Here is a 71,618-nt window from a genome sequence, read left to right as displayed (position 1 = left end):
ATCTGTAAAACCACATTCTTCCATCTTAAAAATATATCTAAACTATGACATATGCTCTCAATGAAAAATGCAGAACAGTTAGGTCATGCGTTCATGACCTCAAGGCTAGATTACTGTAATGCTCTACTGGGTGGTTGTTCCGCTCGCTTGATAAATAAACTACAGCTCGTACAAAATGCAGCAGCTAGAGTTCTTACTAGAACTAGGAAGACACTGCATTGACAGACACACTCTGTCAGTTTAAATCTAGACTAAAAACGCATCTCTTTAACCTGGCAATGGCATACACACAAACCATTATCAATTTATATTTTCAAAACCGTTAAAGGATTGTTAGGCTGCATAAATTAGGTCAGCCGAAACCGGGAACACTTCCTATAACACCAGATGTACTCGTTACATCAGAAGAATGGAGGTTTAGTAGATTTAGTCGACTAAAACTAGACTAAAACTAAAAGAATTTCTGATGACAAAAATATGACTAAAACTAAATGGCATTTTAGTCAAAAGATCAAATCAAAATTTGCTGTCAAAATTAACACTGCAGTCAACGTCCAAATGCTTTGCTTAAAGGTCCCATTTTTCGTGTTTTTTTTGAAGCTTTGATTGTGTTTATAGTGTGCAATATAACATGTGTTCATGTTTCGCGTGCAAAAAAACACAGTATTTTTCACATAATTTACTTATCTGTATACCGCTGTTTCCACTGTCATAAAAACGGGCTGATGACTTCCTTGTTCTATGAAGTCCCTCCTTCAGAAATACGTAACGAGTTCTGATTGTGCCAGCAGTTCCTGTGTTGTGATTCGACAGCTCTGAGCGCACCGTGCCCGGAAAAGTCACGCCTCTTACCATAACGTGGAGATGCATGCGCTCAGTGTTATTGTAAACATGTCTTTAATTTTACCCTATCAATTTGAGCCGGAATCAGACCCGGTGATTGGACTGCGGGATGAAAATAACAGCGTTTCGACGACATGGCGACAAACACACTCTACAAACGCAACTCTTGTGTATTCCTGTGGGCGGAGGTTAGTCAAAAAACTGTTTTAGTGACGTCATTAAAGAAGGAAGTAGAGGGATGTAGTCCAAACTGGCCGTTCGATGTAGGCGACTTCTGTTAAATAAAATATCTCGCTTGGCATTGAACTTTGAGCTTTACAATTTGACAGATTTTATTTATACTCTAACAACAACATTACACACTAACTAAAGTTTGATACATGGGATCACGAAGAACAGGACCTTTAAGAGCGTCGAGCGGAAAGAATTGCTTATAGATTTCCAAATACCTGCAGTACTCCGTCTCTCGCAGTTAAGTACCCTGATGTGACGCTAAACACTTTTCCACGTCAAGGACAATTTTTTATAAATATGAACATTGCCGTGGATTTTAGCTTACGCACACTCTAAGATCAAATCTGTCCGTATGCACATTTTAGAAACGAGGCACGTAAAGTGGATCATAATTTTACATTAAATTTTCTTTTCACCAGGCACTGTAAAATCATTGTATGATTTTCAATTTAAAGTCAAACATTTATTAGTTTGAACTAATTTGTTTTCTTTAAGGTTATAATTTTATAAAAAGACCACACCTGAATGTACGTTTTCATTCAGCAATCGCCTGTCTATCCAACACCAAAATCTCTTCAGACCTGTTCATTTATACATTGGGGGAAAAAAGCATTAAAGAAGCCTAAAGACACAATGGGTTTGATGGGCCTATCAGGTTACACTCTGATCCTCAATAAAAATTATTGCACCAATGCTCGCAGTTCTGTGTTTATTTCAGTTCAAGTGTAGTATACAAAGACAGCAGAAAGAAAAAAAAAATAAATAAAAATAGCAGCCACTCACAAAGACTCACATATTTTGAGTTTACATTTTCAAAAGATGAAAATAAAGGCAAAGTCCCAGTGTACATTATTAACATAATTAAAGTGAAGATGCTTCTTTTACTGCTTACTAAGTTTACTTTCAGCATTATCTTAACTAGTGATATTGATTTAGAGACTATAATCATGAAAACCTGAATATGCAGTTACCATTAACTAACCTTTGCTACTACAACAATGAATACATATAAATCTATTGATGAAAGAACACACTGAGCATTACAAAATGCAATCTCTGAAAAGTATTAGTTATAATAAGCGTGTCTCAGTTTGGGTGCAATGCATCTCGTAGTGTATCTAGAATCACCTGAAGCTTCTCTGTAGTCTCCTTTATTTTTGTCACAAATTTCATGGTCTCAGACTTCAGCTCTTGCTCTGCGGGTAGCAGATTGGTTGTGTCTTTGTGCTCTGATGTCTGGTCAGTTGAAAAAGTGGTTTGTTTGCTGGTGGATTTTGTTTCTCGTTGACTCTCTTTTAAAGCGCAATCACGACGGATGTTGTGGATTTCTCTTGAGTCGAGAAAAACAAAGAAGACATCAACCGCAACAAAAAGTGCAGATAAAATCCTTGTAGCTGCTTCAGCCACTCGAACGGCTTTCTCAGCCTGAGATGCAACTTTCCTAACCTTTGCAACTTCATGTAAACGGAATATCTCTGGAATTACTCTCAGGCTTTGTCCAAGTTCAGTTTTAGCCCTAGCATGTGGATTGGAACATGGCCTTCTCTTCATGGGAAACACACTTTCTAGAGTTTCCATTGCAATTTGGATGTTTTGGATGCAGCAAATTGTGGACATAATTTTTTCTTGGAACTCTGTTATCATCATTTTGATTTTTTGGCGGTTTAAGCACTGCTTAACCATCTTTATTATGTTGCTCACACCAGCTGTTACTTCACCAGCTACTGCTACACCGATTCCCACTCCTGTTACTATCAGAGGCGCTCCAAGAGTGAACGGAGCGAGAACAACTCCAACCACAGATGTGATTCCTCCAGCCAATCCTACTACACCTCCTGTGAGGCTGCTGACGGTTGTGTTGAAGTGGACCGTCTCCAAACCGTCGGCCAGCTTTCTCAGTGCATCTAGAGTCTTATAAAGCTCTTCAGTCGTTTGTAAGCTCTGGAAAAAAATATAAAATTTCAGTTCATTTGTTTAAAATCAGCGCCAATGTCTGAAACATTGTTACTTTCTCATTTCATAAAACCTGTTTTTGTACAGTAAAATGTAAACGTTAATAAGATAACTCACCATTTTATGGAGGTGTTTAATAATGAAAGGCCTGGTCAAGATCTCACTAACAGACGGCCGGTTCTTTGGATCCATCTGAAGTGTGTCTGTTACCAGCTGACGAAGGTCCTCAGAGAAGGTCTCGGGCAGAGCTTCATAGGAGCTGTTGAGTATCTTTATAACTGTCTCAACTGTGCTTCTTGCTGAAAACTAAATGGAATTAACATTCCAGTTGCAATCTTAAAAACAATGCGTCAGTAAGTTCAAACAAAAACATACAACGTTTACACCCATTGAGACAAAACAACCTACCGTCAAACCAACAAACACAATTTCAAATCAATAATTGCTGCTAAACCAAAATTTAACCCGTACCCTAATGCTACCCAAGCTCATGTTTGAAATATGCTCTACGGCACTGAAACTGCAATATGAACACAACATGTGTAGAATGAAGTTCTACTGGAGTGGAAAAAAACTTTTTCCAAATACAGTATAGTATGTATAAAGGAACTGAACACAAAATTTGGATTTGTGTGCTACTTGTATTTGTTTCTATATATCATGTGAAGCCATTCAATAGCTTCCAAATTCATATCTGACACATATTAAATGCACACCAGGGGCCTCATGTATAAAACTTTCTGTAGATTTCATCCTAAAAGTGTGCGTACGCACAAAAGTTTTCAAATTTATAAAACCATGCATACTAGGGATGAAACGATTACCGGTTTGATGATAAATCATGATAAAATTCCCCACGGTTAGTATTACTGTTTCATATTTTAATCATCATTAAACCCATATTTAATTACAGCGTTTCGAACAACTCATGATAAATAAATACTGCCCAGCATTAAGCAAAGTTTTAAGGCACGCATCTGACTGTTTCTATAGGAACCGGAGCTTCTAACGGCCGCTGCAGTGACACAATGACTTTACCAATCGGCGATTGGCTCTTGTTTAGAAGGTGGGACGTATTCCGCCATATTGCGTCTTGCATTTTCTCCCATTCAAAACAATACGAGTGACGCGTCTTGTTTTATTCTATAGTCTTTGGTAGTGTTTATAATCGCAATGCTTCTTTGATACGGAGGTTACTATTTCTGCGGTTCCATAAGCGCCACCCAGTGTCAGAGAGTGGATTTACAGAGAGTTACATTTACATTCAGAACCACACGAACCACTATAAATTTTCACTGGCTGGTTGATGAAAAATAAGCTTATGTGGATTCTAAAATGTTAAACAATTTAGATAAGGCATCTACAATTATTTACAGAGCAGATAAAATACATATAATCATTTATTATAATTTTGACTTGACCTTTTCTTTATTTAAAGGGTGAAATGTGAGGTTTACCATTTTATGAAACGTTTTTCAAAGCTTTATTTGAACATTTCGTATTGTATCTAATTGTTATTAGATAAATAGTTGTCAGTCATGTTGTCATTTGAAATCAGGACATCATTAATAATGTTATGTTTTTAGTGTTTTATACAAAAAAGACGTACTTTCATTTGTTGTTTGTTGGTTTTAAATGTAAATCTTAGTGAAATGATTTATGTGTCGGTACTTTTTGAACATTTCCAGCACATTTTAACAATACCGTGATAATTTTGGTCACTATAATCGTGATAAGAAATGTTCATACCTTTTCATCTCTAATGCGTACGCGTACGCCAGAACCTGCGCAAATTCCCTTTATAAAAAACAATTAGTGGAAGATATACCATACTTGGAGCTTACAATGCCTAATTTTACTATGCATTACGTCATCTGCATCATTTCCATGCATATCCCATTCATGTGACACCGTGTTTAACGGTACAAAACATTAGGAAAATATGACAATAAATGGCATCATATTACATTGCTAAAAATCATTCACTATCCTTGCCTTGTTTTAGAAAAATAAATAAATCAATCAAAACTGTATAAAATACTGTTCAGAAGAAGTTTAATGAAGAGTTATTCTCATTCTTTTCCACTAGCCAAATAGTATTTTTATTTGTTTTAAACAAATGAAGTTTATGCAATTTTGCCTATAAGGTAAACATATTTTAGGATGTTTATATATTTTTAATGATAACGGATAGGTCTTATTTTTGCATTGTAAATAATTGTCTGACTTAGCGCATCACTGACAAAAATTGTTAAAAATTAATCATGCATATCTTACTGTTTCCTTCAAAATCTATCCTTCAAAAACAATGGTATTTTTTATAATATTGGTTAGTTATCAGGTGTTATCATTAGGCTCTCTGTCTGTCTGTGCACGACACCAGCAGCACACCTGCGTTCAGCAGAGGTTGTACAGTACTGTGTACAGTAGCTACACATCGGATGATCACCGAGTGATTCCTTCAGTGTCTGTCATTATGCCATTATGTTGCTAAGCTATCTGCTTAGACGAAATGTGCATCACTGATCATTATTCACGCAAAAATATTTTCTGTGTCTGCTATTGAGTTCTACATGAGTTCTGCTATTTAGAACACAATTATTGTGCAACAAGCAACCCTTGCTGTAGTTAAAACATTTAAACACAGCATGCCATTAAGGAGAGTGGCACATTTTTAATCTAAATGTGGAAATTGAAATGTTCAAATGGAAAACAGAGTTTAAAATCATTCTGTTTACTTCATTACTTCGCTCATTCCAGTAAAAGAGTGCATACATACAGTATGGTCTAGAGCTCCCGTACAGTACGCACATATTTACGCTGTTTAATTTTTATAAATCCCAATATGTGCATGGAAAATTGAGTATGCCTTTGTTGTGCTTACGCAACATTTATACATCAGGCCCCAGAACCTTTTTTTGGTACCATGCAAGAAGAGGCCAGTACTGTATATGCAAACTTTGGTTCTCGTGAGTATGATCATTGTGCCAAACATGAATGTACACAATTTGAAAAATCATTAATTACAACTAATGATTCATTTCATTTGTTTATGAACAAGAGATATTCTGCAAAATAACTACTATAAATCATACTGCTGTTGTTCTGCAAAATAATAAAGGCATCATAAATTGGAAACAGAATTATTATATAGATTATTATTATATTGTGTAGATTATTGAAAAAAAAAAAAACACACTTATGGTAAGTGTTTTATATATGTACAGTACAGTCCAAAAGTTTGGAACCACTAAGATTTTTAATGTTTTTAAAAGAAGTTTCGTCTGCTCACCAAGGCTGCATTTATTTAATTAAAAATACAGTAAAAAAACAGTAATATTGTGAAATATTATTACAATTTAAAATAACTGTTTTCTATTTGAATATATTTCACAAAGTAATTTATTCCTGTGATGCAAAGCTGAATTTTCAGCATCGTTACTCCAGTCTTCAGTGTCACATGATCCTTCAGAAATCATTCTAATATGCTGATCTGCTGCTCAAGAAACATTTAATGTGTACAATTGTACAAAATATTGTAGTAACGATGCTGAAAATTCAGCTTTGCATCACAGGAATAAATTACTTTGTCAAATATATTTAAATAGTACACAGTTATTTTAAATTGTAATAATATTTCACAATATTACTGTTTTTTACTGTATTTTTAATTAAATAAATGTAGCCTTGGTGAGCAGACGAAACTTCTTTTAAAAACATTAAAAATCTTAGTGGTTCCAAACTTTTGGACTGTACTGTGTGTGTGTATATATATATATATATATATATATATATATATATATATATATATATATATATATATATATATATAAACAATATTTTGGTTATTAAACCAGCTAAAACAATTGCATGTATTGTATTGGTTTGAAAATGTAATGAAAGGTTGATCGATTTGTCTCATTTATATTAAGCATGATAAGATATCCCAGGTTAAAAAATTACATTGTAATATACTTAAAGTGCTTTATTTTTGTGCACTAATTTTGTACTTAATATACTAAAAATTCTTCTTTAGTACTTCTTAAGATCATCTAAGTGTACTCAACTGTGCTATTTTGAGACACCATGAAATATGAACTCAAATGTGCTTTTAATATACTATAAAAAAAGTTTCTGTCGACCTCTGATGATTTCTTTGTGATGGACGATGTATGGATGACTGAGTTGTAGGAAAAAGTTTAATACATTTTCCTAAAAAACAGACAGATGCATGTGAATCATGTGAATTTAACTACATTTTTAATTAAACTTTAAGTGTCCATCTTACCTGACCAACACTGAACTTTTTAATGACAAACTGATCGCCACCTTCATTTTTCACCAGGCTCGTCTTCTTGTCTTTACTCACTAATGTGTAGCCAGGATATTTTGTAGCTGACAGATTGTTGCCCATCGCTGAATATTTTGGTGTATGGTTCAAAAACACTATAGTATTTACTATAAATTACTATAGTACTTTTTCACCTGGGTGAATATCTGAACATTATACATCAAAATAAAGAACAGAGCCACTTTTAAACAAAAAAAAATTTTTTTTTTCATTCTAGCTTCAAGCTTTCTTGAATATAGGTAAGTTTCATAAATAGCGACATTTTGAGCAAAAAGCTGAGAACATCACGTTTCTATCAAACACAACATCTGGATCATATTCAGTACGATTATCAAAGATGCAGTAGATCACTTGAACCAACGCCCTCAAAGCTTCGCAGTCATATACCACTTCCTGGATCAACAGTTCACTCAGTAAACATTTGGCAGTTTTCATTTATATGCAGTTATTGTTGATGATGATCGCATAATTTTTTCATATGCATCTGCTTAAAGAAGATATCTGTCGTTTCTGCGCCTTCCTCATCTGTGCTTTCGTTCTGGAGATTCTGTACTCATTCAGAAGATGCGTAATAGTACGGAGCCCCTAAAGGGACACGGTGGTAGAAAAAAAAAAATGGGAAGGAAGGAAATTTTACGTGGTGGTGGAAAAAAATTTGGGATGGGAGGAATTTTTTTTTTTTTTTTTTTTCAAATCTTTTGCGTTCCCTCGCAAAGTTATAATCGTTCCCTTGCTGTGAGCTCGGACAAACACTTCCTCTTTAATGTCCCGCTGGCTGGCAGTAGTGTTTCAGTTAGTAACATACGTTAATAATGCACACAAATAATGCGCAGCTCATAGAGTTTGAACTTGTTGGACTCAAAAATGAAGAAATGCAGTCAGTGCTTATGTCAAGCAGTTCAATATATTCACAGATTCAAGCTTCCCGGATTAGTAACTCGTGAGCTAAACGTTGTTAAAACACAAATGCAGAGACTTCCAATCATAGTAACCTAGACAACAAGCTACAACAACCCAATTTTCCTCAAATGTGCTTTATAATAAATTGGTCTCTATGAGCAGGCGGCGGAGATACACGCTTGAAGGGACCGTCTGAAAAGTGCAATATAAGAGTTGTTCTCTTATTAAAATTATACATAACTAAACAAATGAATCATTAATTAGGTGAAACTGTGCGCTTGAATTTGTCATTGCATCATAGGCTACATCTTATGCAGCACGGTGAATTATTATTGCTCAATATTTTCTATTTATGGTATTTTTGTAATTTAAATAACATGGGTGATAGATTTTATGTTGGTCTCAGCATTGAAAGTATGTGGACTGAGGCTCCTTTTTTTTTCCTCTGTCAAAGTTGTATACTATGTTTTAAACATATGGTTTTCTATGTACCAGAACCATTTCCATATAAGGCTCTACTAGGAGTAAATGTGAAACAGGGAATGGTCCCTGCTTAGGAGAAGGTCCTTGGGATGCTAAGGGACCTCATGGGTACCTGACCAATAGATGACTATATTTAGACTTGTTTTTCTATATGTATCACATTCCTATAACATGATCTATATGATGTATTCTCTTTCTCATTGGCTGAAACTATACTACACCCCTTGTACTCTTTCTATATATTCTCTCTTTTCTTATCAATAAAAGGAGACTATATTCTCCCTCAGCGCTGAGTGATTGCTCATTCAATTGCCAAATAAGAGGTCTGGGATGAGGCACGAATTAGGAGCAAAAACCTAACAATTTGGGGGCTCGTCCGGGATTTCTCCAGACAGGTAAGAAATAAAATGCTTAAGTGCATCTTACTGTCTGTTGAGAAATTGATCCTTGTATTTTTGTGCCGCACTTTTTCATATTTGTTAAAAGTGGATATCCTCGTATTTAGATAAATGCGGGAAGAGTGAAAGAGGATTGATCACCCTTTCATTTTTTGGTGTTATCCTCACGGATTATATACGTGGGAAGGGAATAGATGAGTTTGAGTTGAAAATTTTTTTTCTCTCTCTTAGTCCATTTCATGATGATATCCTCAGGTTCTTGTTGGCAGTTGAATGAATAATACTGAATTTAAAATTTTTCTTTTTGCCAAAAATACTAAAAAGTTAATATAAAGCTGCAGACTTTAATTTGTATTTTGTTTGGCCATTTTCTGAAATTGTAAGGCTTTTCTTTAAGCAAAGGAGAGATCTTTGTTGGCTGTTTTAAATGGGTGAAACGATTAGTCGACCGTTGATGGGGGAAACCCCGAGGGATTTCATGAATCGCAATAATAAAGCGTTTTTTACAGAACCCTATCTCTCTAATCTCGCGGGATGGTCAGAAGGGAAAATACAATTAGATCCGTTTCCCCGCGATGGTTCTTTTAAAGATGAAGATATGCGTGCTGCAAAAGATATGATCTTTGGTTCTTGGGGTGACCCAGGATGGCCAATTGATTATATGAAAGATGCGTATAAAGTTTGGATGAAGATGAAAACTTATTGGGATAAGGGTCCAGAGTTGAAAAAACAAGACAGCTCTCTCTCTCAGTCTCAGCTGAAACCTGATGCGTCTCTTCCTCCATATGAATGCGTTGTTTCTGCTGAAATTCCAAAGCCCTTGACCAATCGATTGTATCCGCAGTTGCCGTCCACAAATGAAGTTTTTCCATTTGTACAGCTTCCAGATGGTTACAAAATTACTCCTCTGAGTGTTACGGAGGCAGTGGCTATTTGCAAAGATCTGCCTGATCCGGCTAAGTCACCACATCAATTTGTGGCAGTGCTGCAACGGTTAACTGCCTACAGTCAATTGACGGGACGAGATTATCGTTTTATTTTGACTAAAACACTGCCTGCGGAAATCACAGAGGAGGAAATGATTGAAGAAGTTTATTATTTAAACCCCATCTACGATACACCGCCTGTTCATCGTGTTGTATCTCAGAAAGCGGGAGATTCGAAGCCCCTTGATTTGTCTAAACCTTCACGAGTGCTTCTAATTACTGATTCGGAGGAAGATGAGGACGAAACAGGTGATTGGATTTGGGCCAGCTCAGGTAAACTTAAAGATTTTTTCAAGCAATTGACTGCCTTTTTGTTAAAAGTGTCTTCTGCTAAACAAGACATCTCGCATGCAGCCAATACCAAACAGAGAACTGGTGAAAGCCCTGTTGCATTCTTTAATAGATTTAAACATGCATGGGTTGAGGAATCTGCAATTCCTATTGAACAAAATTGTCCATTGTTCTTAAATACGTTCCTAAATAATATGAACAAAGACACTGCGCAGTTAATTCGTATAACAACTCCGAATATTACTACCATTTCTGTTGATGAATTAGGACGACGCTTGCGTGAGCTTTCCTCTGCTGGAGCTTTTGATGTCTCCAGGAGCAAAACTCCTGCAATGCTTCAAGTGAATGCTGCTGTGAATCCTCGTCCACAACAATTTGGAAATGTGAGACGCTGTTTTTATTGTGGCAAGCCAGGACATCTGGAACGTGACTGTAGGAAAAAGGCTTGGGATTTGAGGCAGAGGTCAGAAAAGCAGAAGAAGAAGGGCTCTGGTGGTGGCTTGAAGCAAAAGCCCCCACTTGCGCTCCCTTCTGCAAAGACTAACAGACAAAATCCAGTGTATCCCATTTCCTGGCCACAATGACTGAGTTCGACTGAGCCCTCTTCTAATAATTTTTCATTGATTTCTTTGAGTTATCCGAATGTGTCAACTGTTTTGCCATTTATTGAATTAAATGTTGACCATAAACCCTATGTTTTTCTCATAGATACGGGGGCGTCGATGTCATCGTTATCCTCTCTTGTCTATGAGGGCTGGATTACAGGAAAACATGTAAACTCTGTGGGAATCAATGGTGTACCTGTGAGATGTGAAATGACACCAACATTTCCAGTTACTTCTAATGATATCCCATCACTGTTTAAAATGCATGCTTTTGCGATAATACCGAGTTCACCATTTTCTCTTCTGGGACGCGATCTCTTACATAAATTAGGTATTCAACTTAATTTTAATGCTGACTCTCTACAACTTATTTTTCCTGCAGCCTTTTCTCTCACTGTTGATACAGGAAATGCTCTCCTTGAGGATGATTCTGCAACTGAGCTCAAACAGGAAATTGAGGGCGTCAACCCCAAGTTGTGCGCGGCCCATAAGGATGACGCAGGATTCATTAATGTCCAGCCCTATGTTGCTAAGCTAATCACAGACAAGCCTGTGTATCAGAAACAGTACCCCCTCTCAAAAGAAAAGGTGGAGGGTATTCTTCCTGTTATTGATAAATTACTGGCTCAAGGCATCCTGGTGCACACTCATTCACCTTATAATACACCAATTAATCCAATTAAGAAAGCAAATGGTTCTTGGCGTTTAACTCAAGATTTGAGAAAAGTTAATGAGTTAGTAACACCATTGTCTCCTATTGTACCTGATGTGCAAACTATAATTAATTCTATTCCTTCTGAACATTCATTTTTTACAGTTCTGGATATTTCCAGTGCCTTCTTCAGCATTCCTGTTGATCGCCAAACACAGCCATTGTTTGCTTTTACCTTGGAAAATTCACAATTAACGTGGACAAGACTCCCACAAGGGTTCAGGGATTCTCCGGCTGTTTTCTCTGCTGTAGTGCACGCAACGCTGAAAAATGCCAAACTTCCTCCAAACACCTGTCTGCTTCAATATGCAGATGACATCCTCATCACAGGAGCAACTGAGGACATGTGTGCTGCTGCCTCTAAAATTGTCTGCAATATTTTGGCAGAGGCTGGTTTCAAAGCATCAAGAGAGAAATTACAGTGGGTACAGAGGAGGGTCGAGTACCTTGGACATAAACTGTCACAGGGCAAAGTGCAATTGTCTGCTGACAGAGTGAAAGCTATTGCTACTTTCAAGCACCCATCGACACGGAAGCAGATGCAAAGCTTCCTGGGACTGGTTAATTATTGCCGAATATGGGTGCCCAACTGTTCCATGTATGATAAAATCCTACGAACTGCTACTCTGGGGGACACAGAGGACATTACATGGACAGCTGAGATGGATCAAGCATTCAGACATTTGAAATCCTCCCTCATGAAACCTCCTGCACTCGGCCTCCCAAATTACTCTCAAGACTTTCACTTATACGTGCATGAAAGTGGGGGTACAGCCGCCGCAATCCTGGCCCAGGAACATGGGGGTACTTTTCGTCCCATAGCTTATTTGTCTAAAACTCTTGATTCAGTAGCCAGGGGACTTCCTGCTTGTTTGCGTGCAGTGGCTGCCACGGCGATCATGGTGCAAGATGCTGAAAAAATTGTGTTATCACATAAATTGATAGTGCATACCTCTCATCAGGTAGGAGTCATTATGAGTAATATTTCTACTCAACATATGACTGCTCAACGCCGCTCTGGCTATGAGGCTATATTATTAGCTACTGCTAATTTGATTTTGAAGCCAACTTCTGTTATTCATGGCCCTACTGTACATTTGCACAGGTTGCTGACGCAAGGTGAATTTGAGAGTGATGACCATGAGTGCCTGGACAGAATCCAGATTTCGACTGCCTGCAGGCCAGATGTTTCTGCATCTGTCCTGGAGGAGGGGAAGAATTGGTATATTGATGGATCCTGTTTCAAGCCAAATGATAATGTATACTTGTGTGGGTATGCTATTGTTGAATTACCTGATCGTGTAATTGAGGCATACTCTTTGCCATATAAGTCAGCGCAAGTTGCAGAATTAATTGCTTTAACGAGAGCTTGTCAATTGGCAAAAGATCAGTGTGTTAATATATACACTGACTCTAAATATGCGTATAGCATAGTACATGATTTTGCTAAATTGTGGGAAGAAAGAAATTTTAAAACCTCAGATGGAAAGCCAATTGCTCACCATAGTATTGTAGCGGAGCTCATTAATGCAGCACAACAACCATCAAAACTCGCTGTTATTAAAGTAGCAGGACATACGTCAGGAGAAACAGATGAAGCCAAAGGAAACAGATTTGTAGATGAAGTAGCGAAATGGGCTGCTAAAGAAGTAATATTAAGTCCACATGTAAGCGAAAGGGGCACAGATGTGCCTATGATGAATTCATTATTGACTAATGATTTGGACATTAAAATATTACAAGCTAACCCTACGCAAGCTGATTTGACTTACTGGTCAGACAATGAAGTAAAACCAGATCAAGTTGGAATCTTGAGAGACAAACAGGGTAGACTTGCATTACCTGCATCTGCGATTGTTATGCTATGTAGACATTACCATGGTGTATCACATGTGTCAAAAAAGAAAGTGATACAAATGTTGAATCGATCTTATTGCATAGCAAATATTCAAAGAAATACTCTGTTGATATTGGATGCTTGTCTGGTGTGTGCTCAAACTAACAAGCACAAGGCAACTAAACATGACGCTTTACCACATCCTGAGCTACCATTCCAACACTTGCAAATTGATTTTACGCATATGCCTCCTTGCGGAAATAATAAATATTTGCTTGTGATTGTTGACAGATTTTCTAAATGGCCTGAAGCTTTTCCGTGTGGAAAAGAAAATGCACAGACGGTAGTTAAAGTTCTGGCTAAGGACATTATACCGCGTTTTGGTATACCAATGGTTATCGATAGTGATAATGGAACACCGTTCACTTCCAAAGTCACGCAGTTGTTAGCCAAAGAGCTTAATATTACCTGGAGATTACATATCCCATTTCACGCTCCATCTAGTGGACAAGTTGAGAACATGAATAGGGTTATCAAAGATCGTCTTAATAAAGCGTGTCTTGATACAGGCAGAAATTGGGTTGATCTGCTGCCTGCCGTATTGACAGAAATTAGAATGTCACCATCAGCAACAACAAAGATGTCTCCGTTTGAAATCCTTATGGGTAGACCTTTCCCGACCCCATGGGTCAGAGGTCGCGCTGGCAATTTTTCCACAGGTGACACGGAGGTGATCATCACGGATTATGTGGATTCCCTAATTAAAACTTTGAATAGCATCAATGGTGATGTGTCTCTCTCTCTCCCTCTTCCTGCAGAAAAACCCACTCATCCTTTCGTTCCAGGACAACAGGTGCTGATAAAGTGTTTGAAGCCCACAAAACTGGGTGAGCCGAAATATTGGGGCCCGCCACGGTGATTGCTGTGACGAGAACAGGAGTGCTGACTGACTTCCAGCCGCAGTGGATCCATGCCAGTCGACTGAAAGCAGCTCCATCCCAGGGGAACGTTCTGGTCAATGAGGAGAAGGAAGCCAGTGAGCCAAGGAAAGATCCGAAGGAAGGTGAACCAAGACGTTCAACGAGGAGAAGAAGAAAGAGATTGCTAGAGATCTAAAACCAGCAATAATTATCATTGAAGCTCTCTAGCCATGATTGCTAAATTGACATTTTACCTGGTTGTGCTGACAAATGTGTTTATTCACATACAAGCTGCTGTTAGCACTGGTAATGAAACTTGGGTACATTATGAAGAAGAACCACATGCCTTCGCAGCTAACATGTGGTGGAGATTAGCCAACTACACTGCCAAATCTGAAGGAAAAACAGGTGACTGTTATGTTTGCACCAAAATGCCACATAGTGCTTCTGGACCACATGTAGAGGTTAAATCACCAAGGACAGAAGAAGAATTAGAATGCCCTATTTTTGTTAGCATTACTGGAATGATGGCTCCAAATAGAAGTGCAATATGGAGTTGTGGAAAAAGTAGAATAATGATGCTTGCAACGCAAGTACATGCTAAAGTGACAACCATTGGCTCTATTCCAGACTCACTGTTATGTATGGAAAGAGAAACTGGAACAGTGAGACTGGGGGTAATTCCTAAAAGTAAATGTAATCGAACATACCATCATTGTGAGATAGAAAATATGTCTTGTTGTATGAGGTGTATTTTGCATTATCCAAAAGCTAATATGACTGAGTGTTCTAAAGGAACACCACATCCTATATCTACTATGGTTGCTTATGGATGGGCTAATCCTTTTATTCAAGATGTGTGTTCTAAATATTGTGCACTTTTGCCAGTTCAAAATTGCTACAGATATGCTCCTGCTTCACGGGGAACTAGAGCTGTAAAAGATTGGTTTTGGCTGTGTGGACATAGAGTCTACACTACTCTTCCAGAAGATTGGAGTGGAAGATGTGCTCTAGTAACTTTGGAAGAATATTCCATGGTTATTAGACCACACAAACCTCACGTTATGACAAAACAAAAACAGAAAAAGAAACGCTCCCTCTCTGGTCGCGGTTCAACTAGTAGTTTGAATAGAGATAATCCAGTACCAAAGCAACATCGACTCTGGACTGGTACTGAAAGATTCTTTGAAGCAGTGTTTCCAGGAATAGGTGTCTCTAGTCTTCAAATTGAAGTTGAGGTTACAAGATATGAGCTAATTTCATTTATCAATACTACAAGAGACACATTGGCTGGTGTTCAACAGGAACTCCGAGGGCTCCGTTTAACTGCCCTGCAAAACAGGCTAGTTTTAGATCAATTAACCGCGGCAGGAGGAGGAGTTTGTGTTATTGTTGGTACCTCTTGTTGTACTTATATCCCTGAAAATGATGCAGATGGTCATTTAATTTCAGAGGGTTTAAAAAATATGACTAGAATTGCTCAAGAATTACAAGAACGAGAAGTTACTGATAATCAAAGTGGGTTCTTAGCATGGCTCACAGGATGGCAACAAATGCTTGTATCTGCTTTGATTCCTATAGGTGTGATCCTATTAATTATGGCATTTATTATCTGTTGTATTATTCCATTTATTAGAGCTTTGATTAATCGTGCCATGAACAACTTTGTATCCTCTCAATATGCTTTGATGAATAGACCTGTTAAATGTTAATAATTTTGAAGGAAAATGAAGGAAATGTTTGCTGAAGAATGTTATGATTTTGAAAGTAATGCTGAGACTTGGGTGTGGCAATTTTATTGCCAAAAGGGGCAATTGATAGATTTTATGTTGGTCTCAGCATTGAAAGTATGTGGACTGAGGCTCCTTTTTTTTTCCTCTGTCAAAGTTGTATACTATGTTTTAAACATATGGTTTTCTATGTACCAGAACCATTTCCATATAAGGCTCTACTAGGAGTAAATGTGAAACAGGGAATGGTCCCTGCTTAGGAGAAGGTCCTTGGGATGCTAAGGGACCTCATGGGTACCTGACCAATAGATGACTATATTTAGACTTGTTTTTCTATATGTATCACATTCCTATAACATGATCTATATGATGTATTCTCTTTCTCATTGGCTGAAACTATACTACACCCCTTGTACTCTTTCTATATATTCTCTCTTTTCTTATCAATAAAAGGAGACTATATTCTCCCTCAGCGCTGAGTGATTGCTCATTCAATTGCCAAATAAGAGGTCTGGGATGAGGCACGAATTAGGAGCAAAAACCTAACAATGGGTTATCTTAATACATGATTAATAACATTTTATGATAATATTGCACAACCTATATATAGGTTTTCACCCCCCGAGTCTTAATGTACTGTGTTTCCTTATGGAGCATCAGTGAATATTTTTAATAGTTGTGTTTGAGTCTCTCAGTTGTCCTCAGTGTGAAAAGATGGATCTCAAATCATTCAGTCACTGCTGGAAATGGTTCAAATATTCAAGAGATGCTGGAATAAATAAATAAATAAATAAATGAAAAAAAAAAAAAACACACATATATATATATATATATATATATATATATATATATATATATATATATATATATTCTTTATATTTTATGTAAAATATCTTATTCAGGACAGTACTAAACAAAAAATAACATGCATTTTGTGATCTCTCTTTTATTAAAATTATTCACATTTTCACAGATTCTGCAAGTGGTTCCCATACTTTTTCATGCAACTGTAATTTATATATATATATATATATATATATATATATATATATATATATCTGTGTGTGTGTCTGTGTGTGTGTGTGTGTGTGTGTGTGTGTGTGTGTGTGTGTGTGTGTGTGTGAATTTCCTTCTAATTCATTGTCATTGCTGTCACAGATCCCTTGTTCCCCGGACTTCATTTCCCATGTTCCCCCTGTTCTCCACACCTGCACTCACTTCCCTTGTCATCTCCCCATCATCACACATCATCGTCACCTGGACTCCCTCGTCAGCACTCCTTCATTATGGACTCACTCCCTTCACTCCCTGTCCGTTCTCTGTCGTGTTAAGGTTGTGTTTATGTGTCTCTCAATGTTATATTCCTGAATTATCATTAAACCCAGTGGTTTTGTTCTCCGTATTTGCCTCATCTCTCCTGCATACACATCCGTAACAATTGCAGGCTGGTTTATATTCATGTTAAGAAAAGTGATTAGTGTATCCTGCTTAAAATAGCCTTGAACATAAAACAGGACAAAAACATAGTTGATGACTGAACATTATTTCATGACTCTAGACATTACTTTGTGAAGACAGTGGCATAATACAGTGACATAATACTTTTTTACCCATATCAAAACAGTAGTCGTGGGTTAATTTTACCCGCTGACTGTTTTAGGTATACAATGAGCTCTGGCGGTTCTAGTGTTAATGTACCTGTAATACATAGTGAAAGCATAATGAAGTTTTATCCTCATAGAGTGTCAGATCATCACTGACAGACAGAGATATTTCTGCTCTAGTCTCTGATCAAAGTAATTCTCTCAGTTATGATGCAGCTGTATTTATATGCTTAGAAAAAGTATTTGTCACCTGAGACCAAGAAAAAGGCATTCAATTAATCATTATATTATGAATTTCAATTATTTTGGAATAATAGTACAGCATGAACCTCTTAGGTCTAAAGAAGTATATTTTTCCACAGGACAAAAAAAAAGAAAAAGAAACAGTCTCAACTTATTTTCAAGAATATCTGCTTGTGTCTCAACTCTCAAAGGCAACAGTTACTGAACTGACTTTGTGACAAGAGTTCTGTTAATAATTTACAACAATCACACAAGATAGCAGTGATCCAGTTGGAAATGTTTTGCCACACATTGGTCAATGGCAGGTGAATTTACTGTACAGGCCATTAATAATATCATATATTTCATTATAGGACCCAAGTGCTGATGGTGTGAGGACCCTATTGGAATTGCTCTGTTTCTTTCTCTCTTCTTCTTCTCTGAAATAAATCGCATTTTTGAGGGCCTAAACATCCTCGAAAACTCACCAAGCTTTGCATACGCATCAGTAGTGGCAAAAAATTACATCTGATATGTGTTTCAGAATTAGGTGTGGCAAAATGGCCCAATAGCGCCACCTACAAAATGTTTAATGAAGTGCCCCTCGAGCTACACTTCACATACAAGTGTGAAATTCGGTACACACATGTAACAGCACCTACAAAAAAGTCTCTTGGAACAAAATCTGAAAACCAACAGGAAGTAAGTTATTTTGAATTTTCTTTGCAACATTTTTGCATTTTTTTTTTTTTTTTTTTTTTTGCCATTTCCAGATGTTGAACTTTAATGAAGTTATATGCCAATATTCAGTTAGTCATAGCGCCATCTGCTGGCAACAGATAATGGCACGCTTTACATTGTAATTCACTCCCAGAAACACATTTCAGTATGCCATGAAGTACCAAACATGCTAGAAACACGTTAAATCATGCAACACTTGGCTGAGTGCTAATGTATGCGATTAACGCCATAAAACAGGAAGTTGTTGTAACTCAGGCATACAATGTCCAATGTGCCACAAACTTCACATGTTTGATAATAGTCCTGACCTGAAGACTACATGGCAGTATTCAGTTATAGTCAAAGCACCATCTGCTGGCAGCAGGAAGGGTGGCAAATACAAATGACTTTGACATAGTCCTCTTATATTTACCTACTTAAATGCATATCGCCCACCGCGCTGTTTTCCTAAAGCCACCAGGTGCGAGAGCCCTTTCATCCTTGCAGCTTTAAATGTTATTTTGTTCCTCTTTGTAAATCATCCATTGCTCATAGGTGTCAGCACATGGAAGAAAAACAAAAACATTTAGGCATTTGCCAACTTCTGATGGCAATTTTTCACAGAGGAATAATTTGCTAGGAGTCATGTAAGGTAAGTCATGTATCACTTCCATCAATATCTGTCATTCTTGCAGTTTCATGTAAACATGTATTATGTTGCTGTTCCTTAAATGCATTTCACTTGCAGCACATTTGGCTCTTATTGAGGTTAACGTTAGACCCTGAATGAAAGTGAAAGCGTCCAGAGGCGTTTGAAAGCAGTATAATATTTCAATATGAACCTTAGAACTTTTGAATGAACTTTAATATTTCATAGCAAAGCACTTATCAGGACCAGGAAGATTGTAAAACTCTCTGTAGTTGTAAGATAATTCTCGAACATCACATGGACCCTATAACAAGTACAAAGGTTGTTTTCATCAAATGAAATCAAGGATGACTGTGATTTTACTGTTTGTTGGTTGAGTACCTTTTAGTGTCATTTTTGCCTCGAACCTTTCTGAAAAAATTGTACACCTGTAGGCCCATAACATTGTCGTTGGCTCTCGGACTTAAAATATCTCTGCTTTTCTGGATTGTTCTCTATCCTGACCTGGGACCATTTTCTCTGAGGAGGTAAGGGAGATCGTTCACTCGTAGTCCTCTGTATGTTATGAGCAGTGAATACTCTGTGTATTTACCCTTGATATGTGTGGCATTTGAAGCCATGCAGTAGTTTGGATTTAATGAGAGAAAAATAAGAACATTACAGGAAAACACCCTGCAAAAAAAAAAAAAAAAAAAAAAAAAATATATATATATATATATATATATATATATATATATATAAAAGTGCAAACATAGAACAACATTTGAACAATGACTGTACTGTATATTCAGTTTGTGTAAAAGAAAATTTAAATACAATTAGAAATTGTTAAAAATGTATTGTTTTGGTAATGGGGAAGCTTACAGGGTTTTTTGACCATACAAAGGGCAGCTTGCAATTTGGGTTGTTTTGCAACCCACTGATGGGCCAAATATGGACAGTTATTTAAACTTAACATGCTGAGATGTTAATTTAACATGACATAATGGGTTGATTTATGCTAGTTCATTTATTTTTTATGTTTACATCTTAATTTGCCTTGTAAAAAATTGCAAAATACAGTACACAGACACTGTTTACACAATACATTATTTCAGAAAAACACACTTCTAAATACAGCACATATATAGTTTGTATTTATGCAAACAACCTACATTTAGACTTATTTAACAAACATTTTTAGATACTTTGTGAACCTCAGACCAACGGTCAGCATTTCTCATAGCCGAAAGATATTGTGACAACGTACAAAATAGTTTTTACAATTAAAACAGTCATATTCTGAAGAAACTAATGAATTGTTTTGCTGTACGCAGACTGGAGAGTGAATGTCTTCACTATGGATTCCAGGTGAGTTGAAATCAATATGCTTTTATAGAAGGGTCAATTATTTACTTTTTTAAAATCAAATTGAAGCCAATAAATTGCTATGTTTGTATATATAGTCTGTTGTGATACTTTGTGAACTGATTTTTATATCATTCCAACAGTCATAACCTATATATGTCATAGCTCTGACTGTCATAATCAGGGCCAGACTGGGACAAAATTTCAGGCCAGGAAATCTCACGCTCATCCAGGCCATAAACCCACAACATATTTTGGAACCACTGACAACCTTTTTTTTTTTTTTTTTTTTTTTTTTGTATGGGCTTCACATAAAAAATGTCTAAATCCTTAGGCTGGGGCCGTGCAAGATGTAATTACACTTAGAACTGTAATTACAGTTTTTCTAACAATCGCTAGGACACATTTCTCAATAGGTCATTTTTTCAAAACTCTTCACACAGTTCTCCTACAGACTTCCAACTTGGCACAACTTTTCACATTCAAAATGCACTAAAACTACCAAAACACTTCAATCACATCACAAATCAAGTCATTCTTCCACAACACCCCAACAAACACACTTTATCCCTCATAAAACACAGACACAAAAAACTAACAACAGGCAGCGTTAAAATTTCTTTACAAAGCAAGAATTACAGCTGTTGTTTAGGTGTTCAACTCTAATTGCTTTGATGGTATTTGATTTTTTTTTTTTTTTTTTTTTTTTTTTTTTTTAGATTCAGAATATATTTCAATATGGCATTACTGTAGAAATCTTGCAATTTTCTGTCTTTTTTTGTTGTATTATGCTAGATTTTGAACTCAGCTTTTACAGTTTTGAAAAGAGTATGTAAATGTGCAAACTGGCCTCTATAGTACATAAATATTTGGTGGTGTTTATAGTCATTTATAGTCAAATAGTCATTTTGCTATTTTTCTTGTATCTGTCACTTCTTCACCAGCAGGTCTACTGTTATGAACAGAACTGTTTCAACCTTGTTGCAAAACAACCACCTTATTGTTTGCACAATCTTAATTTATTTTAGGTAATTTCAAAGTATTAGGGCAAATTGTTGTAGTTGTTTTATTTAACAAAAACTCTATTTCATACAAATATATTTAAAATAATTTTATAAATTGCCTAAATGTCAAAATGAGTACATAATAACTACATCATGCTTTATAGAAAAATCCTAATACTTATCATTTTATTGATTATTATGACTCATATTTTTATATATATCATAAATGGATGTGAATATCTGTCTGCTAAATTACTTCTGTAAATTTACAGTAGATAATAATGATGACCTTTAGCAAACATTATTTTGAATGATGATAATTATGGGGTGCTACTGCTAAAATTTGCTTGCAGTTTATTGCTTAACCTAGGTAACAAAACTAACCTGCACTTGAAGTCCTGAACAGGTCAATAATTGAAAGTTGCATGTCACTGCTTCTTCTTGGAGAGCTTCCTTCCTTCCTTTTGCATGCTCCTTCCTGTCCATCCTTGAGCCTCTCGTAATGATTAGATTGTTCAAAACTGTTTGGCGGATGGCGGAGCATCCTCTGACACTACAGAGCTTTTCATTGCAAACTCAAATCATGTGCACGATTTACTACTGCGTTCCCTCGATTCACTAATTCGTGCTCATGATTTACTACTGTGTTCCCTTGATTAACTATATCATGCACACAGTTTACTATTTCGTTCCCTCAATTTTAAAATCGTGCATATTATAAATCGAGGGAACTAAATAGTAAATCATGCACACATTTTAGTAAATTGAGGGAACAAAATATTAAATCATGCACACGTTTTAGTAAATCCGAGGGAACAAAATAGTAAATCATGCACACGTTTTAGTCTACTATTTTTTTTCCTGCATGTCATGTCCGGGGCTCCGTAGGTCCCATATAAGTCAATTTAATTGATTCAAAAACTCCATTCCAACCGTCTATATCTAAATGTAATATGGAAATGTCATGAGAAGACTGCTGTCCTCAAGATAATTATGAATGTTTTAAATATCAACTGTAATTAGAGTAAAATATTGGTTCTTTACATTACTATTCATGTTAAAATTTCTCAATTTCTCAAAATGTCTGCATTTTGATGTGTTTATACTCTTTATTTCTTTCTACACAAAATTTCTGACATTTGCCTCCATATTTATTTCACAGTCTTCCACTAAACAGATCAACTCTGATTCATCATGGTCCTCCAAAACGATATCGTCTACATACAGAGAGAAAAGTTCTTGATGATCATGGAAAAGTCAGAAAATGGACTTATGGGATAAAAGACACCAGTAAACGAAAGAAAATTGTGCTGTTGGTGGGAGAGACCGGCGCTGGCAAGACGACTCTCATCAACACCATGGTCAACTACTTACTGGGAGTGAAGTTTGAAGATGAACTATGGTATGAAATCACAGAAGAAGCAGCCAGAGACCAATCAGAATCACAAACATCTGAAATCACCATGTATGAGGTCTGTCCTGTAGAGAATCCTGTATCTCTCACCATCATCGATACTCCAGGATACGGAGACACTAGAGGATTGGAAAAAGATCTGGAAGTTGCTTCAAACTTATCCACTCTGTTTCAGAACAATGATGGAGTTCGTGAGATTGATGCTGTGTGTTTTGTGATTCAAGCGTCTAAGAATCGTCTCTCAGACAGACAGCATTACATTATCAGTTCAGTTCTGTCTTTGTTTGGAAAAGACATTGTGAGCAACATTGTGTTTTTAATCACACACTCTGATGGTCTGCCACCCAAAAACGTCCTCGGCGCCATTAATAAAGCCAGAATCCCCTGCAGACGAGACAACAGCGGCCAACCTGTTTATTTCTTATTCAACAACCGGCAGGATGAAGCCCACCACAGTGAGACACGTTACGTTCGTGCACAAAGAGCTGCTTGGGAAGACAGCATGGAAGAGACCAAGCATTTCCTTCAGCATCTGGATGAAAAGAACAGAAAAAGTTTAGAGTTGACTTCAGATGTCCTGATCGAGCGCATTATATTAGAAGCGTCCATGTGCAACTTACAGCTGCGAACTGAAGAGAAAGAGCTGAAAAAGGCTGAAAAACTTCAGATTCAGAAGGCAATAATGGAAAACAAGGAAAAGATTGAGGAACGTAAAAACTTCACCATTAAATTCAGAAAGACTATCAAAGAGAAGGTGCCAATTGAAAGCACATCATGGAAGAGCAGGAAGGCGACGATCTGCACCGTCTGTGAGGAAAACTGCCATGAGATTGACTGCTGGTGGGTTTCTGATCCCAGCAAATGTGAAGTCATGAAAAACGGATACTGCACCGTGTGTACAGGGAAGTGTCACCACAGCAAACACGTTAAAGATGGCACAAAATATGTCATCAAAAAGTCAAGCATGATGATAGAATTTGATGATTTTAGAAAGGAATATGAAAAAGCTCAAGAACAGTTAAAGAGGTTTTTGTCTATAATGGATCATCTTGACAAAGATCTGAAGGAGCTTGAGGACCAAAAATTCATTCTTCTGTTCAATGCCTACAAGACCATCAAGCATCTGTCTCAGATCGCATTAAAGCCAGACTCAGCCTTCACTCTTCAGCATCTGGACTTCTTCATCCCCAAATTGAGGGAGGCTGGGAAGAAAGACTGGGTCCAGGAGCTGGAGGAATTAAGGAGAAACGCAGAAGCTGAAGAAGCAAATAAAGACGCTCTGAGTTACCTTCAAGCAGGTCTGTCAAACTGGAACATTTCTTTGGTGGGCAAGTGAAGACAAGAGATGAAATGATGGAAATAAAGAAGACTGCTTACAATGAGAAATCAATGCAGTCGACTTTCGGTAGATCTGAAAGTAGTAAAAAAAAAATGTTTAATTAGAGCAGATATTTTCATCTGTTTTTAGTGTTAAAAGGCAACGCATTCCAATCCAATCAGTTTATTCATGAACTGTAAAAATAAATGAATATCTTTCATTTTGGAGTAACGGATGGAAGTTTTAACACACACAAAAAAGTAATCTATGAATGTTGATGTGTTTACTTTTGTGGTAATCCTTTGAGTTGAACTCTTCATCATTTGCTGGAGTCTTTCCTTTTTATCTCTTTTTCTTTTATTATGCTATTTCCCTCAGATTGTCTGTCTTTCTTTTCTGTCTGTTTTATTTCTTTATTTCTTGTTAAATAAAAAAACTAAAATAAAATAAAAACAAATTACATTATAAGTGTTTATAATACAATATTTAAAATGCATTTAATGATCTAACATGTTTAATCAGTGATAAACCTTGGGATGAAATCTGTGACCCAGGATATTCAATGATGATGATGTAATCAATAAATACCCAACAGATTGTCCCCAGCATTTCTCTAGACATTTTGCCATAATGATTTTAGCTTACAAATACAGCTACAGACAAAAAAAAAAAAAAAAAAAGCTAAGTCATGGGTCAAGAGCCCAACTTAATCAAACACTGATCACCAGAATGGTGACTACAAACATTATTATTAAACAAAATCATCAATATCTAAACCTTCATTAATTTTCAATAAGAACTTCTATGCTTCAGTCCAGGAGAAGACCAAGAATCACTGATGTTATGCTGCATGTTGCTTTATTTAAAAGGCAGTAACTGTATTACAGTAATGTTTATTAACTACTTTAAGTGTTTGGGTTTTTTTTTTTTTTTTTTTTTTTTTTTATTTAGTTAAGTTTCCGACATGCACAAAGTATTTTGTAGCTTAATAAATACAAATAAATGCACAGTCTATTATTTTCCCAGCACTCTTTTGTATGCCTTTGTATTAACAACTTACACCATTTGAATAAAACATCCTTGAGAAATTTAAGGCAATCGTACACTCAATGTAATTACGTTTTACAGTGTAAATACATTGTCACATTTTTCAATATACTGTATGAAAAGCAGCAGCTCCTTATGTATTGTTCAATATATTGCATTAATATAATATTTGCATGACTTCACATAACTGAATTAATCCACCATTCTGTGTCATGATATTGCTGATTGGCTGATGTCACCATGTGGAAACATACCATTCCCACAAAATCCCAATCCTGCAGGTCCATGTATGAATGCTGTGCAGACTAATCAATATCGGCTTGATCAGAATCAGAAAGAGCTTTTTCTCCATATGTGCTCACAAACACACACACATGAGACACTGGGATGCATACTGATTTAAAAAACAAATTAACAATATAGCTAGAGTTCAGCAAGGTGAGGTGAGCCAATGGCTAAAATTTAGCTGCTTAGTGGTCCAATTATCAGCTACTGGTAGAAATCCTTACTACACCATCTGGCCAAAAAGTGATGTCTCTCTACTGCAGGCCATTCAAAAGTTGTCATGTTTCTAATCAAACATTTTGTGTTATTTTGTTTATATATTTTAATAAATAAAAAAAAAAACCCTACTGAAAATAAGATTTGCTCTGCAGTGCACCAAAAATAAAACTCACAATTGCACAGCTGTGAAAGTATTTTAAAAGTTTCAGAAATAAACTGGATCAAAGCGGTTATCAGAACCAGGAAGATTGTAAAACTCTCTGTAGTTGTAAGATAATTCTCGAACACCACACACCCTATAACGAGTGCAAAGGTTGTTTTCATCAAATGAAATCAAGGATGACTGTGATTTTATGTTTGTTTGAATACTTTCTATAAAAAAAATTGTACACCTGTAGGCCCATAATAGTCGTCGTTGGCTCTCTGACTAAAAATATCACTGCTTTTCTGGATTATTCTCTATCCTGACCTGGGAGCATTTCTCTGAGGAGGTAAGGGAGATCGTTCACTCGTAGACCTCAGTGAATAATCTGTGTATTTACCCTTGATATGTGTGGCATTTGTAGCCATAAAGTAGTTTGGATTTGATGAGACTGATGTGCCAAGTGCATAGGCTTTCTTGCATTAATATTTGGCTACTATAGCAACATTTTAGTTATGGACAGTCTGTCTTGCAAAGTCAAATTTTTATAGGCACATTTGACATATTAATCTATGAACTTCCTGCACCGCAAAGAATGCTGCTCTACTGAGTAGGCTAAAGGTATGATTATTTATTTTATTTTATTTTTTCATGTTTAGAGGGCTAGATAATTGGTTGTAGTTAGTTGATTATTTAACTGTGTATTGTTTGTCTCTAACGTAGCATAAAGTTATGCATCTGTTAAATGCGTGTCACAAGTGTGTTTTACGAGTTAGTTGAGCTCTCAAAATGAGCAGGTGTTTTAAAGCAGATACAATGAATTACTTTTGGTGGTGGAGGTATCATGGTAACTTGTCTGTATTCATGGTAAAACTACTGAAATTGTGAATCTAAGATATATTTATATCTGATGGTCTAAAATGTGTTTATTTTATGGATATTGATTAGTTGAATTTTCGAATATGTTGCAATTTTCTTTTTCATTTTGTATAATATTATTCAATGCTCTCTGCATTTGCTCAGTGTGTGTGTGTGTATGTGTGTATATATAAGCCATCATATTCTGACAAAACTATTGAAATGTTTTGTTGTAAACAGATCGGTGAGTGACAGTGGTGTTAGTTCAAGCGATCACCATGGCTTCCAGGTGAGTTGTAAATTATTTACCTTGAAAAAAAATAAATTTGAAAGTAATTAACTCTTTCCCTGCCATTGACGGAATTTTCTGGCTATCCATGTTTTTATTGTTATATGGTAGGGGACGCTATTACACATTTTCTAAAAGAGTACAGAATCTCCAGATCAAAACACAGGTGAAGAAGAAGCAGAAACAAGCAATAGCATATGTAAGCAGATGCATATGTAAAATAAAGTGATCATCAAATGTTAAACAGCATATAAATCAAAACTGCCTAATGTTAATTCAGTCAGGACCACTTAAGTCAAAAATTACAAGAGACAAACTTTAGTCAATTTTTATTGGCATATTTTGCTAATGTTACAATTTGGCGGTAAGGCTCTGTTCTTAATTCTCCATCCATTTCATGAGCTCCATGAAAACCAAGACTGGAACATGTAACGCTTTTGGCCCAGATAACGCCAGTTAAGTCAAAAGAATGAAAGAGCTTGCAGGCGAAAAAGTCTGTATTCCACTCGTTTAATGGCAGGTACACAGGAACGCGCTCCTCACATGCATGAGAGATTGACTCTTTCTTAGCGTTACAAATAAAAATAAAGCAATACTATAACAAAAATTGGAGAGCACATACATCTATCGTGGTTCTCATTACACAGTCACGTAGTTCTTCTACGTCATCACCGCATAGCGCGCGTTAAGTGAAGTGATCAGTCTCTTAAAGGGCACAGCACACCATAATGTGATGCATGTAAACACACAGTTTTGGCTGTTACAAACAGCAGCAGCTTCTGGGGACAACATCCCATTTTTTAACTGGGAGAGCAACACAAAATCCCCCTATTGAGAACAGAGCATGCATCAATGACAACAGAATGACACGGATTAAGTTAGACACAAGTTTAAGGAGGAGCTGGGGAGGAGGAGGGTGCAAGTGTGACGGTCTTGCCTGGGTGGTCTTCCAGCTGAGCTGCACAATGGGGAACACGTAGAAATAAGGGAAACAGCACGGAGAATTAAAATGATTTCTACATAAAACAAAGACAATGCACAAATTAATTACAACTAGGCCTCGTAACACAAACTAAAAATAACTCAACATAAAACAACACATTCGACGCCAAACACATATCAACAGTTGTATAAGAAGTTAATTGCAGGATAAATCAGCAATAAAGCAGTTAGTTATGTGTTTTTAATCATTTTAACTTATAAATCTCCGGCTGCTGAAAATGTGCGACATTACCCTCTGCTGTGGGCGGTCCCTATTTCACATGCAATATGCCATCATGCAGCAGACAGATGGCGCTGTCCCCATTTATGCATCAAATTAACACTTTTACACACCGTTATACAAGCAGTGTGCAGTGGAAGCAGCCAAGCAAGCAGAGAGACGGAAGCTGCGTTTAAGTAATGCGCCTTATTTTAGAGTTGCCAAAGGAGACCATAGAAATCGGATCAGCTGATATGGGTGGGGTTGGAATTTGCAAATCTGCTGATAGCGGAGCTTGACTACGAAGCCTGCCTGAACTGATGCAGAATGCTTGATTTAATAAAAAGTCCACCCAGGACTGTGAAACTTTCGTCGTGTTGATGGACTCGTTATCAGATCATATCATTCTGAATATGATCTAGACATAGTCTTTGACAAAAGTGCATTTTCTCAGCTTTTTGTTCAAAATGTAGATTTTTTTTTTTTTTTAAATTAAACTTACAAGTGTTGATTTTTAAAAAAATGGATGAAGCTAGACTCAAATGTTTAAAAAAAAACCAGCTCTGTTTTTTCTTTTTCTTTTTTTTTTTAAACATATTGCATGTTCAGATATCCATACAACAAAATATTCTGGTTGCCATGAAAGTTTTGTGAAAATTAAGGGTGTTGTGATATACCGGTATTGATGATAACTGTGATATTTAAAAAAAAATAAATATCATTAGGGGTGTCACAATATACCAGTATTGTCAATAGCCATAATATTTCAAATGAATTGTAGTACACACATGATAATATGGCACATAAATTATCCAGTGCCAGTATCTGGTTGACAACCCATACAGTAGGTGGCGGTATTGCACCTTAACTCTGTCATAAAACACAAGCAGTCACAGTGTGCAGCTGTTACTGCCACTTAAAAGCAAGCCTTTGGAAATGACAGATGATACATTCTACATGCACTCCAAAAGAGTTAGTGCTCTCCAGTGTGGACGTTTTATAAATTCAGATGGCCATGACCTGTCTCATGTTTTCAATGGCAAAAATGTGTTTTGTGTGAATGGCCGTTCAGGCAGAATGCATTTTCAACGTTCCATTACTCAGATTTTAACTTGTTTTGCTGTCTAGACATGTGCTACATAACGTCTTTGTCCATTGCTCCATGTCTCGATAATTTTCCAGCACCTTGCCTGTTTTTAAATCTCAGGTTTTCATGCACTTCGTTTTTCTATACCTTGCATTTTGTGCTCGTTCAGCTCACCAAGATTAGCCCTATTTTTACCAGGAAGTTTATATTTTGTTGAACAGTACCTGTTCTAGACAGTAGGTGGGGAGGTCGTTTGGCTGGTCTTTTTCTCTTCCAACATTTTTTTTTTTTTTTTTTTTTGAGAAAAATTGTGATAATGATAAATGGTTCAATCTTTTTTAAATTAACTGATGCAAAAACACTGGCATCCAGCCATCTACTGTATGTTGGCTACATATCATGAGAAGACTGCTGACCTCAATGAAAATCTTTTAAATGTCAACTGTAATTGGAGTAAAGTATTGTTTCTTTACATTATTATGTTCATGTAACACAAAATGTCTGCATTTTGATTGGTTTTAATACTCCAGATTTTTTTCAACACAAAATTTCTGACATTTGCCTCCATATTTATTTTACAGAGATCTGACTCTTCCAACAAACAGCTCAACTCTGATTCATCAAGGTCCTCCAAAACAATACCGGCTACACACAGAGAGAAACACACTTGATGATCATGGAAAAGTCAGAAAATGGACTTATGGGAATAAAGACACCAGTAAACAAAACAAAATTGTGCTGTTGGTGGGAGAGACCGGCGCTGGCAAGACGACTCTCATCAACACCATGGTCAACTACTTACTAGAGGTGAAGTTTGAGGATGAAATATGGTATGAAATCACAGAAGAAGCAGCCAGAGACCAATCAGAATCACAAACATCTGAAATAACCATGTATGAGGTCTGTCCTGTAAAGAATCCTATATCTCTCACCATCATCGATACTCCAGGATACGGAGACACTAGAGGTCTGGAAAGAGATATGGAAGTTGCTTCAAACTTATCCACTCTGTTTCAGAGCAATGATGGAGTTCGTGAGATTGATGCTGTGTGTTTTGTGATTCAAGCGTCTAAGAATCGTCTCTCAGACAGACAGCATTACATTATCAGTTCAGTTCTGTCTTTGTTTGGAAAAGACATTGTGAACAACATTTTGTTTTTAATCACTCACTCTGATGGTCTGCCACCCAAAAATGTCATCAGCGCCATTAATAAAGCTAAAATCCCCTGCAGACGAGACCACAGCGGCCAACCTGTTTATTTCTTATTCAACAACCGGCAGGCCGACGACCGCCATGATGAGAGACGTTACCTTCGTGCTCAAAGAGATGTATGGGAAGACAGCATGGACAGCATGAAGCATTTCCTTCAATCTCTGGATGAAAAGAACAGAAGAAGTTTAGAGTTGACTTCAAATGTCCTGATAGAGCGCATTCAATTTGAAGCATTTATCTGCAACTTACAGCTGCGAGTCGAAGAGAAAGAGTCAAAGAAGTCTGAAAAAATTCAGATCCAGGAGTCAATAAGACAAAACAAGGATAAGATTGAGGAACAGAAAAACTTCACCATTAAATTCAAAAAGACTGTCAAAATGAAGGTTCCCATTGAAAGTGCTTCATGGAAGCACAGGAAGGCGACGACCTGCACCGTCTGTGAGGAAAACTGCCATGAGTTTGACTGCTGGTGGGGTTCGAATCCCAGCAAATGTGAAGTCATGAAAGACGGATACTGCACCGTGTGTACAGGGAAGTGCCACCACAGCAAACACGTCAAAGAAAACAAGAAATACATCATCAGAAATTCAAGCATTGTGCTAGAATTTGATGATTTTAAAAAGGGATGTGAAAAAGCTCAAGAAAAAACCAAGAGGTTTTCAGTTATAATGGATCATCTTGACAAAGATCTGCAGGTGATTGAGGACCAGAAGTCAATTCTTCTGTTCAATGCTTACAAGAACATCAAGCATCTGTCTCAGATCGCATTAAAGCCAGACTCTGCCTTCACTCTTCAGCATCTGGAATTCTTCATCCCCAGAGTGAGGGAGGCTGGGAAAGAAGACTGGGTCAGAGAGCTGGAAGAAATGAAGAGAAATGCTGAAGCAGAGGAAGCCAATAAAGATGCTCTGAGTTATCTGAAAGCTGGCCTGCCAAAACTTTTCTTTGGTGACCAATCAGAGGCGTAGCAATAGGGCTGGCAATTGCCTGGAGCCCTGCATTTTGAGGGGACCCCTGAGGGCTGATTATTTAAACAATCAGAAATCTTAATGTAAATACATAGCAATGTCTCTGCATCCCCCTCTCTTGTTACACTAGTTATGCTTTTGCTGCCTCGCCTCGGCCGCCTTTTTCAAACTGGCGCTGTAGAAAATGCATGACTTTAACCTGTTAAACATGAAGAGGATTTATCCATCTGCCATGGCCACTTGCTCTAACGTTGGATAAATGTGCACTATTACTAGCTACATTATTAGGTGCTTAAAATACTCTGTCATACAGATAAGAGTAATACATCATTTAAAACTGTTAAGTGTCTACTTTTATTTCTGTTAACTCACAATAACAACAAAGAAAACAGGGTGCGCTTTCTGCTGTCTCTGTCTCCATGAACTGAAGAAATTAACAAAACTCAGCATATGGGCTACTTGCCTCACAAACATGAGAAATATATCTAAAGAAAGCTTGAAATTTCTACTTTTAAACAAAACAATTTGATTTGAAAAGAAATACTCTCTGATTATGTAATCCATATGAAAGGCGCATTCACTATACTGCGGAGATGACGAGTCAGCATCGCCATCTCCATCTTTGCAGCCGACGCTGACTCAAAAAATACTAGTTTATTGATAAACTATTAAAATGTCTCCTTGTTATTTTTTCCAACACATTTATGATCATGGAAGCTTTATGCATACGCTTCAGCGCAGAATAGGCTATATTCCTCCACGCAGCCAAATTAAATTAATATAAATGTGTAATTAGTTGCTTAAATGAATGACTACTAGTCAACTAGAAAAATCTTTAGTCGGGGGCAGCCTTACTTAATTGACATTGATTAGTAATTAGCTGTTTATAGCTCTTCTACAATAAATATATTGTAGAAGACAATATATTGTTTATAGCTGTGTTACAACATTTCTATATGTAGGAGCATTATTTGTTTCTGTCAACACCACATAAATCACTGTTTTTAAACTGATAATCCATTATAAATAAAGAAGGTTGTAGCCTACTGTATTTTGAAGATTGTATTGTATCTTCTATTATAAAGATGAAGATTGACATTTTGTTAATTAAAACATAAACCATTTAATGTTGTAAAAAATAAACAATTTATGCTCCGTTAGATGTGTTTTCCCTACTTTTTGTATGCTGAATAGTATTTGTAGGTAATGCATCTACATAAACAAAAAATCTTTCAGAAGGGCCTCAATGATTAATTTTGCCTGTGAAGTCAAAGCAGGTGACTTTCTGTAGATCTGAAAATAATAAGAGTTAATGTCAAGTTAATTTTCTTTGTTTGATTTTAGCGTATATTTAAAACAAGGCACTCTTGGCCTTATTTTCTGTAATAATAAACGAGTATCGTTACATTTTGGTTACTGTATGAAAGTTCTCCTAAGAGAAAAAAAATGACAAGCAGTGATTTGTTCACCATTGTGTTAATTCTGGTTGAGCTCTTCTCTGTTTTATGTCCATCAAATTCCTGTTATCTCTTTTGCTTTTATATCAATTATCAGTCTGTCTCTTTGTACAAACTCTTGTTAAATAAAATAAATAAACAAAAATATTTTCAAGACATTGTAAACTGCATTTTTTCATTGGTTTTGTATTTCCACCAAGCTATGAGTGAGCAGACCTCCTTATCTTCAGGTTCGTGACAAATGATTAGTGAAAGGATGTAAACTCTCTCTGTAGAATAGAATGTTAATAATAATAATTAAATTATACACATATATAAATTGTAGAATTACTTAATCTTACATATGAGTTCGCTTTCGAATGGGTTCTCTACACTGCATCTGTTGTACAGTTGCTAGGGGAACGCCATCAGCGTATTCGGTGTCATGTGTGAAAACACTTCCAATCTGATTGGATGGTGACTGTCTGTGACATCACAGGAGCAGCGCCCAGAAGTATAAGAGGGTACCCCTAGTACATGTCATCAGCTTTTTTGTCTCCAGAAGCCATTTGTTTGTTAGTGTGTGGTGAAGGTTGGATTATGGAAATCCCAAGCAAGCATTTTAGGCATTTTACACTTCGGGGCCCCCATGGTCCTTTTCACAGGGAAGTTGTTTGGCATCACAGAATGGGTATGGGTATGTATAGTATTTTCTATACTAATGTAATATTTATATACAAGCTAGATATGGTACAATATTATGGTCAAAACGACATTGTACTTTAACAAGAATACTTTACAGTTACTATCAGTCCATTGGTCTGTACAATATATGTATTGTGCAATGTCCCTGTCAAATAAAAAATAAATAAATAAATTCAAATGTTTCAAATACATAGACACAATATACAATATGGTGCGATAAACCTAAAATAAACTATTGTTAAACAAAAGGTGCAGCTTGCACAATCTACTCATCATTCAGAGCGTGGTTTTTGGGGCGTACAAAATGCGTGACTGGGAGCATAGATTTAAGTTTGGTCTCATTTTAAAGAAGACCCTTGGCAGAATCTTGCAACCCATGAGTTATAGATATAGCTTTAAATAATTATTTTATATAAAATATATACAGTACAGTCCAAAAGTTTGGAACCACTAAGATTTTTAATGTTTTTAAAAGAAGTTTCGTCTGCTCACCAAGGCTACATTTATTTAATTAAAAATACAGTAAAAAAACAGTAATATTTTGAAATATTATTACAATTTAAAATAACTGTTTTCTATTTGAATATATTTCACAAAGTAATTTATTCCTGTGATGCAAAGCTGAATTTTCAGCATCATTACTCCAGTCTTCAGTGTCACATGATCCTTCAGAAATCATTCTAATATGATGATCTGCTGCTCAAGAAACATTTAATGTGTACAATTGTACAAAATATTTGTGTACAATATTTTTTTTCAGGATTATTTGATGAATAGAAAGTTCAAAAGAACAGTGTTTATCTGAAATCTAATCTTTTGTAACATTATAAATGTCTTTACTGCCACTTTTGATTGATTTAATGCATCCTTGCTGAATAAAAGTATTAATTTCTTTAATTTCTTTTCAAAAAAATAAAAATAAAAATTCTTACTGACCCCAAACTTTTGAACGGTAGTGTATAATGCTACAGAAGCTTTGTATTTCAGATAAATGCTGTTCTTTTGAACTTTCTATTCATCAAGGAATCCTGAAAAAAAAAGTACACAACTGTTTTCAACATTGAAAATAATCATAAATGTTTATTGAGCAGCAAATCAGCATATTAGAATGATTTCTGAAGGATCATGTGACACTGAAGACTGGAGTAACGATGCTGAAAATTCAGCTTTGCATCACAGGAATAAATTACTTTGTCAAATATATTTAAATAGTACACAGTTATTTTAAATTGTAATAATATTTCACAATATTACTGTTTTTTATTGTATTTTTAATTAAATAAATGTAGCCTTGGTAAGCAGATGAAACTTCTTTTAAAAACATTAAAAATCTTATTGGTTCCAAACTTTTGGACTGTACTGTATATCTGAGAGTATAACATTTAGCACAAACACTTCAAACAAATTAAACCTGTGCTCAGTTCTCTGAGTAACATTAAGAACATTAAGAATATCTCTATTGATAGTTGCAACACCGCCACCACGACCAATCAGATGGGGCTCATGCCTATAACCAGAGAGTAGGCTTTCTTTTGTGGCTGTTCAAACACATTCGTTTTCGACTACCTCTGGCAGTGATCGAAAGTGGACAAGCTCAAAATGTTTTACACCCCGTTTACACCGATCAACCAAAATGCATTGTAATACCGCGTGTAAACAGGCCTTATATAGACATAATTATGAACATAAAGGCCTACTATTACTTCAGATAAAGACTGAGCACTATAAGCATATGTCACAGATCTGGTCTTTCTTCTTCACTTCGCATTGTAGTTTGCTATATGTTTACACATAGGAGTATTCCTGAGATCTGATGAACACCAACTCAATCTCTGGCCGTACTCATGAACCCCAAAAGAATGAATGAACACAAATGTTGCTTGATGTAAATCTTTTTACTGTTGAATGAAGTAAAACATCCTCTAAATGTTTGTTTCATTGCAGGCATAACTCACACACCGCACTACTCATGGCAACTGCTGTGTTGCGTCATCTTCTGTCAAGCTAAACATTTCTGCAGTCCACACACAAACCACATGAGGGCACCACTGCAACATGGAATTAACAACTGCTGCTGAATTCAGAAGAATTTACAATAAAACTAATTAAAATCATAACTTTGTTACACATATAGGATACAGTATTTCACAGTTTTCATTGATTCATCTCTTGTCTTCTCTGAATTTGTTCACTGCCCACCAAAGAAATCTCCCAGTTTTGCCAGACCGGCTCTCAGGTAACTCAGAGCATCTTTATTGGCTTCTTCAGCTACAGCTTTTCTCCTCATTTCCTCCAGCTCTCGGACCCAGACTTCTTTCCCAGCCTCCCTCACTCTGGGGATGAAGAAATCCAGATGCTGAAGAGTGAAGGCCGAGTCTGGCTTTAATGCGATCTGAGACAGATGCTTGATGGTCTTGTAAGCTTTGAACAGAAGAATTGACTTCTGGTGCTCAATCACTTGCAGATCTTCATCAAGATAATCCATTACAACTGAAAACCTCTTGGACAGTCTTTGAGCTTTTTCATATTTCTTTTTTATGGAGTCATATTCCAACTGCTTGCTTGAGGTGCTCATGACATATTTCTTGTTTTCTTTGACGTGTTTGCTGTGGTGGCACTTCCCTGTGCACACGGTGCAAAAGCCATCTTTCATGACTTCACATTTGCTGGGATTTGAACCCCACCAGCAGTCAATCTCATGGCAGTTTTCCTCACAGACGGTGCAGGTCGTCGCCTTCCTGCTCTTCCATGACTTGCTCTCAATGGGAATCTTCTCTTTGACCGTTTTTTTGATGTTAATGGTAAAGTTTTTACACTCCTTAATCTTTTCCTTGTTTTCTCTCATTGCCTGTTGGATCTGAATTTTCTCAGCCTTTTTCAGCTCTTTCTCTTGAATTCGCATCTGTAAGTTGCTCATGGACGCTTCTAATCGAATGCGCTCTATCAGGACATCTGAAGTCAACTCTAAACTTCTTCTGTTCTTTTCATCCAGAGACTGAAGGAAATGCTTCATACCATCCATGCTGTCTTCCCATGCATCTCTTTGAGCACGGACGTAACGTTCTCCAGTGTGACGGGCTTCAGCCTGTCGATTGTTGAATAAGAAATGAACGGGTTGGCCTGTTTGGTCTCGTCTACAGGGGATTCTAGCTTTTTTAATGGCGCCGAGGACATTTTTGGGTGGAAGACCATCAGAGTGAGTGATTAAAAACACAATGTTGTTCACAATGTCTTTTCCAAACAAAGACAGAATTGAACTGATAATGTAATGCTGTCTGTCCGAGAGACGATTCTTAGATGCTTGAGTCACAAAACACACAGCATCAATCTCACGAACTCCATCATTGCTCTGAAACAGCATAGATAAATTCTCAGCAACTTCCAGATCTCTTTCCAATCCTCTAGTGTCTACGTATCCTGGAGTATCAATGATAGTGAGAGACATGCGACTCTTTATAGGACAGACCTCATACATGGTGATTTCAGATGTTTGTGATTCTGATTGGTCTCTGGCTGCTTCTTCTGTGATTTCATACCATTCTTCATTCTCAAACTTCACTCCCATTAAGTAGTTGACCATGGTGTTGATGATGGTGGTCTTCCCAACGCCAGTCTCTCCCACCAACAGCACAATTTTGTTTGCTTTTCTTGTGTCTTTTTTCCCAAAAGTCCATTTTCTGACTTTTCCATGATCATCAAGCACTTTTCTCTCTGTATGTAGTCGGTATCGTTTCGGAGGTCCTTGATGAATCAGAGTTGGTCTTCGTGGTGGAAGACTTGGCTTTCTGCAGATGGAGGAAAATATTTCTCAGAATGTTTGTGTAGCAGGAATTTTAAATTAAATACCCATTAAAAACTGTAAAAAAGTTAATTTATACTTTTTAGCATGAACATAATAATGTAATTTGTAGAAACTGTTATAAACCAGGAAGTCCCACTGAATAGAGTTAACATGTAAAAGATCAACATATACCACCAGCCATAAAGCCTTAATACAACAGTCACATTTTTGTTTAAACACCCAATTATTCTTATATTCTGAATCAAGCAAGTAATTCATAAGGACATTCTCTTACATACTGCAGCGCAGACTGGTGTTACGGCGTAATTCCATTGTTGCTGAGTTTAAAGGTATAGTTCACCAAAAAATGCAAATTCTGTCTTCATTTACTCTCCCTCATGTCGTTCCAAACCTGTATGACTCAGTTTTTCTCTGTGAAACACAAAATAAGATATTTTGAGGAACATTGTAAAACAAATCAACATTGGACCTCATTGACTTTCATTGCATGGACAAAAAACAAACATTTCTCAAAATAAATTCTTTTGTGGATAATTCTGAGCTTCTTGATCAAATAATAAAAATTGCTTCCTTTCTTAATCTGTTTTTGTGCAATAGTCCATGCATTGCATAAATGTTTAAAAGATTCAGTTACTAGCAAAATTCACTCTGTGTGATCAAGGAAGTGAATAATAAAACACTTACACGGTTGCTGATTTTGTCTGTTGACTTGAAGCTCCTTAAAAGTAAAGACTATATGATTTAGCATTCTGTATAGGGGTATTTTGAACACACTTCTTCTGTTTTCAAAGCTCTGGAAATTCAGTTGATATTTTTCACAATTTTCATATATACACACACAACAAAATTAAGAATAATATAGTTTCCTTGTTTTAGAGAGTATTTATTTATAATACTTACACCATTCGAGACCGTATTGTTGTGGAGATTTCACAGCAAACCTCATCGTGAGTCAGTCAGAGAAAAAGACGTCTCTCCTGCTCTAGTATTTCCAGTAATACCAGTTCATTTTCAGTTTGTCACGATTGAAAGGAGCATGAGACACATTTGTGAAACAACTGAAAACAAAGCAAAGTTAGTTTAAAATGTAGTGCACTGAACTGTAACAAGTAATTCAACAATTAGACTTCTTTTCACAAGCCAAACCTACTGTACATGAACCTTCTGCAAGCACTCAGCTCTCTGTAGTCAGCGATCTACTTGTATATTGTGCTGTTTCACTTCAGAGTATGCTCCTCTGTTTGAGAATATTACTAGTTTTGTTTCAGATATGGTAATGAATGAAATTCCCAATAAGAACTTGTTTGCTGTTTTAACCAGTGAAAAGCTAATTAGTTTTGTGAGAATGTAGTTTTATGCATGTATTAATTCATTAATTAAAAAAACACATATAGAACTTGAATTAAACGGACTGGAACTACCTGTGCACTGCATGGTTTGAACGCACACCTTCCAGCCAAACAGAATCCTACAGACCATGGTTAAAAATGCAGATATTAATTTTTTTCAAAGCATTTAATTATTTTTTTTTTTATTGAAAACATAATAATGTTAGAAGAATGAATCAGTCAATGTAGTGAAGTGTTTGAAACTGTGCGTCTGAGCTTGAAATAACATATTAACATACTACTCTTGGTTTTTCCTACATGGTTTTATATGGCAGAAATAGCTAGTAAATAATTCTGATATCAGCCTGTTTTGGTGGTTTCGTCTTCCAGAGTGACGTCATTTGCACCTCTAGCGTCATTACTCATAAAGTCGGCTGTTTCTGGTTAATGGAATTTTGAGTATGTTTTCCTTGTTGCTTCTTCATTGTTTTAGACTGCACTGCGTATGCATTTTAATTTCTGTGATTTTAATAATCTTCATTTAAACAATCTTGTTGTTGATCTCAGATCTCAAGAACGATCTTTTTAGTTTAAGCAACAAGAGATGTGAGCCCTCTTACTACTAGGGATGTCCCGATCAGGTTTTTTTGCCCTTGAGTCCGAGTCTGAGTCATTTGATTTTGAGTATCTGCCGATACCGAGTCCCGATCCGATACTTCTATAATACATCAAAAAAAGAATAAAGAAGAGCGAAATATTATTTTTGATTCTTAATTTTCTTTTCTGTCATACTCAAATTCTTGTTAAAACACATTAGACATGCGTATTGTGTGCATTTTGAACACTTTTTGTGTGAAATTATATTTATTTTGTCCATCAAAAGTGTGCTTTCACTTTAATTACGCGTCAGCAGCGCAGCGTGTGTCTCAATCAGCTCCCTATTCAGTAGTCAGGGCACTGATCAGGGTATCAGCCACATTCACTTTCATTATATACTGATTCACGACCTAGGGAGCTAGGGAGCTGATTGAGACACAGGGATAGACTCGGTGCCGAGACGATCGCGGCACTGCTGCTTTCGCGACGCTCCTGCCTGACGCTTTACGAGCTGCTCCTGCTGCCTGTGTGAATGCATCCGTTGGTTGACATGCACGCTGAAAAAAATATGCGCTACTCACGCGCCGCTTACGCTTGCAGTGTGAAACAGGCCTAACTCTGTGCCACCGCATCACTATAGATGTGTTAAAAATAATGAGAATATATATATACATATATATCCGAGTCCTGATCGGGAGGTAACGTCCGATTCCGATCGAGTCTGAAACCACATGATCGGGCCCGATTTCCGATCACGTGATCGGATCTAGACATCCCTACTTACTACAGTATAATTGTGGCGAGCCCTATCACACGAAAATACGTATCAATAGTACGAGTTTGTAATCTCGTAGAATTTAAACGGCAAAATGAGTTTTGGCGTGCTTATGGTACGCAGTTTTTCGCGTGCATACGCACTTTTTGACGTATTATACGTATGAACCCCCCACCCCCCCCACCCCCATCCTAACCAAGAGTGTATCATATACACGCCATAAAGTGCGTACCATAAGCACGCCAAAACTAATTTTGCCGTATATATTGTACGAGATTACAAACTCGTACTATTGATACGCATTCTCATGTGATCGTGTTGGAGCGGCATGAAATAAACATGAATGAAACTCAGAAGGAATGTTGAAAGAGACAGAACAACATACGGAAACGTATCAGTGCTCAAGTGAAGGGGGAGATTCTGGAATCCATTGCTGCTTCAGTGTATATCTTTTGAGTGATTTATGATAAGAAGAGTTCATCTCTCATGCTCTGGGATTTCCAGGAATGTCAGTCAGTATGATAGCACACGTACATCTCGGAGACGTCTATTTGATGTGCGTGTTTACATCTGGAAGACGTATTATTTAGGGTGTTTGCTCATCTGGAATACGTCTATAGGACGTATCCTGTCAGATGTCAAATAGACGTTTAGAAGACGTCTTTAAGATGTTTATGATTTAGAATGTATGTAAAACTGACATCTTAAAGACGTCTATTAGATGTTTGTAAACAGCAGATGCTTTCCAGATTAAGTGATCTTTAACAGACGTCTTGCAGACGTACGTGTGCTATATGTCACACATTTTAAAGGAATTCTCGGCTGTAATTTATTTGTTTTAGAGGAACTGTTTGTGCAGGTCTGTGAAACCATGCACAGCTGAATTAAAATGACTGAAAAACAATTACATCCTAAATCAACATTAAACTACTCTAAGCATGTTGTTTCATCTTTTTGTTTGTTCACATTTTGTTGCCTGTCAGCATGTTCTTTCACATTGGCAAGTACAGAAAATATTTAATGGTGTTAGTTGTTTCCTTATTCATACAGGTTTCTTTGTGTTTCAGGTGTGGTGGAGTTTCCCTTCAACTACTGCTTATCTATCTCCTGCGAGGACTCCAGACGAAGCAAACTTTCAGCTTGTCAGAGTAGCTACTTTTAGCCACTCTGATCTCCTTTGTTAGTCTGTTTCTGCCTGGTTACAGAAGATTTTATCTCCACTCTTGTAAGCATCAAGCACCTTTGGCATGACAAAGCTGTTTGAGTTTCCCAGTAGACCATGATTTATCATTAGAGAATGATAAGAATGTCCTGGTAGGAATGCACATATCCTCACAGAAACTGATCGGTGACAGCAGCCTCAAAAACACTCAGTGCAACTGAAGCAGGCTTGTAAATACCGCTTCATTAGTCCATCTCTTAATATACAATACCATACCATAAGCATAGGAAAACTTACATCCCACTTAAACTTTTGGTCTAATAAGAAAAGGTCAAACAGACCATTATCCGTTGTGTCATAGTTGGTGTAACAGCTAGGTCAGAGTGACTGGTCAAAAGTCAAAGACAGATGAAAATACAAGGTGTTGTTTTGACACCTTTAAGAGAATATTGCAGATCTTGCATTATCTCATGTCTGCAGAGATGGAAACAGACAGATTTTGATACAAAAGTATATCAAGTTCAAATGAGCAACAAATTCTGATTCAAATTCATTAGGGAAGGAGCATGTGCAACCTTGTGTACGTTTTGTTTGTCAGCTAGTGAAGCTTTAGTTATGGCGTGTTGAACGCCTAAGATTTCTTTATTTTCTGGTTTTGTTTTTAGTTAGAGGGCAGGGAATTAGATAAATGTTTTGGTTTTGTTATTTTCGTTTGTTTAGCACCGCTCATTATCTTTTCTCTGTGGCTTTTCAATTTATATATTTTTTTTTCTTTTCTTTGTATATAGCTGTTAATAATGATTTTGTTTTCATTTGTGTAAATTATATTTCCATTGTAAATAAGGCACTTATTGTATGTCCGTTGTCCTTGTGTCATTCTCCCACAGTACTCCCCCAGAGACCAAAATTGAAAGGGTTGTGTTTAAATTTTTTTATTTTGTACGTCTTCCTCATACCTCTACGCCACCAGGGGACGTAACAAGCAAGCATACATACTCTTAAAGATACAAGAAGATACAATGAAGAATAACCGTAAATGAGTACAATAAAGAGTAAATACTTGAAAATATGATGAGGATTAATATATGGAGTAGGAGTACACGCATATATGAAATCAAAGATAATGTTGATAAATCATAAGCCATAAATGATTAAAATGAAATATGAATAAAATGTATGAATATTGACCATTTTGGATCCACCATACCTCAAAACTGAAAAAGCCTTGTAATGATTCCCAAAGTAAACAAAACTTAAGATAAGTTCTCACCACAAAAGATCACTTTCATACACAATGAAATCTCATTTCAAAATGAGCACTTAAATGAAATGTTCTTTTAAATGTTCACTCACAGCTCACTTTAGCTTTCTCAGTTCACTTGAACTGTCACAGTTCACTTTTCTGCAGTTCAAAAATAAAATAAAATAAACTGTGAAAATACCAGTCCATAGAATGATGAATAGAGATCCACATTTGATGTAGCTTGCGTTGAAATGAACTTGAGACAGAAAATGAAGCAGCTAACTTTAAAGTCTACTCAACTTCAATGCTCCAAAATGAAATGGATCAAACTGGAGATTAATCAAACTGAAATGTCATTCGGATGGCAGAGTAACAAAATGTTCTGGAAACTTGAATCTTCCCAAAATGATGTCTCTGCCTAAACTGCGTCACACAGCAATTTCAATCTCACGTGTGGACAACTCAAACACACGTGAACAGTCTCAAGCAGTTAATCCTTAGTGCTGCTTCTCAATACAAACAATACAAGCAAAAACAGATCACTCGTCAAAACATAAGAAAACCAAAAATAATCACTTTACAAAATAATATACATACCTATTATATTAAAAAATACAGAGTTTATTCGTACGACAACCTTTTCTGAAATGTTTCATCAAAATAATCGGATGGAATCCTGACTGAGATTGAACATTGTGCTGTTACCTTTCTGTATTCCACTAACTTGCCCAAATAACTGCTGTTGTTCCAGGACCTATGAATTTAAATGCAAATAAAATTCCGATTAACAGAACACATAGCAAGGGAATGTAAAACTTAAACATTCTTGTCAATAAAGATCTTACTGGTTTTAATTCTTTTTCAATTATGTCTTTTGTTTTCTTAAGCTCATCCATGATGTTCTGTAACTCATCAATTACTTTCCTCATTTTAACAATGAATTTACCAGCATTGGAGTTGATCTCACTTTCACTTATTTGGCCATTTTTTGCAAGATTGTCCATGTCATCGAGGGCCACGTTATCATTGATAACAGAGTGAATGTTGTGCACAAGACCAGCAAGAATTTCTTCTAGGTTTCTAGTCGATTTAGACAACTGTGCAGCCGCTTTACCAATGTCATATTTACATATTAATTCACTGGCGGAGGCAACACAATTACTAAAAGCACTGATATCACACTCTGATGTATTAAATTGGCTCAATATTTCATTAGTGCATTGACAAATGTCTTTCAAAATGTCAATCATAGGATTGATTTTGTTCTGAAATTCTTCAAGTCCATTTTTGATGTTTTGACATATATTTTCCTGGTGGATCATTTTCAAGGCGTTGAAGAATTCACCACCGATTTCACCAACTGCGGCCACCGCCGCTCCTGCTCCACCGACAACAGCTGAAGCCCCCAGAGTGAACGGAGCTAAAGCTGATCCTGCAATCATGGCGACCCCTCCAACTATTCCTGCTATTCCTCCGATCATGGATGCTTCAGTAGCACATCTGAAATCTTCTTCAAAAGTTTTAACGAGATGACTCAGTCTCTTTATGCACTGCTGGAGTTCAAGGTGATCTCTCTCATAGAGTCTAATGAATTCCTCTTTGAGATGAAAAACATCAGATCTAAAGAGAACATAAATATTAAGAATGTATTATTCTATATTATACAATTTGTAATATAAATATTTTTAACTGTATTAGCTGATATGTTGATGAAAGTTTCTTTAGTAGTTTATTTTGATGCTTTATGGTATATTGCTTCATAATGAAATATTGCAATTTTTGCTTAAAAATCCAGTTATTCTGGTCCATTGAACCAAGTGAGTAATGCATAAGAACAATCTCTTACAGCATACTGGGAGGTTTATCCATGCTGCTGCACCGGCGCTGACTTTTGAATTATGCCATTGTTGCTGTGATTAAGAAAACACAAGTGAATCCATTATCTGTCTGCATTTATTATTATGATCACATAATATAACTATAAACAAAACTAAATTCTGAGGTTCTTTTGAGGTTTTATTTCACATATCTTTTTCAGAATTGTTTAAAACAGATTTAAAATATTAAAATATGTTTGTACTTTTACACTGTGCAAGAAGAATAATCAATATCTGATCAAAAGAAATCGAAGTCAGTCTTTGGCATTATAGTCTGCACTAGTCAAGAAGTAAATGTGCCGGCTCACTTAACGGGTGTAGTAAAAAGCATATGTTTATTAGGGTATGCTTTTAGCCCTGTTGTATAAATAACAAGTAAAAAGCCTGAGATGAAATCAACTGAAGGTAAATGACATTAAATCTCTTAAGATCTGATTAAAGAACTCTTTGATCTGCCTGCATTGACACCAAGAGCTGCTGTGCAGCCAAAGTTATATATCACTGTAAAGCTGTTTTGACACAATCTGCATTGTAAAAAGCGCTATATAAATAAAGGTGACTTGACTTCTTCCATGAACGCCTTGTGCAGGGTTTTGCATGTCATTCGCTTTTTTATAAGAATAAATTATATTGCAAATAAATATTTACATGTGTAGTTTTTGGGCGTAGGCTATTCAATTTAATAAGTTCATAAGCACTTAAACTTAACAAGCTTCATAACATAACACAATATCCTCTTCATTTATTTTGATTATATATGCCTACATGAGATTTGCTTATGAACTCAAATGCACAGGCCACAGTGGCAGCTGGCACACCTAAAAATAGGTCCGGGTGAAATTGCAAGCACAAGAAACCTCACAAGAATAAAAAAAAAAAAAATCACAGTACTGTTGGGCATTACTACAGTAATGATTATTGTCAGCTTACCTGTTGAAGAACATGAAAAACACATGTTAAACAAGAAGCGTTTTCCGTTGCGTGCACACCGACATTGGACACTCATCACTGAATTCTATTTCTGTTCTGTTAGTCAGCTAAGCTTGGCTGCCCCCTGCTGGCTAAACAAGAACAATCTTACATGGAACAAGTGCAATTTTGTACCGCAATTTAATGTCAAAATATTTTTCATTGTAATGACTGTTACATTTCATTGTAATGACTGTCTATGAAAAGAGTTTAAAACATTTTAAGCATTTTTTTTTTTATCTGTCTTTTTTTAAATACTCGGGGCTACATAAGAAGTAAACCCTACCTCTCAAAGAGAGATCTCTTTATAGACATGGTTAAATCTCTTCTGAACTTTATCCATACGAGGTTGAAAATTAAAGGTGCATCTTTCTTTTTGGTCCTTTGCTATAATAATAATAATAATAATAACAATAATAACATGTTTATTTTTTATAGTCCCTTTCAAGAACCCAAGGTCGCTTCACAAAATTAATACAACCAATAGACAAACCGTAATGGTAACACTTTACATTAAGGTTCCCTTTTTAAAGGGTTTATAAAGGTGTTTGTTGATGACTAATAACTTGTTTACAAATGCATTATAAATCGTTGATAAGCACTTATAACAAAGGGTGACTTTAACGTAATACCAAGCAGTGAGCCATTTTTAACTCCCTTGATATAAATGCTTAATATATGTATTTATTCACATATTTTACTCAGAACCAGATTTCTGGTTATTTCATTATGCAGCAAAATATACTGTTATGGTGAGACTGAAGGATGATTTATTTGTGGTTTTCTCAATAATATCTCATGACTTATGTCACTTTTCTTACTGTTGCTCATCAGACTTTACTCTGTGCATTACCCATGATAGTCTGTAAAACGGCCGTGATGCCTATTCAGAGGAATGTATAAAAACTGATTTCATATTTATCAAGATGAAATGATCAAACTTTTTTTGGAAAAAAAAACAAACAAAAAAAAACAAGCAAACATCACTGCCTAACCCAGGGGTAGGCAAGTTCGGGCCTAGAGAGCTGCTGTCCTGCTGAGTTTAGCTCCAACCTTAATCAAACACACCTGAACAAGCTAATCAAGCTCTTCAGGATTACTAAGGCTATGGGCAGCTGAAGGTTTTTTTTGAGGGTTGGAGCTAGGAGCTTCTCTAGGACCGAACTTGCCTACCCCTGGCCTAACCTCACAAATGCACTTCCAGAATAATGGTCAAAAATTCCCATAAACACACTCCTAAACCTTGTGGAAAGCCTTCCCAGAAGAGTTGAGGCTGTTATAGCTGCAAAGGGTGGGCCAACTCCATATTAAACCCTACGGATTAAAAATGGGATGTCATGAAAGTTCATGTTCACTTGAAGGCAGGCATCCCAAAACTTTTGGCAATATAGTGTAGGGCCTCGCTCGACAGAACTTACCAATGACTTTATCAATGAACAACATGATTGAACAAAGCTTCATTTGGTCCAAAAGATCCATTTCCTGACAGGAAACACCTAGCCTTAACAGAAGTGATGACGCAACTTCTTTTAACAAAGGACTCTGTCTAAAGGACTTCTTAGCTCACCAGCAATAAACTAATCAGAACCTATCACGTGGGTCTGATCACATTAAATCTATTGATTCTTTCACAAAACCCTCTTGTATTATCGGACGGAACAGGAAAACACCCATCAACGGATTTAAAGACGAATCTGTCCTATCTATACCTCCTTTGTGTTGAGCAATCCATTTTGACCCGGTCACTTGTGACTCTGGTCGCTGTTCAATGACTCTATGCTTACAGACTCAATCTCCAATCTCAAAAGGACAATTGTTGATATTTTAAAATATTAACTATATCTAGAATAACACATGCTATGATGTGATTACTAACATGTTGGAGTCAATGCATTATATGTTTGTATTCCCGTATGCATTTTCTTTCTCTTGTAATCATTGTTTTAATTAGGTCAGTCTAGTAATATGTGTGTAAGAAGTGTGTCATGTTTGAGTTCTAAATACAGAGTTTATAATTCTCTGTAATTCTGTGTGAATGAAACATTGAAATTCAGTATCAGGAAGATATTAAGAAACGTTATAAAGTTGTTAATAAAACAGGGGAATGTTCCACAGATATCACGCGATGTGATCAATAGACAATAGACGAGGCGTGTCTAATCTCCGTAGCAACGTCTCATTGGAGGATCGCATCTGAAGGATGGAGCCAAATTGCCCCTTTAAAACTATGCTTTCCCAATAGAAATCAGTCAGAAATCAGTCAGAAATCGGTCAGAAATCGGTCAGAAGTCGGTCAGAAGTCGGACTGAAGCACAGTCGTTGAAACCCAGTAGCCGAAGCACCGCTACTTTGACCACGGCTGAAAAGTCGCTTGGGTCATGCTGAAAAGAAGAAGCTGAGAACTGATTGACCGGGGATGATTTTCCATCTAACAGTCGCCGACTTCAACCACGAGCCGCACAGCTGACCATTCAACAGCCGTCACATCCAGACTCCAAAACACTCTGTGAAACATCTGACCAAAGTCTCCAAAGAAGAAAACTGCTCAGAACAGCGCGTTTCACCAGCCGGCAACAACTTTAAAGCTTCCGCGCAACTCACGAAGGGTTTTCCCGAGAAGACGTCACCTGAAAGACAGCCAATCCAGAACGGGACTCCGCTGCACATGAGTCGCAGAACAACCCGATTACCTCAGCTGTCAGAGCAAACGCAGGTACAAGCAAACTTCTCTCTCTTGCTGGAAACTGGTGAAACTCCTTTAAACCTAAAGAATCAAGCCAAAGCTCTGCTTTTATGATTTTCCTCAGGTTGCGATGTTTAGTTAGTATTTGGGACTTTCTTCTTAACTCATATCAACTCCGCGAATGTGTGTGTGTGTGCGTATGTATGTATGCGTGTGTTTAGCCTTAGTTTCTTGTAATCATTAGAAGTAGTCAATAAAACTTTTCACATATACGAGTTTCTTGTGCTGTGTATCAAATTACTGCCTTAAACTTAAAAGATCAAGTTACCTCTTGCTTATAATAATATAATAATTATAATAATAATAATCATAATAAAATATTGTTACTGTTGACAGCAGAATAATATTTTATCCAGAATTGGTAAAATATTCTAACCTCAGTTTTCGCTGGACGAATAATTGATGAAGTGTAAAATATTAATTCTGACTCATTTACAGTTGATTCAATTCTTATTCCCTGTAACAATTAAATTGAGCTAATAAATAGGCCAAGTCCTACAATAGTGTGTGTATATATAAGCCAAAAAAAAATAAAAAATGCTCACATTTTCGAATAATTAAATGCAGGCCTGAGGCTTTGGAGAAAAAAAAATCAATAATATTTATTGTCAGAGGAATCTGCATATTAACCCTAAAAAAGAGAGTTGTGTCATCAGCAAGCTGACTGATGATCACCTCTCCTTCAGCAATAGTTATTCCTTTCAGACTGGTGGTTTTTATGTGAGTACAGAGGAGCTGAGCTGCAAGAAGGTAACACAAAATGGGTCAGCCCTGCCTGATTCCCCTTGCAATTTCAAAACGGTGCACCATGTTTTAAAACAACAGAACTACTGTCATTCTGGTATAAAGTTTTTATGGCACTGCAGAAGAAATCTCCAAATCCAAACCTTTTTTTTGAAAAATTAATCCATGCTGCAGAGTGTCAAATGCTTTATAAAAGCATTAACTTACTGTAGTAATATTATAAGCTACTGCCGGTCTTGTACGTTAAATATATTGTATATTGTCTCTATGTATTTGAAACATTTGAATGCCAGCAAATTAGTGAATATTGTTGCCCATCAGCATATTATTTCACTTTCATAAGTGTTGGTAAGTACTGAAAATACAATTGTTTCCTTGTGCACACAGGTCTTCAATTTCCGACTGGATATTTTTGATGATGTCATGACTATTCTGGTTTATTTTTTCTGATATTTTGTTTTGTTTTTCAAACATTCCTCTCTTATTGTTGCATGTTTTTATAGAACAATAGAGATGTAATGTTGGACTATACTGGAGAGAAACTGATGTTCACCCTCTCTAAAGTCAATTGAAATGTCAGAAAATAATAAAATGAAGAAATACATACATAAATAAATAGGACAAAACTCTTGACGCTTGTTATTGACTGATTTGTTTAATGTAATTTTTCACAGGTGCACACAGAACCCCCAAAAGTACCAAAGAAGCAACAAAACAAGAAAATAAAAACTGTATCCACAATACACAAAGGTTTGAAAGTTTGCTCGAGGTACCACTGTGTAAGGACGAGGCTGAGGCGGCGTTAGAATCCATTTGCAGAGTTTATTAAAGGGCAGGAACGTAAAGCCAGACAATGGGTCACAACAGGAAAGCCGTCCAGTCGAGCAACCAAAACACAAGGGTAATCCAAAGGGAAGTGGAGTGGAAACAGGCAAACACAATAATCAGTCCGAATCAGGCTACCAAAGCAAAGGGAAAATCCAACAGACGTAAACAGGATAAACAAGCAGAATCATACACAAGGTAAACATGCAGGATTAGTGATAAACGCTCGGTAAGGCAGTTAGACTGGCAATACTTCGCAAAGGCCAGGTGCATAGCCACACCCTGAAATACTGAGCAAACAGGAAGTAAGAATAGAAGCAGAGGGAGTAGGACACAGTCAGTACTCAGGCGAGGGCTCCCTCTGCTGGTGTGGCATTACACACTGAGTCTGGCCTTCCTATTTTATAGGCCAAACTCCGCCCTTCTCTGGCATCACTCATTAACAGGTTAAATATTATGATAGGTTTTATACATTTGTCATTATTATTATTGGATAACAGAAATGATCAAATACATACAGTGGGTACGGAAAGTATTCAGACCCCCTTACATTTTTCACTCTTTGTTATATTGCAGCCATTTGCTAAAATCATTTAAGTTCATTTTTGTTTCTCATTAATGTACACACAGCACCCCATATTGACAGAAAAACACAGAATTGTTGACATTTTTGCAGATTTATTAAAAAAGAAAAACTGAAATATCACATGGTCCTAAGTATTCAGACCCTTTGCTCAGTATTTAGTAGAAGCACCCTTTTGATCTAATACAGCCATGAGTCTTTTTGGGAAAGATGCAACAAGGTTTTCATACCTGGATTTGGGGATCCTCTGCCATTCCTCCTTGCAGATCCTCTCCAGTTCTGTCAGGTTGGATGGTAAACGTTGGTGGACAGCCATTTTTAGGTCTCTCCAGAGATGCTCAATTGGGTTTAAGTCAGGGCTCTGGCTGGGCCATTCAAGAACAGTCACAGAGTTGTTGTGAAGCCACTCCTTCGTTATTTGAGCTGTGTGCTTAGGGTCATTGTCTTGTTGGAAGGTAAACGTCGGCCCAGTCTGAGGTCCTGAGCACTCTGGAGAAGGTTTTCGTCCAGGATATCCCTGTACTTGGCCGCATTCATCTTTCCTTCGATTGCAACCAGTCGTCCTGTCCCTGCAGCTGAAAAACACCCCCACAGCATGATGCTGCCACCACCATACTTCACTGTTGGGACTGTATTGGACAGGTGATGAGCAGTGCCTGGTTTTCTCCACACATACCGCTTAGAATTAAGGCCAAAAAGTTCTATCTTGATCTCATCAGACCAGAGAATCTTATTTCTCACCATCTTGGAGTCCCTTAGGCGGGCTTTCATGTGTCTTGTCCGACTGCATCTCTGGAGCTCAGCCACAGTGATCTTTGGGTTCTTCTTTACCTCTCTCACCAAGGCTCTTCTCCCCTGATAGCTCAGTTTGGCCAGACGGCCATCTCTAGGAAGGGTTCTGGTCGTCCCAAACGTCTTCCATTTAAGGATTATGGAGGCCACTGTGCTCTTAGGAACATTAAGTGCAGCAGAATTTTTTTTTTTGTAACCTTGGCCAGATCTGTGCCTTGCCACAATTCTCTCTCTGAGCTCTTCAGGCAGTTCCTTTGACCTCATGATTCTCATTTGCTCTGACATGCACTGTGAGCTGTAAGGTCTTATATAGACAGGTGTGTGGCTTTCCTAATCAAGTCCAATCAGTATAATCAAACACAGCTGGACTCAAATGAAGGTGTAGAACCATCTCAAGGATGATCAGAAGAAATGGACAGCACCTGAGTTAAATATATGAGTGTCACAGCAAAGGGTCTGAATATTAACTTCACCACCTTGGGATGGATTCTCCATTTCCCAAGCCTCAGCCCCAGCCTCGACAGGATATCTGCTCTCACGTTTGAATGCCCTGGAATGTAGACTCACATGTAGACTCAGAGAGAGCAGTTTGTCTTGAGCAGGATCTGCTGCACCAACCTGAACAGGGGCGTGAACACAGTTCGTCCTGGTAATTTTTGTAAGAGACTACTGATATGTTGTCTGTCCACACCAACACATGGTAGCCTCTCAGGCCTGGGAGAAAGTACCTGAGAGTCAGAAATACAGCCTTAATCTCCAGGCAATTTATGTGCCAAAGTAGATGTCGGCCTTCCCAAACCCCTTGTGCTGGGTGACCATCTAGAATGGCACCCCAACCTCTGAGGGAGGCATTTGTAGAAAATGAAAATGTGCCCCCAGTGTGGGATCCAAGGTGAGAAACCAGGGTCTTTTCTACACATAAAGGGAACAAAGCATTACCCGAATTACCCTTAACTTCTTAAAGGGGATATACAATGAGTGGAATCCCCTGCTTTTTAACCAGAACTGAAACAGTCTCATGTACATAAGCCCCAACATCGGCAGCAGCTTCCATAAGCATTTTGTATTGATGGACAGAAATCTCTTGAACTAGCTTGACTTCTTTAATTAGAGTCAGAATGGACTCTACTCAAACAGGAGATAGTTATGCCTGCATTGAGTTTGAATCCCACACCAGATGAGCGAGTTTTTTCAGATGAGCGAGAACGTCATCTCAATTCTGAAATGCTAGCTCAACTGGGTAAATATGAGCTAGTCATCAATGTAATTGAGTATGCAGATACCCTCCTGTATCAATGGAGACAGCACAGCATCCATACACTTTGTGAACACTGGGGGTGACAGTGCTACAGTAGGCCCAAGGGAAGCATCCAATATTGTAAGTTTCACCCCCGAAAGAAAACCTGGGGCCAGTTACATAAACCAATTAGACTAGTCTTAAAAGTTAAGACACAATTTTTTCAAAGTCCATTACATAAAAGGGTAGATTGGTGTAATTGCTATTGGAAAAATAACATTGATTACCCCTGAAGTTTATGCAACTGGCACCTGAGATACTTCCTCTGTTGTGGTAGAATTTCTATATGAATGTATGCATTCATAATATCTATTGTGACAAACCAAACCTCGGATTGAATTTTAGACACAATATTCTTGAGCACCAGCACCAAAAACTGTAGATCATCAGATTATGGTTCAGAACCCAAAGATCTAAAATTAGACTCAACCCCGTCTTTACGGCTGTAAAAGCCTGACTCTCTTACAGAAAGGGGAACAATGTTCAATGGGCCCTTTGTTCAATGGGCCCTTTCATGTAGCCTTGATTCGCAGAGTAAGTTTTCTGTGGTTGTTTATCACATCAGTTTGCACTTGCTCACATGTCTGCTTACAGTTTTCATATTGTAGTTAAATGAGACTATACAAGTCAATTCAAGGACAACATTATTCACCTTTTAATAAGGATACAACACAGTATACAAAAATATAAATATAATACTGTACATACTGTATAATAGTGTAATACAGCACAGATGACAGTCTTGACATATTTAGCATATATAGTAATTAAAATTGCTTAAAACAAATTACTTATGGTTAAGTCCTTTGTGTATATTATAACGTTTCAAAAATTTTAATCTATATTTATATTTTTAAATGTTTCAGATTCTAAGAAAGTATGGAATAAGGGTAAAAGAAAAATATGTACACAAAAAGCAGCACAAATAAACGAAAAAGGAATGACAAAAGGATTCCAAAGCATTTTGTGTGTGACCTTCATATTACAAAAAGAACATAGTTGAAATCAGTAAGTTGTAATTAAAGTCAACCCCTGGTATATACAAGTGCTGTTGAAACACCTGTGTACAGAAGTCATTGATTTCTCATTGTAAGCTGCAGTCTTTTACCAGTTGATTGTTTCACTTGTACTAAATCTGTTCAATGATGCTCACCAAGGAACAGTTTTGCCAGACCAGCTTTCAGATAACTCAGAGCGTCTTTATTTGCTTCTTCAGCTACAGCTTTTCTCCTCATTTCCTCCAGCTCTCGGGCCCAGTTTACTTTCCCAGCCTCCTTCACTCTGGGGATGAAGAAGTCCAGATGCTGAAGAGTGAAGGCCGAGTCTGGCTTTAATGCGATCTGAGACAGATGCTTGATGTTCTGGTAAGCATCAGACAGAAGAATTGACTTTTGGTCCTCAATCTCCTTCAGATCTTTGTCAAGATGTTCCATTAAAACCAAATATGTCTTGGTTTGTTCTTGGGCTTTTTCGTATTCCATTTTTATAGAGTCAAACTCCATTGTCGTGCTCGAGGTGCTGATGACGTATTTTTTGTTTTCTTTGACGTGTTTGCTGTGGTGACACTTCCCTGTACACACGGTGCAGTATCCGTCTTTCATGACTTCACATTTGCTGGGATTAGAAACCCACCAGCAGTCAAACTCATGGCAGTTTTCCTCACAGACGGTGCAGGTTGTCGCCTTCCTGTGCTTCCATGACTTGCTCTCAATTGGCACCTTTGTTTTCACAGTCTTTTTTACTTTAATGGTAAAATTTTTACTCTCCTCAATCTTTTCCCTGTTTACTTTCATTGCCTCCTGGATCTGAAGTTTTTCAGACTTTTTCAGCTCTTTCTCTTGAACTCGCAGCTGTAAGTTGCAGATGGACGCTTCAAATTGAATGCGCTCTATCAGGACATCTGAAGTCAACTCCAAACTTCTTCTGTTCTTTAGAGTCAGAGATTGAAGGAAATGCTTCATGCCACCCATGCTGTCTTCCCAGGCATCTCTTTGAGCACGAATATGACGATCTTTAGTGTGACGGGCATCAGCCTGCCGGTTGTTGAACAAGAAATAAACAGGTTGGTTATTGTGGTCTCGTCTGCAGGGGATTCTAGCTTTATTAATTGCACCGATGACATTATTGGGTTCCATACCATCTGAGTGAGTGATTAAAAACAGAATATTTTTCACAATGTCTTTTCCGAACAAAGACAGAATTGAACTGATAATGTAATGCTGTCTGTCTGAGAGACGATTCTTAGACGCTTGAGTCACAAAACACACAGCGTCGATTTCACAAACTCCATCATTGTTCTGAAACAGCATAGATAAATTCTCAGCAACTTCCAGATCTTTTTCCAGTCCTCTAGTGTCTCCGTATCCTGGAGTGTCGATGATGGTGAGAGATATGGGACTTTTAATAGGAAAGACCTCATACATGGTGATTTCAGATGTTTGTGATTCTGATTGGTCTTTGGCTTCTTCTTCTGTGATTTCATACCATATTTCATCCTCAAACTTCACTCCCAGTAAGTAGTTGACCATGGTGTTGATGAGAGTCGTCTTGCCAGCGCCGGTCTCTCCCACCAACAGAACAATTTTGTTTGCTTTTCTAGTGTCTTTTTTCCCAAAAGTCCATTTTCTGACTTTTCCATGATCATCAAGCACTTTTCTCTCTGTGTGTAAAAGGAATCGTTTTGGAGGTCCTCTGTGAATCAAAGCTAGTCTGCGTGGTGGAAGACTTGGCCTTCTGTAAAATGCAGATGGGGGCAAATATTTACAGAATATTTGTGTAGGAAGAATTTAACACTAAATACCCATCAACCATTTTGTTATGTAAAAAATAAATATTTGATTAATAATTTTTCAGCATGAATATACATGCAATTATAAATAATCTAATAGAAACAATGTTTTAAACTGAGAAGTCAGACTTAATACAATCACATTTTTGTTTAAAACCCAATTCTTATAATAATTAAGAACATTCTCTTACGGCACATTAGAACCTTCATTCATGGTGCTGCTGCGCTGACAGCGATTTTTGGATGGTTCCATTGTTGCTGGGGTTAAAGGGATAGTCAACTCAAAAATGAAGATTCTGTCTTCATTTACTCTCCCTCAAGCCGTTCCAAACCTGTATGACTTTATTTCCTCTGTGGAACACAAAAGAAGATTTTTTAAAGAACATTCAAAACCAAACAACATTGAAAGTCCATTGACTTTCATTGTGTGGATAACAAACAAAAACATTTCTCAAGTTTTCTTTTGTGCATAATTCTGAGGTTCTTGACCAAATAATACAATTAGCTTCCTTTCTTAAAGAATTCCATGAAATGCCAAAATCTTTGAAAGATTAAATTCAGTTTGTGTTACATGCTTATCAAGGAAGTAAATAAGTCACATAATACAAACTTTTATGCTGTTGCTGATCTTATTGAATCTCCTTAAATGTTAAGAATATTTAATTTAGTAGCATGATTTTGTTTTCACAAATACAACAATAGATATTGTTTTAAAAATGCATTCTTAAAATTATTTCTGAGAGAATTTATTAATGATACTTACACCATTCAAGACCGTATCATTGTGAAGTTTTCACAGCAAATCTCATCGTGAGTCAGTCTCAAGGGAAACTTTTTAATAATCAGTATGAGAATGGGACGTCTCCTGCTCATCTTTCCTGTAATACCAGTTTGTCACATGATTACAAGGAACTTGAGTTGTTTGGTTTTATTTATCTAACACATTTAAGCACAAAGTTCATTTAAAATGTAAATGAAAAAAAAAAAAAAAGTAAACTGAATTGTGGACTAATTCAATTAATGTGAAACCTAGTCTACATGAATGTTTTGCAAGCAAGATACAATAATTTCAACAGGGAATTCCCTCTGAATACTTATCAAATCATGCTGCCATGATGAGTTTCTGTTGCAATTCGCTTGCAGGGCAGTCAATGTAGTGAAGGGTTTAAAATCGCATGACTAAATTTGAAATAACATCCTAACATAATATCGCTATTTTCTCTGTGGCTTTATATGGCAGCTGTTATTCTGAATTATTTTGATTTCATCTTTCATGGTTTTGATGTCATTTTTGCTGCTAGTGTCATTACCCATAAAGAAGACTATTTCTTGTTAATGGAATTCTTAGTATGTTTTCCTTGTTCCTTTTTCATGTTTCAGACTGCACTGCTTATGGGTTTGGTTTAACCCAGTTTGCTCTGTGATTTTTATTGAGACTGGAAAGAAAATGTTGATTTTCTCAATTTTAATCATCTTCATTTTAACAATCTCGATGTTGATTCTTAAACCTCATGATCAAGCTTTTTAGTTTAAGTGGCAAGTGACATTACTATAGTTCTAGCACAAAATAAACATGAATGAACATCAGAAAGTATGTTGAAAGATACAGAGCAATTTGCTGAAATGTAAATTAATATGACTGAAAGGTATGTAATAATCCAATCAATGCTTTAACCATAGAACGGTGTCTATAATACAGCTTGAAAATGATGTGAACACCGTCCAAACAGGCACGGAATGTTGCACTCTTACAGGTAAGCAGGAAGAGCAGCCACTGTAACTAGCTCAAGATTACAGTAGGCTGGAGAGCAGTTATGGCAGTGCAAAGTGAGAACAGAGGATAGCAGCGATGGCCAGGCAGGTACTCTATGCACAACTGACTATACACTCAGATATCTCAGACACTGTACTAGTCTTGCTGCTAGGCAGGGAGAGTAAGTGGAGAGAAGCTCTGTTTGCAGCAAACAAGACAAGACAAGACAAGACACTACAAGGCAGATGGCAGTAATGCCCACCAATGTCTGGTTGGTCCACACAAGATTTAAAAAGGCATGCATCTTTCAATGTCTGTTGTATTGTAAGTTGTAGGGAGTATGGCGCGTGGAAGTAACTTTGGACGCAATCGATCCGAGTTCAATTCCGCCTTTTGCCGTCACATATCAGATCGGAAAGACATGTATTTTCCATAAAAAAAATGAAGAAAATTTTTGAAAAGTAGAAATAAAGTGCCTAACTAATGTTTAGTAATAAAGTGTTATAATTCAGCGCTTGCTGAAACAGTCACTCACTTCATCTCATGGCGAGGACACAGCGTTCTGCATTCTTTCAAAACTCCCATTATAATCAATGAAGCTGCCTACAGGGCATAATGGATCTCTTATTTCCATCATGTCTACACTTTGTTGGTTATAGTGAAATGATTCACGAGGGTGTGGAGGAATGCAGTCAATGAGCAAGTGCTGAATGAGAACTGCTATTTTGAGCAGGTTTCTGATCTGTCGACTCTGCCAGTCAGAGTCTCATTGCTCAATGCAGAAAAACATGATGTAAATAAGAAACTTTAGTCTCTTCAAGGATATAAACATGGGACTATTTTAATACAGCCCCTATCAGCTGGTAGCGAGTTGATGCAGGTACAGCTGAAATACTGGTATCATCACATTTTTTACATTTATTTTCGATTTGGCGCCAATGTGCATTACACTGCAGCTGGTGTCGTGAATACTGCACTGAAGCAGTTTTAGCCACCTCTTTGTATAAGTAACCTCAAGAGTAGCAGTAGCACAATTCAATGTCTAGCATTTGAATGATCAAGGATACAGGTTTGTTGTACTTATTTGCTTATAGTGCAGGAATAGACTGAATTATCCATTTTGTAGAAACATTTGTGTGGCCAAATGTAAATGATTCATGCAAACCAAATCTGATTGACCAGATTTTAAATAGGCCCTCTGTGTTTATTCTTACTATTTTAAGTTTGGAAAAAGGGTAAAGCAAAACTGTAAAAAAAAATATGCTGTAAAACAAAGTACTGTAAACTTATTTCATTTTAGTCAACTGAAAATGAATATTTCTTAATAAAACTGAAAACAATATTTTCACAGTCAAGGTTTAGCTAGTCCCAGAATAAATGCATGTTTCAGCTGTTTTAAGTGAAAGCGACCATTGTTTTGTCTTAAAATGCACACCAGTAATGTTTTTTTCTAGTGTACATTTATAAAAGATACATATACTTTCTAATTGAACTAAGGCCTAATCCTGGCTTAGGCTAAGCCCTTTCTGTGAATGTGTCTTAGGCACTGTCTTGTTAGGCCAGAACCGGGAACACTTCATATAACACCCAATGTATTCAATTGAACTCAAGCACTGTTCACTGTTGGCCAGAGGAGAACTGGCCCCCTGACTGAGCCTGGTTTCTCCCAAGGTTTTTTTCTCCATTTTTGTCACCTGTTGGGGTTTGGGTTCCTTGCCACTGTCGCCTTTGGCTTGCTTAGCTGGGGACACTTGATAATCAACGTTTTGATCTGCCTGCATTGACACCATTGTATTCGAACTGAACTGGGCTGGAGGATGACATCACTGTTTTCTCTAGTGCTGCTGTATAGATAAATTAACTAAATTAATAACTAATGATTTTTACAATGGAATGAATCAATACTGTACTTACTTAAGCTGGACAATGACACTATTTTTCTGCAGCTTCTGTACAGACAAAATTATGTTCCTGTTATCACTGTAAATAAAGGTGACTTGACTTGACTAAGCATAACTTTAATATTCAAAATAAACAAACAACAAAACAAAAGTAAAATGCTGGCAGTCCCTCATGGACGTCTGCCGGCCACACAAACATAATAAAACCATAAAATAAATCCAGGCCTGGTCCTCTCTCATTCTTCACTGTTAAAGACTCCTTTTGTGCCTCCGGAGTTTCTTCATGAGAGATACGAGACCGGTGCAACACGCAGCTGACGCTCGTTATCACTCGCGCCGTTCCCACACAGCTCTCGTCCACCCTGCTCATCACAATTACCCAGAATGCATTGTTTTCTATGATATATTACTGTTTTAATGGAAAACTGTATGCTCTTGTCAAATTTTTACTTTTTTTTTACAGCAATTTTTATGGCCACGTTCAAACAGCAGTAGAATACGGTAGAGTCAGTCCTGTATTTGAGTCCCTAATATGGTTAAGTTCACATGCAGTACGGTTATTTACAAGGTACAGTTATTTACGGTTATTTTACTTGAGACGCAAGTGCAATGGTTTAAGACTCCAGCTGGCACATTTACATTAATGCTGCTGTCGGTTAATGAAGTTTTGATGGATGAACTTGCGGTTCAGTTGGTCTTTTGTCCTTTCCAAAGTGATAAGACTTTTCAGTTTGATGGACATCTCCATCTTTATTATTATGCTGGTCACTGTTGTTGGTTACCAGTAAGAGAATACTGGCTTGCCTCACATTGCACATTCATACAGACAGTGTTTGAGATGCTACTGTAAGTTGCTGTGTGAACGGGACATTTCTAGACTCACACATGTAAGTAAATGTGGTTCTCAATCCCAAAAACAGACAGTGTGAATGTGGCCTATGTAAAAAGTAATTCATAAAGGCATGACAAAAATGGTCAGGGACATCTTTAATGTAACATTCGTATTACAAAAACAATACAGTTTAAGAGTGTTAGTTGTAATAAAAGTCAACCCATGGTATATACAAATGTTGTAGAACAACATTACTACAGAAATCATCCGCTTATTGATTGTCACCAAGGAAAAGTTTTGCCAGACCAGCTCTCAGATAACTCAGAGCATCTTTATTTGCTTCTTCAGCTACAGCTTTTCTCCTCATTTCCTCCAGCTCTCGGGTCCAGTCTTCTTTCCCAGCCTCCCTCACTCTGGGGATGAAGAAGTCCAGATGCTGAAGAGTGAAGGCCGAGTCTGGCTTTAATGCGATCTGAGACAGATGCTTGATGTTCTGGTAAGCTTCATACAGAAGAATTGACTTTTGGTCCTCAATCTCCTTCAGATCTTTGTCGAGATGTTTCATTAAAACCAAATATGTCTTGGTTTGTTCTTGAGCTTTTTCATATTGCTTTTTTATAGAGTCAAATTCCATCATGAAGCTTGAGGTGCTCATGACATATTTCTTGTTTTCTTTGACGTGTTTGCTGTGATGACACTTCCCTGTACACACAGTGCAGTAGCCTTTTTTCATGACTTCACATTTGCTGGGATCAGAAACCCACCAGCAGTCAAACTCATGGCAGTTTTCCTCACAGACGGTGCAGGTCGTCGCCTTCCTGCTCTTCCATGAAGCACTTTGAATGGGAACCTTCATTTTGACAGTTTTTTTTACGTGAATGTTGAAGTTTTTACACTCCTCAATCTTATCCTTGTTTTGCATTATTGCCTGCTGGATCTGAAGTTTTTCAGCCTTTTTCAGCTCTTTCTCTTGAACTCGCAGCTGTAAGTTGCAAATGGACGCTTCAAATTGAATGCGCTCTATCAGGACATTTGAAGTCAACTCTAAACTTCTTCTGTTCTTTTCATCCAGAGACTGAAGGAAGTCCTTCATGCCATCCATGCTGTCTTCCCAGGCGTCTCTTTGAGCACGAATATGACGTTCTTTAGTGTGACGGGCGTCAGCCTGCCGGTTGTTGAATAAGAAATGAACAGGTTGGCCACTGTGGTCTCGTCTGCAGGGGATTTTAGCTTTTTTAATGGCGCCGAGGACGTTTTTGGGTGGCAGACCATCAGAGTGTGTGATTAAAAACACAATATTTTTCACAATATCTTTTCCAAACAGAGACAGAATTGAACTGATAATGTAATGCTGTCTGTCTGAGAGACGATTCTTAGATGCTTGAGTCACAAAACACACAGCATCAATCTCACGAACTCCATCATTGTTCTGAAACAGCATAGATAAATTCTCAGCAACTTCCAGATCTTTTTCCAATCCTCTAGTGTCTCCGTATCCTGGAGTATCGATGATGGTGAGAGATATAGGATTCTTTACAGGACAGACCTCATACATGGTGATTTCAGATGTTTGTGATTCTGATTGGTCTCTGGCTGCTTCTTCTGTGATTTCATACCATAGTTCATCCTCAAACTTCACCTCTAGTAAGTAGTTGACCATGGTGTTGATGAGAGTCGTCTTGCCAGCGCCGGTCTCTCCCACCAACAGCACAATTTTCTTTAGTTTACTGGTGTCTTTTATCCCATAAGTCCATTTTCTGACTTTTCCATGATCTTCAAGCACTTTTCTCTCTGTATGTAGACGATATCGTTTTGGAGGTCCTCCATGAATAAGAGTTGGTCTGCGTGGTGGAAGTCTTGGTTTCCTATAAGATAAGAAGGTGAATCTTTCTTAACATAATTGCATACAGCAAGAATCTATGACTAGAAATGTCTATTGAAAAGCAGACATTCAAGATTAAAGTCAAGTCAATATTTTTGTATAGTGCATTTTACAATTCACAGTTTCATGATGTTAATGCCTAATTGTCCATATTTAACATTTTAGAACATTGACAATAGTATAGATATCATTGTGATATTATGTGATATAAGCAATCAAGCAGTTGGTTTTGCTCTGTTTTGTGATTTGATAGTAGGCTACCAAATGAATGTAGATATGAAATTATGAAACATGTAAAAGAATACTTCTCAAATCATGCTGCCCTGTCAAGTTTGTATTGTAAGTTGCTTGCAGGGCAGTCAGTGTAGCAAAGGGTTTGAAAAAATGTGTGGCTGAACTTGAAATAACATACTAACATACTATTGTTATTTTTCTCCATGGCTTTATAGTGCAAAATTGAGAGTAGCATGCTAATATTATTCTGAAATCAGCCTGTTCTCGTGGTTTCATAAGCTAAGGTGTGGGTTTGACTCTTGACGTTATTTGCATTTCTAGCGTTATTAGCATTTAATATTTCCAGTTGGTCCTAAAGTGGAATTCTGAGTATGTTTTCCTTGTTTCTACTTTCATTTCAGACTTCACTGCTTATGAGTTTTGATTTATAACTTTTTTTTTATTATTATGGCTTGGTCAAAAATATAGATTTCCTGAATTTTCATCTTTAACCATCTTGACATCAATTCTCAAATCTCAAGATTGACCTTTGTATGCCTATTGAACTTCACTAAACGTTATTTAGCTTCTCCCATCCAATAATCACAAAATATTGTTATTTTCAATAAGAAACTAAATTAGCTTTCAAATTCTGTCAATATCATCACAAAATTCAAACCATAAATGTTGTTTTGGTGCTCTTTAATGTGTCGGGACAGATCGCTGTAGTTTTTTTGTAGTTTCATCTTTGTTTTTACTACTCAGGAAATCAAAATGAATAAACCTAGGGTTGCATAATAAAACCTGCCCAATCATGGCCAAAACTACCCCAACACAGGGGCAACTTACTGAAACTTATCAGCGCTGTGGTAAATGTCAAATCAATGCATTAACTGTGTAACGATTACAATAAAACAACTAAAAAGTTGGAAGTGAACAACATGTCACTTAATGTTATAAAATGGAGCTTTTCTTATACATCTTTGCCCAATATTGTATACTGATTATATATTTACTTAACCTGTTAGTGATGTCTAAATTATTTACTGTTGATTGAATCTGTCATAAAGACATTTTATGAAAACTACCGTTGTGTGCAATTTAAATGTTTGTATACATAAATGTTATACAATGTTATATAAATGTATACAAAAATGATTGTATAGCTAGTTTAAAGCATTATTTGGGAGGGTATTAAGGACCAAACTAATTTTTAGTTGTTAAAACAGCAACATCTTTGTTTTGAACCATAGATGATCACTAGATTATTTTCAGCAGGTGTATTATTAATCACAACCTCAGAATTTGTAGCAGTGACTTGTTTGCTGTTTTTAATCGATTATTCAAGATTATTAGTGGCATAAGAAAGGGCAAAGACCGTTCCATCCATCAGATGGCGCCATAAAACACATTACAGCCAATGAATCCTTCAGTTGATCACGTTTTTTACATACAGGATCTGTATGTAAGTGTTGGGTTGTTATAAAATCAATTCAAATTTTAGTATCACTAGAGAAGATACACAGCATTTTAGCAATTGATCAGCTTCAATTTTATAAAAAAAAAAAAAAAAAATCCTTCTGTAGAAAGCACGAGTTTCATCTCACCTGGAATCCATGGTGCTTGCTGCTAAATGTGTCCACCTGACAGAAGGCCTTCACTGTCACTCTCCAGTCTGCCAATTCAATCCTTTCTTGAAGAATATGACACAGTTTAGCTATTAACCATAAATATAAATGAATATTCCTACACACCAGCCTCTGCATATGAGCGTCTGGCGTAATTGTGTGCAATGACGGAAATACTGGTTTATTAAACAAGTCTAGCTAGCTGAAGTCCCTCCCCAGCCATATGTGTCTCTTAGTATCTGATTATGAATGAAATGCCAGGAACAACATGCTTATGTGTGCATATGCAGAAATGATTTTTCACACTCTAGTCATTTATTCATACAGTTGATGGATGTAAATTATTGACTGTGCATGTTTTGTATCACGCATACAGAAATGTTCCCACATACATATTTGATAAAGTAGCTTTCATATAAGTAATTAGGAATGTGAAAAAATACAGGTTCTTAAAAAATATTTTTATTCTCAGTTTTCAGTAGTTTTCGATATCGAAAGGCTTGTAAACAGAAGTGATAATTTTCTGGCCTTTTCACAAACATGTTTATCAGCAGCAGCATTTGAACAGCAACAGTTTCATTAATGACATCCTTGGGCTTAGTAACATTAGAAAGCTACTTTTTATATTAGTGCATCAAACTAATGTGTTTGTGGGTCAAAGTGACTGAAAAGGAAGCCACATTTATTGTCTTCCTCATTCTATGATCAGAATCCAGATGAGATCAGAGATTTGAGCAGATGTAAAGGTGTTAATCTTGTAGATTATCATGTGTTTAGATTAATGCACAGCTAAAATATTTTAAATGAAAACTATAAATGATTGCTGAATCTTAGTTCTGCCTTAATCTTTGTTATCAGATTTGTTTTTCATGTTTTGATATATGTAAAGCATGAAGATTCTTTAAAACCTGTCTTTGTGTTTCACAGAAAATAATAACAGTAACTGTTATGATCATGTCAGAAGTGTTTAGTTTATTAGTACTTAATTTCTTTATTTGGGAAATTTCCTGCTGCGTTTAGTTTCTGTTTCACAACAGGAATGTCAAAAAGCAGATCAAGGGTAAATGATTTTTTTTCAAAAAGCTCTTGAAACCTTCATATAAAAAAGAAGATTCTTGAGAAACATTTAACATGTAATGTTAAATAAATAAACATTGTTTCATCTGTGACTTTCTGACTCTGTGACATTGAAACAACTAATAAAATGTTGTGTAACAGCTTTCAATGTTTTTTACTAGATGTAACTTAAAAAATGCAACTGAGCGAGTGACATCAAACTAACCTCTGTGAGTTACCGTAAACCCTCTGTGTGCTTATAAGGAAGCAAACTCATCTTTGATAACTAATCTTTGATCTAAAAGAGGTGCACTGTTAAGCCCCATTTAGGGAAAAGGGTGCAACATGAAAGACTCTGGAATGCATTGAATTTTGTAACAGCAATGATGAATTTATTGTCTTAAATTGGGAGTCTAGAATCAGGAGCTGATCAGGCCAAAATAACAAACAAAACATTCTTATTTTGAAACCTCTTTCCTAAACTCTAACCAAACAAACAAACAAACAAAAAACGAAAATACAATATATGAACCTAACTCCCACTTGACCTGAAGCCCCAGATGGCTGAGGAGCCTGAGTACCAGGTCCCTGTGTTTGCATAAGAGATCTTAGGAGTGAGCTTATGAATAGTCATCGAGCCAGTCGTTGAGGTATTTCAGGGCAAGAATAGCCTCTGTGACCTTGGTAAAGATGCAGAGATAAAGGGACAGGTCAAAGGGGAGGACCTTGTACTGATAAGTTCAACCCTTGTTTGAAGGTGAGGTAAAATCCAGACATGGAAGTACGAGTCCTTCACGTCAATTACTGCAAACTAGTCTTGGAAGGGAACGCATGTAAGGATGCATTTCTGCATGTTAAGTGAATCGCTTAAGTCTGATTGTATGAATGAGCCAGCAGGATGGGATGGGAAGCACTAGCCAGGCTCCAAGGCTCCGTGTGAGCGACACCAACCGCGAAGGTGCAGTGAGGAGCGCTGGGGGCTAAACCGGGAAGCATAGTGTCCAAAAGTAGATGCAGTGAGTTTGGTGTGACTCTTATCTAGTTCTGTGGTTCTTATGAGGGACTGGCTAGAGATGCACAAGGAAGCAACATGTCCTTGAATTGAAAACTCCTGGCTTGTGGTGAAAAGAGGGGGGTTTAGGAGTGAGGAAGCAGTGTGTTCACTGCCAACGCACACCTCGTATGACCTGGAGAGTCTTGAGGGTCTTTGAAAATTTTAGATCAAAACTAAAAGAAAACAAAATATTCTCTGCCCAGCCCTCCTCCGGGGGAAGGAGTGGTGCGTTCACTACGTCCTGGGAAAGAGTGGTCTCCTCCATCTCCAGGTCGCCCATCTCAGAACTGCTTTTTGACCATTTGGAGGGTTTAACGGTGGCCTGGGTGTAGGGGCTTAAAGTCACAGCTGAGGAGTTTCTGGCCATGCCAGAGTGCTTCTTTTTGCTGTAGAAGCTGCTGGGGGATGCCTTTGGCGATGAGGATACTGGGGGGCGGCCTGGTGGCAGAGGTGTCATGCTGGGGTCAGGATGTTTGCTTGATTGCCTCAGTCTGCTTCTGGACTGCTGAGAACTGCTTGGCAAAATCCTCAACAGTGTCATTGAAGAGGCCACCTTGCAAGATGGGAGCATCTAGAAAGCACACTCTGTCGACATCTTGCATCTCTGCAAGGTTTAGCCAGTGATGGCGATCCTGGACCACTAAGGTGGACACCGTCTGGACACTGTGACTTTAGTTGTCCAGAAGACCAGGTCAGTTGCTGTGTGCAGCAACCCCAGCTCAGAAATACCTTTGTGCATTATGTTTGTTTTTTTTGCTATGATGGACTTGCAGGATGGCCATTGCATGCAAGGCAGACGTGGCCTGTCCAGCTGCACCAGCAGCCAGAGGTTCCGTCATCTCGCAGGCACTGGATGGGAATTGCAGATGACTCCACCAGGTGCGGTAAATGCACCGCAATTGCACATTCCACTTGTGGAATCCCCACAAACACCCTGAACGCCCCACCGCCAAGGATAGTGAGAAAGGAAGAACTTTTGAAGCAGATTTTTTGAAGCAGACGTCTGCCCTACATACTGCCTAAGCTCTTCATGCACTTCTGGGAAGAAAGGCACTGGGCCGGGACGAGGTGGTCTTCACACCACGATCCGAGCCCAGAAACCAATGATCCAGCCAAGCATGGCTGTCGACTGTGAATCCGATTCACCATGAGCAAACACTCTCACTTATGCAGCTATCAACATCTGATCCTTATCTGGAGCCCGTGATAGGGATCTGCACTGTCATCGGGCAGCTTGACGGCACACAACAAGCTAGAGGAGCGAGAGGTCCAAGGGGATCATGACCCATGACCCATCTTTTCTTGCAAAGACTGAGATACTCCTTCACGATACCCTCATCTATTACCATTCAGCTCCTAATTGTGGGCCGTTTCAAAACCATTTAACTTGAATATTCTGTGATCTTTTCATTTTTATTTTGCCTCTGTCCCAACGTTTTGGAGTTTGTTGTAGCCATCAAAAATGTGTTTATATTTACAAAATACAGTTAAGTTGGCCAGTGAAGATATCAGAAATATTTTCTTTGAACTTTTTGCAATATTAAACAAAATTAACGATTCACAGATTCTTTATTTTATTACATTTTACAAAATGTCCCAACTTTTCTTGACTTGGGGTTGTATTACAACAAAGTTTGTTCAAATCTGACTTAAAATGCATTTTGGTTATGTTGATTGTAGCGAGGGGGGCGTGGTTCAGCGAACGCTGCAGCGGGGGAGAGCGTCCGGAGATGTGTGGTGAATGAGTGGGTTAAAAGTAAATAACGAACACCAGTTTCTGATTACAGTGATTGGCGTGGAGAAAGGATAAAACGGCAGGAGAAGCAGGAGTGTGTGAGAGGGAGAGGGACTGCTGACTGGGAAACACTCGTCTCTGGAGAGATTATTACTGGAGTGGACTTTTTGTTATCGTTTGGAGATTTGTTGTGCTTGTGCACTGTTTGTTTATTTTTGGAGAATAAAAACTCTCAGTCAAAAGTCAAAGCCGACCCTTGTCGTCTTCCTTCCCTACGAACTTTGTTCATTTACTACACTGGTGCCGAAACCCGGGAGGGAGGACGGAAGACACCGCCATGCAGTCGACCTCCGCCCAGCTGTTTGCGGACATCATCTCGTCCCTTGCGGTCTTACATCAGGAACAACACCAAGCCCTGCTGGACCTACGTACTGATCAGGAGCGGCGTTTCCAGGCGATCGTACAGGCCCAGCAGGAAGACCTCGAGAGGTTCCGGAGCTGGATTGACCGGGAGGTTCGTACGGAGACCATCGGACAGAGCGCTGCCCCCACCCACCTGTCGCTGAACAAGATGGGGCCACACGACGACCCAGAAGCCTTCATGGACTTGTTCGAGAAATCAGCTGAGGCTTCTGGGTGGCCCCGAGACCAGTGGCTGGTGCGCCTCATCCCCTTTCTATCCGGAGAGGCGCAGGTGGCGGCGCAGCAGCTCCCCGTACAGAACCTCCTGGTGTTCGACGATCTCAAATGCGCCATCCTCCAGCGAGTAGGCCGGACTCCGGAGCAACACCGTCAGCGGTTCCGCTCCCTGGATCTGGGGAAGTCCGGTTGACCATTTGTGATGGCCCACCAGCACCGGGACTCCTGCCGCAGATGGCTACTGGCTGAGGGAGGCGACGTGGAGGATGTCATCGATAAGGTGGTACTGGAGCAGTTCATCACTCGGCTCCCGAGGAGAACAGCCGAGTGGGTCCAGTGCCACTGTCCCACGTCGCTGGACTCAGCCATCCAACTAGCGGAGGATCACATGGTGGCGTGCCCAGGGGTCGGCGAACCCCTTCCATCTGTCTCTCTCTCTCCTTCTTTTCCCCCTCCCTCTCTCTCTAGACCTGTCCCTCTCCCCAGGTCTCGTCCGCCCGGACCACCTCGTGTCGGATCTGAACAGGGTCAGTTCTCTGGACCAAGAGTCCCACCCAGGGGGGCGGGACTGACTGCTGCCGGGCTGGACCCCACTCCGGCTTCTCCCCTTTCTCCACGTCAACCGTTTAACCCCCTCTCTGCCACGAGAGCGGCGGGCAGGTCTGGGCCGGCCTGTTGGCGTTGCGGGGACCCGGAGCATTTTGTGGAAAAGTGTCCAGTGATGGAGGTTGGGACAATGATCCGGGTCCCGGACGACCTGCAGGCAGCCCACGGTCAGGCTGGCTGGTACCAAATATCTGTGAGTATCAAGGGGGGTACCTATCAGGCTTTGGTGGATTCTGGATGTAACCAAACCTCAATTCATCAAAGCCTGATTTCAGCCGGGGCATTGGATACAAGCCGCATGGTTAAGGTGCGGTGTGTGCACGGAGATGTGGTGGAATATCCTTTAATGCCAGTCGTTATTCAATTTAGGGGACAAAAACATAGAGTTGAGGTGGCACTTAATCCGCACCTCCAGCATCCGATAATTTTGTGAACTAATTGGCCTGCGTTCACAAAATTATTGGGCTGTTTATGTTTGTATGCCTCTTGGGGAAAATCCTCCGGATGAGGACGCGCGTGTACAGGTGCGAGAGGCTGATCAGGGACCAATGATTACAGCTTCAGGGAAACAGAGCGAAATCGGAAGATTTATTCTTTCGGAGCGCAATGATTTTCCCCTGGAGCAGTCTCAGGATGAAACGCTCAAACATGCTTTTGAAAAGGTCTCTGTCATGGATGGTCAGCCTCTCCAGCCTGGGCGCACGCTCACTTATCCGTATTTGCGATTATAAAAGATAGGTTGTATTGAGTGACCCAAGACACTCAGACAAAAGAAGATACAACCCAGTTATTAGTTCCAAGGAGCCGCAGGGAAATGCTTTTCCATGCGGCTCATTCTAATCCAATGGCTGGTCATTTAGGACAAACAGCGACACTAAATCGCCTCATGACCTGATTTTTTTGGCCGGGCATTCACGAGAATGTGTGCAGGTGGTGCGCGTCTTGTCGTGAGTGTTAGATGGTGAATCCACCGGCCACCCCAAAAGCGTCTTTGCGCCCCCTTCCTTTAATGCAGGTCCTCTTCGAACTAATTGGTATGGATCTCATCGGGCCATTAGAGCGATCATCGAGAGGGCATCGTTTTGCATTAGTCATTGTATATTATGCAACGCGATATCCTGAAGCAGTGGCTCTCCGCAACATTTCCGCTAAGAGTGTTGCGGATGCACTGTTTAGTTTAATCTCCTGAGTGGGGATTCCGAAAGAAATCCTCACTGATCAAGGCACGGCGTTTATGTCACGTATGTTATGCGAACTTTATGAGTTATTGGGCATTAAATCGATTCGCACCAGTGTCTTTCACCCACAAACGGACGGGCTGGTCGAACGGTTTAATCGCATGCTTAAATCAATGATTCGTAAATTCGTTCAGGAAGACGCCAAAAATTGGGATAAATGGTTAGAACCCCTGTTGTTCGCTGTGCGAGAAGTCCCGCAAGCCTCCACGGGGTTTTCCCCCTTCGAGCTTCTCTTTGGTCGCCAGCCCCGTGGGGTACTGGACGTCCTGAGAGAGACTTGGGAGGACGGACCATCTCAATCAAAAAATGAAATTCAGTATGTGCTGGACTTGAGAACTAAACTCCACACTTTGGGACAGCTATCCATGGAGAATTTGTTACAAGCCCAGGACAGACAAAGCCGGCTGTATGACAGGGGAACTAATCTGCGCAAATTTGCACTGGGAGATAAAGTGCTTGTATTGCTCCCCACTTCAAGCTCTAAATTACTTGCAAAGTGGCAAGGACCGTTTGAGGTCACACGGCAGATTGGTGAGCTCGATTATGAAGTAATACGATCTGATAGGAGGGGAACACGTCAAATTTACAACCTCAACCTCCTTAAAAAAAGGAATGAGGCAGAATCAGTGATGCTGGCGACGGTGATTAGCGAAGAGGATGATCTCGGGCCAGAGGCGAATATAAAAAAAAACAATCCCTCGCGCTGGCCCCAGGTGGAGATCACCTCTCGCCCTCACAGCTCACTGATTTGAGTTGCAAGCAGAGTTTGCTGATGTGTTTTCTCCCCTACCGGGTCGTACAGACCTCATTCAGCACCACATCGAGACCGAGCTGGGCGTGGTGGTTCGCAGCCGGCCATATAGATTGCCTGAGCACAAGAAAAAAGTAGTTCAGGAAGAATTAGGGGCAATGCTTGAAATGGGAGTAATAGAAGAATCCAGCAGTAACTGGGCGAGCCCGATAGTTTTGGTTCCCAAAACGGACGGCTCAGTGCGGTTCTGCGTGGATTACCGCAAAGTGAATGCTGTGTCAAAATTCGACGCGTATCCAATGCCACGGGTGGACGAATTGCTTGACCGGCCTGGTACGGCTCGCTTTTATTCGACATTGGACTTAACGAAGGGATATTGGCAGATCCCCTTGTCGCCTTTATCCAAAGAAAAGACAGCTTTCACAACGCCGTTTGGATTACACCAATTTGTTACTCTTCCGTTCGGGCTGTTCGGGGCACCGGCCACCTTTCAGCTTCTCATGGATAAAATTTCTGCTGCTTATCTGGATGATATTATTATCTTCAGTAATGATTGGCAGCGGCATATGCAGCATTTGAGGGCCGTCCTGAGATCGCTGAGGGGGGCCGGGCTCATGGCCAACCCGAAGAAGTGTGCAATTGGGCGCGTGGAAGTAAGGTATCTGGGTTTCTGCGACCTGTCCGTGTCCCAAGACCAAAAAGGAGGTTAGACAGTTCCTTGGGCTGGCGGGATATTATAGAAGGTTTGTACCTAATTATTCGGACCTCACCAGCCTTTTGACTGATCTGACTAAAAAGGAGGCACCAGATACGGTCCAGTGGATGGAGCCGTGC

General features: G+C 38.0%; 7 protein-coding genes across 9 annotated transcripts; 2 read left to right on the top strand and 5 right to left on the bottom strand.

Annotated features, from left to right (window-relative positions):
* Positions 1-1,857: 1,857 nt before the first annotated feature.
* Positions 1,858-3,522, bottom strand: LOC125263972 (apolipoprotein L3-like). The gene is made up of 3 exons (XM_048183172.1): positions 3,502-3,522; positions 3,148-3,336; positions 1,858-3,018 (listed from the first exon to the last, which is right to left on the bottom strand). Exons 1-3 carry the CDS (start codon positions 3,520-3,522, stop codon positions 2,164-2,166), a joined length of 1,065 nt encoding a protein of 354 aa, XP_048039129.1. The 3' UTR covers positions 1,858-2,163.
* Positions 3,523-19,829: 16,307 nt separating this feature from the next.
* Positions 19,830-24,764, top strand: LOC125264348. Its single transcript, XM_048183597.1, has 3 exons — positions 19,830-19,965; positions 20,755-20,788; positions 22,952-24,764. Exons 2-3 carry the CDS (start codon positions 20,778-20,780, stop codon positions 24,537-24,539), a joined length of 1,599 nt encoding a protein of 532 aa, XP_048039554.1. The 5' UTR covers positions 19,830-19,965; positions 20,755-20,777; the 3' UTR covers positions 24,540-24,764.
* Positions 24,765-26,344: 1,580 nt separating this feature from the next.
* Positions 26,345-32,913, top strand: LOC125264347. The gene is made up of 3 exons (XM_048183596.1): positions 26,345-26,563; positions 27,313-27,361; positions 30,231-32,913. Exons 2-3 carry the CDS (start codon positions 27,351-27,353, stop codon positions 31,828-31,830), a joined length of 1,611 nt encoding a protein of 536 aa, XP_048039553.1. The 5' UTR covers positions 26,345-26,563; positions 27,313-27,350; the 3' UTR covers positions 31,831-32,913.
* Positions 32,914-35,315: 2,402 nt separating this feature from the next.
* On the bottom strand, positions 35,316-38,884 carry LOC125264346. Of its 2 annotated transcripts, none has more exons than XM_048183595.1 (4): positions 38,674-38,884; positions 38,458-38,566; positions 38,048-38,184; positions 35,316-37,756 (listed from the first exon to the last, which is right to left on the bottom strand). In XM_048183595.1, exons 3-4 carry the CDS (start codon positions 38,083-38,085, stop codon positions 36,160-36,162), a joined length of 1,635 nt encoding a protein of 544 aa, XP_048039552.1. In that variant the 5' UTR covers positions 38,086-38,184; positions 38,458-38,566; positions 38,674-38,884; the 3' UTR covers positions 35,316-36,159. The 2 variants fall into 2 exon arrangements, with proteins under 2 accessions (XP_048039552.1, XP_048039551.1); XM_048183594.1 differs by having other exon boundaries at positions 38,458-38,491; positions 38,674-38,883.
* Positions 38,885-42,551: 3,667 nt separating this feature from the next.
* Positions 42,552-45,774, bottom strand: LOC125264345. 2 transcript variants are annotated; one of them, XM_048183593.1, is made up of 4 exons: positions 45,686-45,774; positions 44,725-44,788; positions 43,825-44,498; positions 42,552-43,632 (listed from the first exon to the last, which is right to left on the bottom strand). In XM_048183593.1, the coding sequence occupies exons 2-4, from the start codon at positions 44,745-44,747 to the stop codon at positions 43,598-43,600; spliced, it is 732 nt and encodes a 243-aa protein (XP_048039550.1). In that variant the 5' UTR covers positions 44,748-44,788; positions 45,686-45,774; the 3' UTR covers positions 42,552-43,597. The 2 variants fall into 2 exon arrangements, with proteins under 2 accessions (XP_048039550.1, XP_048039549.1); XM_048183592.1 differs by having other exon boundaries at positions 42,552-44,498.
* A 7,565-nt stretch (positions 45,775-53,339) lies between these two features.
* LOC125264344 lies at positions 53,340-56,325 on the bottom strand. Its single transcript, XM_048183591.1, has 3 exons — positions 56,260-56,325; positions 55,688-55,847; positions 53,340-55,441 (listed from the first exon to the last, which is right to left on the bottom strand). Exons 2-3 carry the CDS (start codon positions 55,747-55,749, stop codon positions 53,848-53,850), a joined length of 1,656 nt encoding a protein of 551 aa, XP_048039548.1. The 5' UTR covers positions 55,750-55,847; positions 56,260-56,325; the 3' UTR covers positions 53,340-53,847.
* Positions 56,326-60,126: 3,801 nt separating this feature from the next.
* Positions 60,127-63,913, bottom strand: LOC125264343. The gene is made up of 2 exons (XM_048183589.1): positions 63,685-63,913; positions 60,127-61,847 (listed from the first exon to the last, which is right to left on the bottom strand). Exons 1-2 carry the CDS (start codon positions 63,693-63,695, stop codon positions 60,254-60,256), a joined length of 1,605 nt encoding a protein of 534 aa, XP_048039546.1. The 5' UTR covers positions 63,696-63,913; the 3' UTR covers positions 60,127-60,253.
* Positions 63,914-71,618: the final 7,705 nt, after the last annotated feature.

This window comes from Megalobrama amblycephala, linkage group LG3 (assembly GCF_018812025.1).
Source record: "Megalobrama amblycephala isolate DHTTF-2021 linkage group LG3, ASM1881202v1, whole genome shotgun sequence".
Classification (NCBI taxonomy): Eukaryota; Metazoa; Chordata; class Actinopteri; order Cypriniformes; family Xenocyprididae; genus Megalobrama; species Megalobrama amblycephala.
Note: the sequence above shows the minus strand (reverse complement) of the source record. Positions and strands in the feature narration are given on the sequence as shown.

Bases quoted from the DNA above. Each gene is read 5' to 3' on its own strand.
- LOC125264344 (XM_048183591.1), bottom strand. From the start codon at position 55,749: ATGGAACCATCCAAAAATCGCTGTCAGCGCAGCAGCACCATGAATGAA. The intron at 55,442-55,687 runs GTAAGAGAATGT...TGCATTTTACAG, and splicing joins AATGAAGGTTCTAATGTGCC to AAGGCCAAGTCTTCCACCAC.
- LOC125263972 (XM_048183172.1), bottom strand. From the start codon at position 3,522: ATGAGCTTGGGTAGCATTAGG. The intron at 3,337-3,501 runs GTACGGGTTAAA...AATTCCATTTAG, and splicing joins TGAGCTTGGGTAGCATTAGG to TTTTCAGCAAGAAGCACAGT. The intron at 3,019-3,147 runs GTGAGTTATCTT...ATTTTTTTCCAG, and splicing joins TTAAACACCTCCATAAAATG to AGCTTACAAACGACTGAAGA.
- LOC125264346 (XM_048183595.1), bottom strand. From the start codon at position 38,085: ATGGAATTACGCCGTAACACCAGTCTGCGCTGCAGTAT. The intron at 37,757-38,047 runs GTAAGAGAATGT...CTCCATCTGCAG, and splicing joins ACCAGTCTGCGCTGCAGTAT to AAAGCCAAGTCTTCCACCAC.
- LOC125264345 (XM_048183592.1), bottom strand. From the start codon at position 44,747: ATGGATAAACCTCCCAGTATGCT. The intron at 44,499-44,724 runs GTAAGAGATTGT...TGTTCTCTTTAG, and splicing joins GATAAACCTCCCAGTATGCT to ATCTGATGTTTTTCATCTCA.